This window comes from Mya arenaria, chromosome 15 (assembly GCF_026914265.1).
Source record: "Mya arenaria isolate MELC-2E11 chromosome 15, ASM2691426v1".
Taxonomy (NCBI): Eukaryota; Metazoa; Mollusca; class Bivalvia; order Myida; family Myidae; genus Mya; species Mya arenaria.
This window is the reverse complement of record NC_069136.1, coordinates 47,041,568-47,096,951: the sequence shown is the minus strand read 5'-3', so window position 1 is coordinate 47,096,951 and position 55,384 is coordinate 47,041,568. Positions and strand designations below refer to the sequence as shown.

Sequence of the window (55,384 nt, the reverse complement as noted above, 5' to 3'; positions counted from 1 at the left end):
AATTTTAGGTGCGGCAATTCCGACGAACAAATGATCAATTTGTTGTGGCCTTGTCAGCAAAAATATGCATGGAACGAAAACAACTAACCGAGAAGTAAGTTAATAGTATACAAGGGTTATTTAATTTCTCGAACTCGTGAAAGTATTACTTTAAAACTAGTGGCTGTACTACTCAAACTATTTTTGAAACCAGCGATTGTACTTCTAGATCCATTTTTCTAGTAGTTGTATTTCCCGAATTATTTGGCGAACCAGCTGTTGTATTTATTCAATATAGTGGCACATCTAGTGGCATTACTCGAGATATATATCAAACTATCGGCAGTCACACTCGAAATTTTTGTCAGACTAGCAATTATCATACTCAAGCTACATGTCAAACAAGCGGTTGTCATACTCTAAAAAACATTGAAATTGTGTCCACCATAACCACTTATCAGGTGAATACATGATTGTTTTGGAAGCAATACTAACACTGTACAACATACGCAATCACTCATTTCTTCTCATTAAGAGCCAAAGCCGTGCCTCCCTATGAATATACGACATTTATCAGTGATTTTTGATAAATTGCTTGATTTAATCCAATATGAAGGGGACTTTATTTTTAAAAGTTTTAAGTTTTAGTCGTTTTTGAATTAAATCTACTTTGTCGTAGAGGTGATTAGCATTAGGACCTATTGTAAGAGTTTAGTGGCTTTGACTATTTGTTTTATCTATCTTACACACATGTTGTGCTCTTTGTGTTAACAAATATTGGTAGATTCTGAAGTAAACAACATGATTAGTTATGTACAAGGCATAATTTGCATTTGTCAAATTGTAATAACTTTCCTTTGTCATAAAGTATGTTATGATTAAATCTGTAGTTGTGTGCCAAACTTCATGACATTCTGTGTTAAGTTGGCGTTCGCTTTGATTTCATTTTCAATTTTTACGCCACAGTTACAATGAGCGGGCGAAAATGAAATAAATTAAAAACAAAACTCATGTTGAATATGGAATTTATTATCAATATATACAATTTTTATACACTTTGTTTACAGCACACTGAATAAGAAATATGTCACATGATATTTTAGTGGAAAGGGCATTTCCATACGGCACTGATATTATACAAGTTTAATACGCTTGAAATAACAAAGATGGCATGTAATATGTTTTTGAAAAGGACAGTTTAATAAGGCACACAGAATAAGAAATCATGTCACATTATATACTTGTGGAAAAGACATTTGCATAAGGCACAGATTATATACAAGTTTAATAACCTTGGTTTAAAGCACACAGAACAAGAAAAAACATGTCATTTTATATTTTTTGTGGAAAAGACATTTGCATAAGGCACTGATTATATACAAGTTTAATCCACTTAGATCACAGCACATAGAATAAGAAAAATGCCTCTTTATATATTTGCGGAAAAGACATTTGCAAATAGGACTTATTATTTGGCGTAATATTATTACTAAGCAGCATAATTGCCTCGAGATATTACTACATATTTAGCATTACTAGGATGAACAGTACCACGGCCCATGAACATGGAATGTTCCTGGTGACGCCGCTAACTGGGTTTTTGCAGTCAGGCGTTGTACTATTCTGCTTTTGATCGGCTATCCAACTGTCAATCACGTTTTCAAGAATGTCCAATGGTAAAGCCCCGTACCTCAATACCGTATAGTGGAATTCGGCAAGGTCGAACTTGTCCCCTGTTAACAATTTTTTTTTAAATCAAGCCAAGCAATTATCACAATATTTCACATGTGTTTAAAAAACAAACATAACGGGTCAGCTTCCTGAAAAGCAGTCAATTACTTTCGAATAAAACTAAAATCGACTGTGCATACATGAGTTATTTCGAGTTTACTTACCGAGAGCTGTTGTTGCTCTTTGTCTTAGCTCCTTGATCTTCAGTTCACCTATCTTGTATCCAACGGCCTGGCCTGGCCAGTTAGAGTATCGGTCTATCTGTGTTGCTGCAGAACGAGGAGTCTTTGCAGTGTAGTTAAGCATGTAGTTTATTGCTTGATCTCTAGACCATCTACAGTCAATAAAGCAATTTGTGAACTCAATAGTCAGAAAAGAAAGATTTTTGGAAGCATTTAGTTTTGTATGAGCAAGTCAAATACAAAAGTAAGTTTTAGGAGTCAAATCAAGAAATTGTATACTTTGTCTTTCGGGACATTAGCTAAGTATGTATATTTAAAAAGAGATGATATTCATAATTTTATTTGTGCTTCCTTCCAATTCATATTCCTTGAATTTGCGAAAGACAAAAAGGCTTCCTAAGAATATTTTACATTGATCATTGTAATGTATGTATACCAATAAACAAAATAAATGAAAACCTTACCCGTAATGGTGAATACCCGTGTCGATCACAAGGCGAACTGACCGAAGCATTTCGTCGCTGTAACGGCCCAGCCTATTAAGGTTCATAAGGTTTATATACATAGTTGACATTATACCCAACCCTGTATTTAAAAAGGGCAATTCCGGTTACCTATAAATTTGGTGATCTACACGTTAGATTAGCAGTCAGAATGCAAAAAAAGGAAAACAAATACACATTTAGAAAACAAACATTTTAAAAAATCATGAAGAATTCGTTACGTTTTTTTTTTTTTTTTTTTTTTTTTTTTTACGGTTTGAAAACATATCATATTGTTTTGTTATCATTTTTAAATAATGTAATGTTTTATCGACTTGATTTTTATACAGCAAGTACGATTTAAAGCTGTGATTCATAGTTCCACTTTTAAGTTACACATTTCCAAATTCTTACATTTCGTAGTCGTTTTGGTATATGCCCATTTCTTCACCTAAATATTCAGCATATAGTGCCCAGCCCTGTAATAAATATACGACACTTAAAGTTGGATAGAATAACAGAAATTTCTAGGCATGCGATTTATTTATAGATTGATGAATTCTGGACACTTATGCACTTAAGTTCATAACAGAAGAAGGAGGTAGCTGTAGTGTTTTCTCTTATAACACCAAACTATTGTTGAGTATTACGTCTTGGTTGCGCAGCCAGTATAGTGGTGCATACCTTGGAGAATTTACATTGGAAAATGATTTTGAGAGAACATTTAGTGTAATCTACCTGTGTAATAGAGTTCTAGAGCGGATTAAGTAGTTGCTTTCTCGTGAAATGAGATATAGATATATTGGTACTTAACTCGGTGACGGAATTTGAGAGTTGTTATAGTGAAACCTACTTCGACATAAGAGTTGTAGAGCTGATACTGTGCTACCTACTTTGGCATATCAGTTGTAGAGATGATACAGTGCTACCTACTTCGACATAAGAGTTGTAGAGCTGATACAGTGCTACCTACTTTGGCATATGAGTTGTAGAGCTTATACAGTGCGACCTACTTCGACATAAGAGTTATAGAGCTGATACAGTGCTACCTACTTTGGCAGATGAGTTGTAGAGCGGATATAGTGCAAACTACTTTGGCATATGAATTGTAGAGCGGACACAGTGGTACCTACTTTGACATACGAGTCGTAGAGCGGATACAGTGGAACCTACTTTGACATATGAGTTGTAGAGCAGATATAGTGGAACCTACTTTGGCATATAGGTTGTAGAGCGGATATAGTTGAACTACATTGGCATGAGAGTTGTAGAGCGGATACAGTGGAACCTACTTTGTCATATGAGTTGAAAAGCGGATATAGTGGTACCTTCTTCGACATAAGAGTTGTAGAGCGGATATAGTGGTACCTACTTTGACATATGAGTTGTAGAGCGGATAAAGTGGTACCTACATTGACATATGAGTTGTAAAGCGGATAAAGTGGTTACTTCTTTGGTGAATGAGTCGTAGAGTGGTTATAGTGGTACCTACTATGACATATGAGTTGTAAAGCGGATATAGTGGTACCTACTTCGACATATGAGTTGTAGAGCGAATATAATTAAAGTATGTTCCCCGGCGAATGTATCGTAAAACAGATACAATGCTACCAACCTCGGCGAACATGAGGTAGAGCGGATATAATGCTACCAAGCTTGTCGAACAAGAAGAAGAGCGGATATTGTGGTACCTACCTTGGCAAACAAGTTGTAGAGCAGATACTATGCTACCTACCTCGGCGAACAAGTAGAAGAGCGGATATAATGCTACCTTCCTCGGCCAACAAGTTGAAGAGCGGATATAATGCTACTTACCTCGGGGAACAAGTATTAGAGCAGATACTATGCTACCTACCTCGGCAAACAAGTAGAAGAGCGGATAAAATGCTACCTTCCTCGGCCAACAAGTTGAAGAGCGGATATAATGCTACTTACCTCGGCGAACAAGTAGAAGAGCGGATAAAATGCTACCTTCCTCGGCCAACAAGTTGAAGAGCGGATATAATGCTACTTACCTCGGCGAACAAGTAGAAGAGCGGATAAAATGCTACCTACCTCGGCGAACAAGTAGTAGAGCGGATATAATGCTACTTACCTCGGCAAACAAGTAGTAGAGCAGATATTATGCTACCTACATCGGCAAACAAGTAGTAGAGCAGATATTATGCTACCTACCTCGGCGAACAAGTAGTAGAGCAGATACAATGCTACCTTCCTCGGCCAACAAGTAGTAGAGCAGATACAATGCTACCTTCCTCGGCCAACAGGTAGTAGAACAGATAAAATGCTACCTACCTCGGCAAACAAGTAGTAGAGCAGATAAAATGCTACCTACCTCGGCAAACAAGTAGTAGAGCAGATGCAATGCTACCTACCTCGGCAAACAAGTAGTAGAGCAGATAAAATGCTACCTACCTCGGCAAACAAGTAGTAGAGCAGATAAAATGCTACCTACCTCGGCGAACAAGTAGTAGAGCAGATAAAATGCTACCTACCTCGGCGAACAAGTAGTAGAGCAGATATAATGCTACCTACCTCGGCGAACAAGTAGTAGAGCAGATATAATGCTACCTACCTCGGCGAACAAGTAGTAGAGCAGATATTATGCTACCTACCTCGGCGAACAAGTAGTAGAGCAGATACAATGCTACCTACCTCGGCAAACAAGTAGTAGAGCAGATAAAATGCTACCTACCTCGGCGAACAAGTAGTAGAGCAGATATAATGCTACCTACCTCGGCGAACAAGTAGTAGAGCAGATATTATGCTACCTACCTCGGCGAACAAGTAGTAGAGCAGATACAATGCTACCTACCTCGGCAAACAAGTAGTAGAGCAGATAAAATGCTACCTACCTCGGCGAACAAGTAGTAGAGCAGATAAAATGCTACCTACCTCGGCGAACAAGTAGTAGAGCAGATATAATGCTACCTACCTCGGCCAACAAGTAGAAGAGCAGATATTATGCTACCTACCTCGGCAAACAAGTAGTAGAGCAGATACAATGCTACCTACCTCGGCAAACAAGTAGTAGAGCAGATACTTTGCTACCTACCTCGGCGAACAAGTAGTAGAGCAGATATAATGCTAGGCAAACAAGTAGTAGAGCAGATAAAATGCTACCTTCCTCGGCCAACAAGTTGAAGAGCGGATATAATGCTACTTACCTCGGCGAACAAGTAGTAGAGCAGATATTATGCTACTTACCTCGGCGAACAAGTAGTAGAGCAGATATAATGCTACTTACCTCGGCGAACAAGTAGTAGAGCAGATATAATGCTACTTACCTCGGCGAACAAGTAGTAGAGCAGATATAATGCTACCTACCTCGGCGAACAAGTAGTAGAGCAGATACAATGCTACCTACCTCGGCAAACAAGTAGTAGAGCAGATAAAATGCTACCTACCTCGGCAAACAAGTAGTAGAGCGGATTAAATGCTAACTACCCTGGCGAATACGTTGTAGGGCAGATAAAATGCTACCTACCTCGGCGAACAAGTGGTAGAGCGGATATAATGCTTACTACCTCGGCGAACAAGCGGTAGAGCGGATATAATGCTTCCTACCACGGCGATCATTTGGTAGAGCAGATATAATGTTACCTACCTCGGCCAACAAGTTGAAGAGCGGATAAAATGCTACCTACCTCGGCGAACAAATTGTATAGCGGATACAATGCTAACTATCTCGGCCAACAAGTTGAAGAGCGGATACAATGCTACCTTCCTCGGCGAACAAGTATTGAGCGGATACAATGCTACCTACCTCGGCGAAGAAGCAGTAAAGCGGATACAATACTACCTACCTCGGCAAACAAGTTGTAGAGCGGATACAATGCTACCTATCTTGGCAAACAAGTAGTAGAGCAGATACAATGCTACCTACCTCGGCAAACAAGTTGTAGAGCGGATACAATGCTACCTATCTTGGCAAACAAGTAGTAGAGCAGATACAATGCTACCTACCTCGGCTAACAAATTGTAGAGCGGATAAAATGCTACCTACCTCGGAGAACAAGTATAGAGCGGATACAATGCTACTTACATCGGCGAAGAAGTTGTAGAGCGGATACAATGATACCTACCCCGGCAAACAAGTTGTAGAGCGGATATAGTGCTACCTTCCTCGGCGAACAAGTTGTAGAGCGGATATAATGTTACCTATCTCGGCGAACGCGTAGTAGAGCGCATATAATGGTACCTACCTCGGAGAATGAGTTGAAGAAGGGGAAGAAATATGGAGCACTGTAGCTGATCCATTCAAAGTTTTGCATGTATTTAGGAATATCGGCGAGGATTCCATAACTTTCCTACAATGTTATGTTACAAGTATTTTGTTTGCCAAATATCATACAATAAAATGAATTATATCATAAATTACAGTCCCACAAGAATAAAGAGCAAAATAAGTGTTTAAAGTTATCTGTATCAAGACATTGTAAGTTAAAATACGATGTGATTATGCCAGTCATTTCAGACGGTATATAGTAGAAACAAACATGATATTCTTGACATGTCATTTTATTGCATTTTCAAATACGCGTACATTATGCGCAGATGGACATTATAAAGAGAAATATTTTCTCAATGCTCAAAACTAACGTGAAGCGGTAAAATATACTGGTAAAGGATAAAGTTAATAAGTTTTAGATTTCTTTGATAAGATAATGATACCATGTTAGATAGACAATAAACAAGGCCTTTCCTTGTGCCACTTAGGAAAATTTCGATTTTTGTGCTGGTCCCTATATTTTTCAAAATATCATTAAATTTGTCAATATAGTTAAACATGTTCCTGTTGTTGCAAAAATAGTAATATACGTACAGCTAAATGGTGCCCTGGAATGGCCTCGTGGAGACTGAAGGAAACCATTTTGAATGTCGGACTGAAACAAAAACAAAACAATACGTACACTTTATGCGATTATGCAAATCTGATTGGATAAGAATCAGATCTATAAAAATTGCTAAGACTCCTCAGAATTATGTGAAGCCAGGTGAACGTTTCAGTTCATTATTACCGGCTACTTCATCTGCAAAATGCGAGTTGAACACTGAGATTATGTGTGGAACTTTTCACATTGTACAACAAACTACGTAACTGTGATATCAAACATACTTTTCTTCCCAATTTTACCATTACTACTAATAATAGACTAGTATTAAGGTATATGTACATGTTAGTAGTCTTGCTTGCCACCAGAAATAAATTAACTTGCATTTGCTCGCAAAACTATTTATGCCCCTCAAAATGGGTATATTCAGTTGTTTTGTATGTGACCCATAAATAACACATATATAATAACATATTACAGATATACGTGTGTGTGTGTGTGTGTGTGTGTGTGTGCGTGTGCGTGTGCGTGTGCGCGCGCGCACGTGTGCGTGTGCGTGATCCTATCATAAATATTATGCGTCGCAAATCTTGCTATGGACAATGAAATACTGTTTATGTATAGGTCATGTAATAACATTATCTATGCAGTGGTATGTCACCATCTTTAGACCAATCGTACAACCATTATATTATATAAAACCCAAACTAATGATACAATTAATAACAAATTATTGATACCCATTTCACCCATTCACATCATTTTACTTCCAATTCCAGTTTAATAAAGAGCAAATATACAAACCTCGATTTCCGTCCTTATTTCTAAATATGACTTATCAGCAAGTAAAACCCTTCAAAGCGAAACCAAAATTGTATGGGGTCAGCATGCATCACAAATAAAAAGTAAGGGTAGTAATGGGCAAGATAGCCTTTGACCATTTAAAAACTAGTTTTGTCAAAGATGGATATGTAGTGTTGAAATAATTGCATAATTGCAGTAAACATATAATTGAATAAAAACAAAACAATAACACATTATTATTGTTTAATGCAACACTAATAACATACATAACTGGAACTACATACAGAAGCAGCTTCTCTTTTAGTTTTTTTGTCTTAATTTCATCACATTATATCCATATATTTATGTTAAAAACTACATATTCAGCTACGTTTTTTACTTTTTATTCCCTCTGTTCTGGCATCAAAGCTTTCAATTTAGCCATATTTGGCCAGTTATATGTAGCAAGGTGCATATTTCAGTATTTTATTAGTTTGTGTGTTTGGTATGGTTCTATATCGTATATCGTTTTGTATTGTTTGTATATCGTCGTGTTTAGTGTTGTGCTACGTGGTTATTGTCCTCTGTGCGTTACTGTCCGTCTATGTCCGTCAATGTCCGTCTATGTCCGAGTGCGTCAGAGCGTGAATACTGGTTATGCGAGTTTGTCTAAATTTATAGAGTGATTGATTGGTTCATAATGCCTTTTCCCCTTTTTCCCGCTTCATTGCACACGCCCTTATTTTTATATACACATAAATCATTCCGTTCTGAATCATCATCGACGCAAGTCAAGATTTCAATTGTAACAGTTGTTACTATATTCTTACTTATTTAATATTCGCTCTTATCTTTGAGCTCAAATATTCATTCATATTTAATTATTATTTAGACGTGCCTGGTAAGTTTATTGCTCATAGTTCTTAGAATAGTTTATGTATTTAACCGTCTCCCTTGATATATTTACCGATCACTGTCCATTGTCTTTGTATTTGGTGTTATTAATAATATGATTATGTTAGCATATACTTTTATATGTTTTATTATATGTTTTAGGTTTCGTTCGACTACGTATAAATAAATAATATTCGAACTCCGAAGTTGAGTGGTTTTGTCTTGGCACACCCACGCTACAAATGGCTCCCCGACGGGGAGTCGAACCCCGGTCTCCCGCGTGACAGGCGAGCATTCTACCACTGAATGGCTCCCCGATCGAGGTTGGCGTAGTCCAGAGAAGGCCGTCGTGTCCTCCAGACCAGACGTTGAGGGGATTTTGTCTGCGTTTGTCTGCCCAGAAGAGGTCGAGAAGCCCAGCATATCCGCCGGCACCTCCGTTTTGGTATACCTCCCCGTCCCTTTCCCCACCCATCTTCCCTGATCGTGCAATATACCCCCCAGTCCTTTCCCCCACCCATCCTCCCTGATCGTGTAGTATATTTCGCGAGAGACTCTAATCCTGTTTTATTTACATTTTATCTGTCAAATTTGACAGTTATCAGCTGATCGCGTGTCACGTGACAGAAGAGGAGCACCGCGTATGGATTTCTGTGTGTTTTGTCTGTGATATATGTGTTATTTGTAATTGTGGATTGTATTTTTGTGTGTGTGTGATTGTTTTCGTTGAACCGTGAGTACCCTTATTTTATACATAACTTTGTAAGTTTTTGATATTTTGGCTGTAACTATTTTTTTCCTTTTGAGTAAACCGGCTAGTTGACATTTATAAAGTGAAAATAGCGTGACCTAGATTTTTTTGGATTACTTTTTGGATTTATTGCTTTATTTACGGTAAGAGTACATATATTTTTGGTTTATTTCATTTCATTTGGTATTGATTTTGTCTGTTTTGCGTGAAATTGTAACTGTCATTTTGTACTTTGTCAGTCATTTTCATTTGTGACATAATTTCACGACCCGGTATTTGTTTTGACAGTTAATTTTGACAGCTAAATTCATATGTTTAATTAATTGTACACACGGCTCCTTTTGAATTGCTTATCTATTGACTGGGCTTTAAATGTTTTGTTTTGTGTAAACTTGCTTGCTTTACTTGTGTCATTGATTAGTATTTGTGTGCTTTATTTGCTTTATTATTTTCATTTTGCTGGGTTATTGTGATCTTGCCTGGCTTTTGCATATATTTTGGTTGCATACATTGCTTTGCTTAATTTTACACGCTTACAATTAATTTATACATGCTTTACACTTAGTTTAGCACATTAGTTTAGATCATATTTATCATTAGAAAACTTAAGTGTATTTATTATTGTGTTTTCCATCCTTCACACATATTACACATATAAATGTAAACTACACATATACACATTACCACTGCTTTAACCCATCCCAAATTTCCCCTTGCGTGACCGGTTAAGTGTGCTTGGCAAGTTACTGTATTCATTTGCATAGTTGTTTGTTTATTTGTTTCTTGTGTGTTTCTGTGTTCTTTGTTTCTGTGTTCTTTGTACATTATATGTTTCATATTTTGACCTGTCAGACTAGGTTATAAATATTTGCCCTTTTTCATATAATTTTCCAACTTTATTTCCAGATTTCCCTGTTATTATTTACATTTCAGAGTGTGATCTCAGTTTTGATTAATTTGAGATTCTGAAATCATTTTATTAAGTTTTGCTTCACAAACAATTGAGTACTTTAATTATTTATTGTTCATAGTTACTGTGTGAATATAGCTAAACCAGGTGTATTTATGGTAGTTGTGTCATAGCTTAAATAGAAATAGTTATATAAATAAACTTGGTAGCCTACTAGAATATTTAGGGAACACCTTTTGACCCTTTTTGAACCTGAACTTGTTTAAACTTAGACTGGTCCCCGGCCATTAAACTTATCACTTGTATCATTTATACTTTTTAACGGATCTGTCCTTTGCTTTGTCTTTGGCCTTTACATTTAATTTCATAAATTTAATTAGAATTAATTTATTTGTCATTTGAATTAAAGTTTAACATTCACATACATCAATAGGATAAGTTCAATTTATTTATTTCAATTAATCAACTTGGAAATTTATTTTCATCATAATTAATTAGACTTAATTTACACACATTAAAATTTAATTACACATACAGTACACATATAGTTTTACACATCCGTTGATATATTTTTTTTAATTGAAGATATACATAATTTGCATTTGTCAATAATTCACTGGTGAGCATAGCACATTGTGATCACTAATACACTCATAGTCACACACGGTACGTGTAGTGGATCATAGCCGCTTTCTGTATTATTAATTTATTTTTGTTTTATTTGCCCTTTCTTTTCTACTGTATTTTCTGTACATCATTTCTTCATTCTGGGTTTGTTATACCTTCTGTTGTTGTTGCTTTCTGTCACCATGAGTGACGAAGAAGCCCCCATCTCATTTTGCTTTTACACCTTCTTCTTCTATGGCAACTAAGGCACCGAAGATCCCACCGTTCTCGGGTGATGATCCTACGCCTAAGTCAGAGATCAATTTTTATGAGTGGCGCCATGAGGTGCGTTGTCTGAGGAAAGACGTTTCTTTGTCTTCTTCCTTAGTGCTGCAAGCTATCAGGTCTTCATTACGGGGTACAGCTCGTCGTTTACTAGTTTCACTTGGTGAAAATATTACAGTAGACACGGGACTCCGGAAGCTTGAAGTTAATTATGGCGAACCTTCTCAAAAGTCTTTATCTATGAAGGAGTTTTTCAATTTTGCTCAAAGACCAGATGAGTCTGTCACATCTTTTGGTTGTCGGCTCGAGTCGGCTTTGACGCAAGCTTTTGACAGCGGCCGCATCCCATTGACAAATCGTAATGAACTGCTTTGCGAAAGACTATGGTCTGGTTTGCGCACAGAGATGTTGCGCACAAACACACGCCACAAGTTAGACGCAGCAGCAGATTATGACGCGTTTCTCCGGGATGTCAGGCAGGTTGATAAAGAGCTGTCCCTTTCTTTACCAAAGTCCAAATCCCCCCATGCTTCTAGCCAACAGCAATCTATGCCCCCCAGTTCTAAGCACCCCAACTTTGATAAGAAGCTTTCTGACTTAGAGCAACGGCTCAATTCCCGGATATCTTCTGTCCAGTCTGGTGTTGATAAAAAGTTTTCCACTATTTTACAGCGCCTAGACACTCTCACACTTTCGCCTGATGTAAGTGTACCCCCACCCCAATACATTCCTCCTTTGTTTTCCCCTTCCCAGGCGGCACCTCCCAGATCGCATGGTTACGGCCCTCCGACACCCAATGTATACTCTGGTGGTAACCGTGATTCCCGGCGTGGTAGAGGTGGTGGTCGCCATTCTTCTTTTGGTCAGTCCCCTAGTCACCCAAACTTTTAGCCGCCCCTGCCAGTGGCCACCCAGGGATTGGCGCCGTTTTCGGCCAGTCTGTTAGTGTTTCTGATATTGTTGGTGCGTCCAATACATCCAATGTTGTCGTTGATTCAGTTCCTACTATAGGTCTGATAGACAGTGGTTCAATGGTCACTACTATTAGTGATACTTTCTTTAGGTCATTGCCTAGTAAGCCTCCTTTGAAGGAATTGTCTGAATTGAATATTGACATAAATGTTACTGTTGCCAATGGTAACAAACTTGCCATTTTTGGGTATATTGAAATCACTCTGGCTGTTCCTGATTTGAACTTTGAACTTGATGTTCCAGTACTTGTAGTTCCCGACACTTGGTGTCATCCGGTGATTGTGGGCACCAATATCATTAGACGTTGTAAGTCAGCGTCTGCTGCAACCGCCCGTCCATTGCCTGATTCTTGGCAATCAGCTTTTGATGCCCTAGTCTGTAAACCTATTACAGTAAAGTCTACTAATGAGCATACTGTAGAACTTGGTCCTTATGAGTCTGTTACCCTTAACGGAATTGCCAGAGGCCTTAAACATGATGTTCAGAAGATTGCTACTGAGAACATTTCTCCTGATAGCCCATACCTTGTTAGACCCCATGTTTTGAAGGCCCCTCACCATGGTAATTATGTCAAGGTCCCTGTTAGGTTGTGCAACATGACTGCCAAACCCGTCTTTATCCGGCCAAAGTCAGACATATGTGTTGTAGACGAGGTCAAGGTCGTTGATAATCTTGCTTCTTCACTTCCTCCTTCCTCTTCTTCTAGTCTTGACCCAGTTGACGATCTTGGTGTCAAAATCGACATCGATAACTTGTCACCAGATCAGATTCTGCGGGTTCGCCAAGTACTTGGTAATTGGCGTCATATTTTTTCTACCGACCCTACTGATCTTGGCTGTTCCAATATCGTCAAACATAAGATAGTTCTTACCAATGACACGCCCTTTAAACAACCATACCGCAAGATTCCACCAGGAATGTATGAGGAGGTACGTCAACATCTTAAAGATATGGTTGACTGCGGTGCGATTCGCGAAAGTGATAGCCCGTACTCCTCTAATGTAGTTCTTGTGCGAAAGAAAGACGGCTCATTGCGTTTTTGTCTGGATTTCCGTATGTTGAATTCCAGGACACGTAAGGACGCCTATATGCTGCCAAGGTTCGATGATACCGTCGACACTTTGGTAGGTTCCAAGTTCTTCTCCAAACTAGACTTACGCTCAGGTTACTGCCAAGTCGAAATGGAAGAAGAAGACAAGCACAAGACCGCATTTTCTGTAGGCAATCTTGGCTTCTTTGAGTGCAACCGAATGCCTTTCGGTCTGACGAATAGTGGCGCTACATTTCAGCGTCTTATGGAGAAATGTATGGGCGATTTAAACCTCAGAGAATGTCTTGTTTTCATTGACGATATCCTTATCTTCTCTGACTCTTTCGAAGAACATTTGTCCCGTCTCGAATCTGTTTTTCAACGCCTCCATTCTCATGGTCTTAAACTAAAAGGATCAAAATGCGAGTTCTTTTAGTCGTCAGTTACCTACCTCGGCCATGTTATCTCGGCCAATGGTATTTCCACTGACCCGGACAAGACATCTGCAATTTCTGATTGGCCCGTCCCTAAGAATGTCCAGGAGTTGCGTAGTTTTTTAGGGACTGCTGGTTTCTACCGTAGGTTTATACAGGGTTACTCTAAGATAGCCCATCCCCTTAACCAACTCCTCGAAGGGCACGGTTCCACCAAGTCCTCTAAGAAGTCTAGGAAATCTAAAAGAAATTCCCCAGCCCCGTGGTCCTGGTCCGACGCCCATCAACATTCTTTTGATCTTTTAAAGACTAAACTTACTTCTTCTCCCGTCCTAGCTTTCGCTGACTTCAGTAAACCCTTCATCGTCCATACAGACGCGTGTGGGACCGGTTTAGGCGCAGTTCTTTTACAGGAGCAGGATGGCGAGGAGAAGGTGATCGCTTATGCGAGCCGAGGTCTTCGGGCAGGTGAGCGGAATTACCCCGCTCATAAGCTAGAATTCCTCGCGCTCAAGTGGGCTGTCACCGACAAGTTCCACGACTACTTGTTCGGTAACACCTTCACCGTTTTCACGGACAACAATCCATTGACCTATGTTTTGGCGTCTGCGAAGCTTGACGCGACAGGTCACCGCTGGGTGGCGGCCTTGTCTGCGTACAACTTCGATATTGTTTACAAGTCCGGCAAATCTAATAACGACTGTGATGGTTTGAGTCGTAAGCCACAGATGTTTTCTGAAGCTGTCAAAGCTATTTGTCTGGCAGCTACTATTTCTTTTGCTGCTGTTGAGAGTCTTTCTTGTGATAGTGACGCAGTCCTTGGAGATGATATTTTTTCAGATACTGTCCCAGTTAATCCTGTCGATTGGGTGCAGGAGCAGGCCAAGGATGCTGATGTTTCCAGGGTTGTTTCCATCCTGCGGTCCGGTTCTCGGCCGAGGGGGGAGGAGTTGTCTCGAGAAGTCCGTTGTCTACTCCGTGATCTTTCATCTCTTTCTCTTGATAATGGTATACTTTACAGAACCGCTACCGTGGATGGTGAGCAGGTCCGTCAGTTAGTTGTTCCTGCTTCTTACAGATCTGTTGCTTTTCGTGGTATCCACCATGATGTCGGTCATCCTGGCGTCGACAAGACTCTATGGCTCGCCCGCCAACGCTTCTTTTGGCCTGGTATGGAATCCTTTATTAAGGATCATGTTTCTTCCTGTCTATCTTGTGTCTGTATGAAGACGCCTGTGGTACCACGTGCAGAACTCGTACCCATCAACACCACACGACCGATGCAGCTTGTATGCATGGATTTCTTGAAGCTCGAGAGGTCCAAGGGTGGGTACGAGGATGTCCTTGTCATAACGGACCACTTCACTCGTTATGCTAAGGCGATTCCATGTCGCAACCAAAAAGCGACTACCACCGCCAAGGCCCTATATGAGCACTTTATTGTGCATTACAGTTTTCCCGAGCAATTGCATTCTGATCAAGGGCGTAATTTTGAGTCCAAGGTTATTAAGGAGTTATGTACTATTGCGAATGTCCGCAAAACGCGCACTACACCTTTTCACCCTATGGGTAATCCTTCTGCGGAACGTTTCAACCGCACTCTTTTACGTATGCTTGGCACGCTTAACGATGATCTTAAGGCCAACTGGAAAGATTACCTTCCAGCCCTTGTTCAAGCTTACAACGCAACTAAAAGTTATTCTACAGGTTTCTCCCCACATTTCCTGATGTTCGGCTGGCATCCCCGTTTGTCCGTTGACGCTTTTATGGGCACCAGTCCGGGTAACCTTGCTGACTCTAATTATTCCAGCTACGCCGCAAGGTTACAGAAACGTATGCACTATGCATACAAGGTTGCCAGAGAAGCCGCACAAAAGCGAGCCAGCCAGAACAAGGCCCACTATGACCGTCGTGTTCACGAGAATAAGCTTGTCGTTGGTGATATCTTTTTGGTCAGGAATGTCAACCTCCAGGGAAGGCAGAAGCTCGCCATCCGATGGGAACGTAGCCCCTACGTTATCGTAGACGTTCCGTACGATGGTCAGCCGGTGTACAAGGTTCGCCTGGAGTCCGGCAACGGACCTGTAAGAACATTACACCGGAACATGCTTCTCCCTTTTCAGTCAATTCCCACTGACGAGGAGTCACCTGCACCTCAACCTGTCCCAAAAGCCAGACCGAGGACCAGAGCAGCCCCTACTGACGAGGAGTATGATGGCGACACTAGCTCGGAAGAGTCAAGTTCCTCCGCTGTCTATATCATCCCTCAGCGTCGAGGTCTTCGTCGTTTCAGTCCTTCTCAACCGGCCACACGTGTCAATTCTTTAGCCCCGTCCTCTCCTGTCCATACCCCTCATATTGTCGCTCCACCTACGCCCAGTCCTGTCCCGTCCTTACGTACTCCTGATCCAGTTATTTCTAGACTTAGACCGAGTCCTGTTACTCCCATACCCGTGCCAAGGCCGCGACGTACTAAACGTCCACCTGATAGGTATGGCGAGTGGGCTTATCAGCAAACAGCTGAATTCTTTGTTTGAGACTAAGTAGATTGAGTAGGCTTATGTATGAGTTGTACTGGTCTCATTATAGCATTTCAGGTAGTTTTCACAACAATATTAGTAGTTTTATTATTATAGCGCAGTGTACTATGGTTTTACCCATTATAATATTCATATTGCGTTACAGGCATTTTCATTGCGAAGCGACTGCTGCCCTTTGTGACATATATGTATGTAACAATACTTAAGCCTTTGCTATACATTATGAGATTTTATTTTTCTCGTAATATTATTTGAATACAATATCGTTGACACTTAATATTGATATCTATCATATTTCACTTCTTTGAGATAAAGTTATTTACTCTCTTTACCCGGAAAGTATGTTTCCTGAATGTAGGGTACATTCCAACCAGGAGGGGGAGTATGTAGCAAGGTGCATATTTCAGTATTTTATTAGTTTGTGTGTTTGGTATGGTTCTATATCGTATATCGTTTTGTATTGTTTGTATATCGTCGTGTTTAGTGTTGTGCTACGTGGTTATTGTCCTCTGTGCGTTACTGTCCGTCTATGTCCGTCAATGTCCGTCTATGTCCGAGTGCGTCAGAGCGTGGATACTGGTTATGCGAGTTTGTCTAAATTTATAGAGTGATTGATTGGTTCATAATGCCTTTTCCCCTTTTTCCCGCTTCATTGCACACGCCCTTATTTTTATATACACATAAATCATTCCGTTCTGAATCATCATCGACGCAAGTCAAGATTTCAATTGTAACAGTTGTTACTATATTCTTACTTATTTAATATTCGCTCTTATCTTTGAGCTCAAATATTCATTCATATTTAATTATTATTTAGACGTGCCTGGTAAGTTTATTGCTCATAGTTCTTAGAATGTTTTATGTATTTAACCGCGAAGTCTCCCTTGATATATTTACCGATCACTGTCCATTGTCTTTGTATTTGGTGTTATTAATAATATGATTATGTTAGCATATACTTTTATATGTTTTATTATATGTTTTAGGTTTCGTTCGACTACGTATAAATAAATAATATTCGAACTCCGAAGTTGAGTGGTTTTGTCTTGGCACACCCACGCTACATATACGTCTTTGAGCAGAACGACATAGTATGAATTAGTATTCTGACTCAATTAAGTTATGGCAACAAAGTTAACATTTTCTGATATTACTATGTTTAGCAGTCGCCATATCTAGATGAAAGTACTGATATGGACAAAGATATTCGCGGAATGTTAGAGTACCATACCATGTTGAACAAACTTGTCTCTTATAGTTATTAATATTATGTAGTGCGATTTCTTTCATGCTTTTCGGTGTTCTTAAAATAACGACATCAAAACCCCACCTTTAAGAACCTTTCAAATCTACATTCAGTATATGGCGACCAGTGTAATGGGGTCAATGTATTCATGCCCTGATCAAATAAAGAAACATGCAATTAATGTTATTTCATGAAGCAATCGGCAGTCATAATTGACTCAATATATTGATTATAAAATAATAATATACAAAATAATGGTAATTGTATTTTAGACTGTAAAAGGTCATTTAATGACTGCCGTGCGAATATTGCAGACTTTGATTTAAACATATGTTATTCAACATATCTATATATCTACATATACATATAATACACGTTAAATATAATTTATGTATTTGCATTAATATATTGAATCGGATTGGCGAAAGCATAGCTTATAAAGTTTCTCTCCGTGAGAATTAAGTTACACGTTATGCAGAGTAATGAGAAGGTTAGACAATTTTAATTACATGTATATATGTTGTTAATGAAACATGCATAATATTATCTTAAGAGAACGAAAGAATGCGTTTGAAATAGTGTATAAAAATGATGATTTCGGTAACAAAAAGAAGAAAAGAGAGCATGGATGAAAACAAAAGTAGACAGAGCAAGAATATATGTAAGTTTGATGATAGTTAGATTGATGATACCTTGCAGACTTTGTGTTAGCATTCAAACGGACTTCAACTGAGTAACAAAATATTGAAAAGGATTTTTGTCAAGGAAAATTATCATGTAATGTCGACAAAAGTTTTGAAAATTCGAAAAAAGGGCTGTAAATATAATGTAAAAATAGACTCGTCAGTATATTTGATTTATGTGTCCATTATTACGCGTGAATATATAGTCGAAATAAATCTAAATCATTCATGTAAATGAATTGTGCGCAATAATAGTCGATATACTCTCTTAACAACTCATGCCAAGGTAAAATGTATACTTGTATTCTGGGTAGAAAAGATTGACTATGAAGACTCCAGGACGGGACCCATCCGGTGTCCCAACCCTGTATTCCCCGGAAGTTCCGTCCGTGCTGCTCCCACGGACTCTAGGGAAAGAAGAACACGCACGATATATTGATATTCATAGAGATTCCTTTACTAAAAGTTGGTATGAACAATTATGAACAATTGAACATTTTAATAGTGAAATGATTCATGATTTCGAAGTAAATAAAAATATCATGGTAGGGATATACATTGCTTCATTTTCTTACGTATTTTTCTGTCCTATATATTTCCACTCATTTCAAATTTAATTTTGATCTTTGACAAAATCACTATCTTTGTTGTCTGGAAATTGTAAACTAATTAGAGCACTGTATTTATTAACAGACCGGTAAACAGTATGATGACATCGCATTTGTAAGTAAATAAAACACACGCCTAACACTTACACAAGAGGAAGAGAAGGAGCTTGTTTGAAATATTTCGGAATCAGAGGTTCGATCCTACCATGTATGAGCTCGTTAAATCTTGCCAATACCTCTGCCTGAAAATAAAACATACGTAACTATACATTATTTATTTCTCCAATCGTAGACTTTCCTTTTCAACACGTGATCGTATATATCCATATCAGGACGCACGTGCGTATAAATATATATAAAAAAATCCGTATTGTACGATTTTAACGTCCCACGTTAACCAACGATAAAGACCAAAATACGTGTAAAAGTTGCGAATAAATATCGGATCGACAGACGCTCTATGGTTGGAGTGACAAAAATCCTCCGTAGTAACCAAGATCAATTGTAATTAACAAACATAATGTAAAGATGTTGTCATTAAATCATTAAATACTTGAAATAATGAAGGTAAATAACGTGGAAACAAATGTCATTACAGGATATCTTTGATAGATGAAGCAAATGGAGAAATATTTAGTCTAGTTGTGTGACTAATCGCGTATAAGAATATCGCAATAAAAACTGTTCCCCACTGATAATGAACATTTTCGTTGAAGAGATATATTTTGTTGATGTTTTTTTTACTTATTTACACCTTTTTATGTAAGATAAATCATACATAGTTAACCAGGAAAGGAAGAGTGGAGTTTTGGAAAAGGCAAACTACATGAGTCGTGTAGCGGCCAATTGGGTTCGGTGTGGGAGAGGTCCACCCGTCTGATGGTTGGAGTAACAGAAATCCTCTGTAATAACCATGATCAACTGTCGTATAAAACACAAAGTAAAGATGTTGTCATTTAATCATTTAAATACTTGAAATATTGAAGGTTTAAAACACGAAAGTGGATGCCATTACAGGATATCTTTATGAGATGAAGCAAATGAAGAACTGTTTAGTGTAGTGGTGTGACTATTTATGATAATCAGAATAAAAACTGTCGCTCACTAATAATGAACATTTTCATTGCAAAGATATGTTTTGTTGTTGTTTGTTTTACTTATATACACATTTTATGTAAGATAAATCATACATTACTGAAGCTAAACCAGAAAGAGATGATCAACATTTCTTAATATTTTAGGTTCCAGCTTTTCGTAAAACTTCTCACTGCCAATTGCTCCAAGCAAATGATCTATCAATTACTCAAAAACTAAAGCTTAGTAAGGTCATAACTATGTAGAGATGAAGCGGGATTAAAAATTTGGGTCTTTTGATATCAGTTCTTCTATGATATACATGGATTTCAAGCAAACTTGTTTGTCAAGGAAGGCGAATATGAACTACCGATCACATCGTAAAAGTATGCGTTAAGTTGTCGACATCATTTGCAAGTTTCATTCAATTCCATTCAAAACTGTTTTAAATTTTGATAAAAAGTCAATAGAAGCAATTGGGCACCGTTATGGGCAAGCGTTCAACATATGACTGCCATTAATCAATATTTCAAGTTTATTTTCTGAAACGTTACTGTTTCATATCAAGCGAGGAAATATGGTAACAATTGGAGAGTTATGGCACTTGTATAACACGCATTTTCGGAATGTGATAAATTTATGTTTAAACGCTCATTCAATCTATTCATAATTTTGAAATTATGCTTAAAGTAAATGCATTTTTTTAAGTTTGAATATTAAAATTTACGAAGGACCAAACATTTGGCATTGAATTTGTTAAAGTTATAACACTTGTCATATCGGATGGTATTAAAACTGTGATCAAATATTGGAAGTGTGAAGTAGGTACATTTGATGCTTTAAACGGTATGAATAAGAAAAAAATAAACATTAACTTTGGATAGACAGACGGATGGACGGACACTTATACGACAGTAAGGACTATGATCTGTGTAACACATTTCTAGCAGTTTTTATCAGCCCTTGCATTTGCAATGGGCTACTGAGCCCTAACATAAAAAGACATGCTGTCAAATTGATATGGTAATTAAACTATAAAAATAAAATGAGTATAAGCCATGGTAAGATATCACACATAAACATGGCGGACCAAACGCAATTTACGTACGGGGAAGTCTTGTATGTTGCTTAGTGAGTGACTTGTCTTACTTGTTTTAATGACAAATATGGCAAACTTATATGAAGCAGTCACTTTATCAATTTTAGCTGTCTTTGGATGTATATTGTATTTACGAAAGGTAATGATATTTTTTCCAGAATGATTTAAATCTAAGGACTGTTATTTCTACCAGAACACATTTTGAATGCTTACTGTCGATGGCAGGATAAACTTTGGATCGTTTGTTAGATTTGCATACATGTCCTTTATACTCGTGCTTTCCGGAAAGCCAACGTTAGCCATTTTCTGAAACAAAGAATGAAGTAAATATTTACACAATGTTAATACCTTTTATTTAGTTTTCCTCGTGTTTTAATTAGAGAAAAGATATTTTTCATAAAACTCATTCACTCGGCCACCAATAAGAATACCCATCCACAAAGTGAACTACATGCAGTATGATTTCCTGAAAGCAAGTACTTCAACTTATCGCTTCCCATAGACGCTGAACTTGATACAATATCATTGAGAAGGGGATCAATTAACGTGTTTACGTTGCATGCTTTAAGTTAGGGTTGAAAGCTCTGAACTATATACATCCAACATCATATCACTAGAAACCAGTTATCATTGTATCCTACAAGTAAATTCTAAATGCGTTTGAGCTAAATGCATGCAATATAATATCATATGAAATGGAAGCTGTTAGCATTGTAAACTTTAAATAAGGGTTGAATGCTCCAAACTAGAAAATATATTAGCATATGCAATAGAAGCCAAATATCCCTTTATCATTTTTAACGTCCATTAAGGCCTAAAATCTCCGAGCTAGATACATACACTTTCATATGATTTAGAATATAATTAACGTGTTATCATTGCATTTTTCAAATACTCGATGAATGCTACGAACTAGATACATACACTTACCATATATTTGCATGTCAATAAACATTTTTTCATTGTATGCTTTAAATAAGGGTTGAATGTTCAGAAATACAAACATGCATGTACAATATCATATAAAGAGGAGCAATTAAGCCCTTAACATTGTATCTTATAAATAAGGCCGGACTGCTCTGAACAAGATGCAAACAATATTAATATATGAAATTTAAGCCAATTAACCTGTCTTATGAGTTTTTCAATTCTCGCCACCTCTTCCAATCCTTTGTTATGGACCTCTTCAGCGGTCATATTGACTGACGAATGGAAATACAAACACGCCTGGTAGTTTTCCTTGCCGTTTGGAAGACTCCCTATTCCCAGGCCGGGGCGTGTCGCAGGCATATAGTCCTTGAAAAAAGGTGAAAATTTTTATAAGCTCTGACCATCGATACACCTTTCCGTACATCCTCGAAGGAAGCTGCATTGTAAAAGACATTTATTATTATGGTTATCTTCAGTCCATTCTTGCTAATATCCCTATTTTGGCATTTAAATGCAATACAACTGTTTGATTTGATTAAAATGACGGCTTTCTTGAGTACAGATTGGTCATGGAATTTAGATCTGAACCATTTTCTTAAACTCAAAGACAAGTGATTTATCTTTTTAAACTAGAAAAAAATGATATGGTCAGATTTGTTTCAAAATATATCTAATAATCGTAAGCCTGCCATCGATTTGTCATTGCAACACTATATGACCAAATATATGATTGTTGTAGCTTTGTTCGTAAGTAAGAATATAAAAAATAATACTATTTTATTTCAATTTAATGTAGATACTTACATCGATCAAGAATTGTTTCACTTCAAGCAATTTGTTGTTTAAAGATTCAATAGCATCAATGAGCCGTTTTTCAATTGTGTTCCTGTAATTTAAAAGGAAATCACATTCTGATGATCCAAGCATCTTAAAACATAATAGATGTAATTGTGACGTTTCTTCTACTGCTCTATTGTGTTCTTGCACATGGCGATGACCTATTGCTAGGATAACTTTCTGATACCAACAAAATCTAAAATCTAAAAAAAATCAGATTGAATAAAATATTTGTATGGTCAACATTCCGATTTTGGTATGCAACAAAGACTTTACAAAGCTACATCATTTATGTATGCAATGCTATCTGAATCCAAAGTCACTTGTTGTGTGTGTGTGCGTACGTGCGAGCGTGTGTGTTTTACCGTTATCTCTATCACCTTTATCTAAAAAAATACCTCTGCATCTTAATATAGAAGTGTACCTCTATGTTTTATCTCGGATAGACACCTCTCTCTTTAGAGGACACCTTATACCATTAGCGGTACAACTCAAATACAACCATCTCTATTTCGTAATTTTAACTGCACGACTTTAATTTAAAAAGGTGCACTTCTATATTTAAACCAAAAACATGTGTGCCAATATATCTAGAGGAGAATCTCTATTTAACATTTCTGAAGGCTTTATGCGACCTTTGATCCAAACGGTACGTCATAGATAATACTGACAAAACATGAACTACGTTCAGATGTTAGACAAACAACATCCCTTTACAAAAGATCAACTGTACTTACGTTCTGTTGCCAAATATTCTCTCAGCTGATTCATTGAATGGCTTGTACAGAGCGGATTCCTTTGGTGAAACAACCAGCGCATCGATGTTTTCAGGAACACGAGACTTTTTTCAAAGAAATTGACATACACAGATTAATGAAATAATAGTTTTTGTTAAGGTGTGTATAGTACTTCTTATAAAAGTTCTTCTAAATGTTACTAAGACTGTCTCTAAATAGTTCAGGGACAGCCGTGGTTAACACAGGATAAGTGAAGCAAATATGATTTAACCTGTGTGTTTGGCAGTAATTGTACGATAATCACAATGTTCACATGTCCAATAACCACCTTTAGCATTTCTTAAGGTTCATTCAAAACATAACACATGCATGTATTCATATTATCGTGTGTTCCGAGGTCTTATCAAATTTAACGAAGGAACTACTAGTATTTGAGATAGTCTAGTTCAAAAAACATTTGCATTCACACTTAGGTGTTATAGGAATAGTTTTAGGTGCTCAAATTCTTGAACCTATCATATCAACATTGTATTGTGTGTTCATGAGAAATAAATATTACGAACGATATTTCGAACCATTTTTTGAGCAAATATTTTTCCTATTTGGAAAAGGTTTCATTAAAAGAACACATAATATTGTCGATTGGATAGTCAGAGACATTTTACCATGAAAACACATTCGTATGGTTGAAGTACGTTTGTTTTCAAATGTATGCAAAAATGTCCGAGAAACTCTTGAAAAAAAATTCCGTCATGCAATTGGCTCAAGTCCTTGACAAATCAAAACATGCATGAGACAAGGAAATATAAAGTTGATAATTTAACGCGTATTAACGGCAACATAGTTTTAGGTTTAAATGCGTACATACCACAGAAGCGTTATGGTTTGTATTGCCATTTGCAATTGCCCTCTTGCTCAGCTCGATCATCTCATCTAGCTGAAAAACAAAGCATTCCACAGAGGTGAATATTTCGCCATAAAATAGATACGTGAACGTTTTGGGCTAATATGTCCGCTGGTATTCCTGTAGTTTCAATTAAATGTTTTATGTTTATTATGTTGTTCTATTCAACAAGGTGCAGAAATAACAAAACCAACAACGTTCATGAAACTGGTTCAAGTCTTCTATTATACTTTTATTGAAGACTACTGATAAATTGTCATCACGTATAATGAAGCTTAAATTAGAACATCTTATTTTTTTATTATTGCTTAAATTCTTATCAATATAAAGCAAACATGAAAATTATAATTACTACAAAATCACAAAAAATATGTTAAATTAAAAACGTCAATCATTTTTTATATACATGCCTATTACAATGACCCAATATAATATCGGTTAAAAGCCAATTTTATACCTGCTTAGGTGCAAGTTCCAGTCTTCTGACATAGTTTGTGAAATCTCCTTCCGTATCAAAAACATTTCTATCGACAAACAAATCAAGTCCAGCAAACCAAAGCTCTTGAAAATTGATCGGGTTGAGGGCTTGATAGCTTGAATAATAATACATAAGCAGGTTTAAAATATAGAAACCCAAAGCAAAATAGTACGTGTGTAGCCCATAGAGGTTAGGGGAAGTTAAATTCAGTATGTATTTCAACCGAAACTATGTTAATTCTAAAGAAGAAACAAATGTTTGAATTATTAGACATTTAGATAAGTGTTAATGTGGTTAAACAATTTTAAAAGGTTTGCAAGAAGTAAAAGAAAGATACTCATAGGATATGATAACTGAATCACCTTCAATTCGTCGTCAATACATGATTATTATAAATATAAGGTTATTCAACTACTTTTAGCCCCCTTTTGCAGATGTTATCAGTATTTTAAAAGTCTATACCGTAGACCATATTTGGTAATTTTGTTTGACTTCATTGTCCATGATTGTACACAAAGAACAAAAGGTGGAGCAGTACATACTTGTGTTTGGTTGTTAAAACATATAACCTTTAAAAATAAGTTAGTACATTGCGATAGGTTTCTTGTTATATAACACTTAAACAAATATTTTATTCAACTCATTTTTAGTCTAAAAAATGGTTCGGTTTTCACTAGTGCATATATCTGACAAAACAACTTAATATTAAGACAAAAGACAAAAAAAAACATGTCAAAACTATATAAACAGCTTGGAAACATTACTTGATCTAGACTGTATTTTAAAAAACAAATATTACTATCTGATAGAATTCCTGTTTTGGAAATGTTTCAGTGGCATTTTGGTCGGTAAAGATGGCGCCTGCAGTCGGAACACTGCATAAAACACTGGAATTCTAATGCATTATGAGCTGGTTTATATGACAGAAATATGTATTTAAAACATACGAAAAGTTTATTTTATTGCATAAAGGAGCCTCAGTTGCATTACATACTTACGCCACTTGTATTTAAGTAGCTTAAGCTGCATTACATAATGAGTGCCCCTCGTATATCTGTAGCCTCAGTTGAACTACACAGTAAACGCCCTTCGTATATAAGCAGATCAGTGGCACTACATACTAAAAGCCCCTCTTATAAATGTAGTTTTAGCTGCATTTCTTACTGAATGTCCACTGAATGTGGTCTAATGGTTGATACATGGCATATAGTCTATGGAGTTATAAACGCAAAATCATTAACATTAAGCAATCAATAAGCCTTCTCGGTGTCAATTCCGATATGAATAAAGCATTGTTCAACATTGTAAAACATCAATATAAATGATTGCTTAAAAATGAAACAGGTCAATCTGATTTATCCTTAAAATATCTTTAAAATGTGCGTGACGTACTCTTTCCATTTGTAGCCTGCTACGAAAGTCTTCAGAGTATTTGTCAACACATCAAAAGAAATTTTCTTTTCTCCTGTAAAGCTGTTTCCGTCTATCCACGATAATCTTTTCAAAAAGTCATCCGCTGTCTTCTGTAAAACAAGATTAAATGGGTGTTAACAAGTGAATGTGTGCATTCAATTGATAGTTGCATTTTGTAGGTTTCCCATATTTGTACTCAAAAGGATCAAGTTCAAATGCTTTCGAAACTTATATGTTGAGTAAACACATTCTTCAAGCACGCTAATGGCTGCATTCAATTTATTTAACATTATATTGCCTAGGTATCAGTTTACAAAATCTTAACAACTATTCAAACACTTAAACTTAAAACATTTCTGTTTACTGTCCATTCTATCAGATGTAGCATTCAAAAGATCATGTTGATGATTATGTCAGGTCTAATAACAATGGATTAATACGAATAAACTCGATTATTTACCTTGTTATCATCAAACTTAGAATATGCATACGAATCGAGAATGTCATTGAACTTGTGCATGCCGGTGGTGGTGGAATATTCACGTGACTGAGACATTCTCCAGTCCCAGAACTCGCTCGAGATCTTCTCAAATGAGTCTTGAAAACAAAGCAATATAAATAAATGGAACATATCACATACATTTTATATTGTATTAAACATTGAGTTCAATCTTGTATATGCTGGCCCTTCGGTGCCGTGATGTTCTTGAAAAAGAGTATCGCTAAAGTCGAATCAGTTGGTTGCTTAGGTGCTTAAAACTGATTCACCTCTCATTGCTAAAATTGTGCAGTCTCACGCACAACGAGACTGATGTTTACAATCTTAAAGTGTATGCTTTGTATTGTGGCTTATATATTTGTGCACTTATCAATTGGTGTTTGAGACACTGAGTGATTTCATATTTTACCTGATTCTTTTACGTTTTTAATCCACTGTTCGACCAGTCGCTCTACGACAGACAGAGGTGCAGCACCGAAGTCCAAGAAAATGGAGTGAAAATCTTGAATATCAAACAATGAACCTGTAAAAACAGAGAAACAGAATATTCATAGACCTTGCTAGATTATACCAGCATGTGCCGGTTGTTTTAAGTCGATAGTTTCGCTGAACAGATTCCTCTTTTCAGAGTATGAGTTGACTGATAAACAACAATTCTCTTTATAATTCATTGACATAATCAATACATCTAATCGTTTCACTTCATATTAACTGAATTTTCCTTTTCAGCGTTGTGAGTTTCCCGATCTACCCACCAAGTTCATCAATCGCTCGTTTTCGTAATTCCTTTATTTTGATTTCACCAATCTTGTACGCCGTGGCTTGTCCAGGCCAGGTGATATAACGGTCAATCTCTGTCTCTGTTGACGACCGGGATAAGGACGTGTAGTTCAGTACATACTCAATGGCATCGTCTCTTGTCCAACTATAATAAGAATTGCCACATCAATTCTTATGAATTAACAATAAGCTGAATCCGACAATAACAATTGTGTGCAAAATGTATTATCAGCTGACTTGTACTGTATTTTACATTAGAAAGTTTGGCATTCTGATAAAGTAAGAACTTACTATACTCCCGATGGGTTTTAAATATTTTGCTGTTTGCTTAATTCATTCGTTTCTTTCAGTCTTTTTATGGTACATCATACATTACATAACCATAACACATAACCGTTTTAAACAAATGGACAGAGCTGTGCGATATATAACAATTAGTTCTGCGAGCTCACTTAAAATAATGTAGTCCTGTGTCCACAACCAGGCGGCAGGCCCGAAATATTTCGTAGCTGTAGCGTCCCATCCTGCATAACAAAAAGTTTTTAATTGAAACATGAATTCCAAAGAATAATTGTGTTAGACAGTATAAAATCATTGTGTTAACTTAATAATGTGTGGCTGTATTGTCGTTATGCCGACAATATGTCTCTAAAACCCCAAAGTCCATCGCCGCTTTCAATTTAGAATTAAAATGAAATATCAAAATTATCAACTTATAAGTTCTTGTCATTCATATATTCATTTCAAAATTTCAATTACTTTGGGGGTTTTCTAATGAAGATATTGAAAGCCTATGATTTAAATGTCAACAAAATAGCTTACAGTTCATATTCGTCATCATAGACATCGAGGTAGTCCTTTTCGCCGAGTGATTCCGAGTATAATCCCCAACCCTGCAATCGTGCATACCAATTTAATAGAAACAACAAGGGTAAGGTTAAGTGCTAAACCCTATTTCAGGACCTGACAACACTAACATCAAAGGCAAAACAGAAGGCAAACGAAGTAGAAAAGGAAACACATACAGCTGCATTAACAAAATCAAATTTCAAAAGCCGCCTTTGAATTGTCACCAAAAACTATAGTATTTGCCGATGGTTTAAACCGTTTATGGGCACAAATACTAAAGGCATTAAATGATACTCTATTTTGCTCACAGAAAAGATTAACACGAGTAGCTAATACGTACTGTTCGGGTAAATAAACAACATAACACGTGTTTAAGGAGTCTAATAATAAAATGACATACATAAAGAATTGTACCCGTTTCGGGAAACGCTTATTGCAAATGATTCAAACAAAAATAGGCTTATCCTTAACGATCAGTTCCATAATTGTATGTATAATACAAGTAAGACAAATTGTCTTGCTTACCTCAATATTTGCTGTGTAAAACGGGAAATGATAAGGCACCGAGTAATATTTGGAGTAGTCGCCAAACTTCTGAAATTTAGAAACCCCTGTTGCGACCCGGGTGTAGATATCCTGGAAATGAAGAAAGATTATAATTGGTACAGTTACATAGAAAATGTTGGATATACAGGAAATGTAACTGTACCCATAAAATGTGAACAAAATGTAGGAATTGCGGAAAAGAACTATACTCCTATGTCCTATTGCGCATGCAATTACCGTATAGAAATGTCATAAATAGTAAGGTGGTATAGGTCTTCGCCCAACACAAAGGGTTGTGGGTTCGATACCCACCAGATGCTCTCACGGCCTCTAAAAATAGACACCAGTACTCGTTTCTACACTGGAAATGGACTCGAGCGTGATTCTGTAAGCTGTCATTATAAATTATATCGAAGGAAAACAGGTACGGCAGGTGCCTGTTGTTGCTAATAGTACTTCAACAAATGTACGCTGTTCCAGGAAAGAAATGTCCGTTTCCGTTATTGAAATTCCATTCATACTTATTATTTTCGAATATTTCATGTAAGCTAGGTTAAACACATTTTTAACTTCCATATCAAAATAAGGTAAGATAGTTCGTCTGACGGCACGTAGATATTGGCTTTAAATGTTCAGATTGACTAAATCTATGAATCTGTGGCAAAGAATCGGCTGATAGTGGGTGTACCAATATTATTCCATTTGGCACACATGTCGCTAGTATTATGTTCGAGCTCGGACAGGATTAGAAATGAACACCTACCTGCATATGGTGACCAGGTAATGCTTCGTGCAATGCGAGGGCTACCATGATGTACGTCGGACTACATGATACATGGAGAGAGTAACAATTATTTGATAAAATGTAAATTAATATTATATTTTGCTTAACTTAACAGTTCTCCTTTTAAAAACTATAAACAAAGGTAATAGTGTGATCTACAATGCAAAAATGGGTGCAACACTTAAACAACGCGAGAAAATAGTAATTCCTAAAGATGACATAGTTCTTAAAATGTGCACAGGCTAAAAAGAGGTTTCATTTTGTATTATAATACAATTGGCCTGTAGTTAACAAAATGTAAACATTGCACGCCTAAGTATTAACTCCGACTCGATTTATGCAGTTTGTCTTTTTCCTTTAGTATAGTTTGTCACGATTACAATCTGATACATTCTATTTGAAAAATCCATTTAACATTTGTGAGGTGGTGGTTGTATTTTATTGGTTTATAGTTCTTACAAACATTGGGCACACAAAGATTGCAAGCTAACGAGAACTTTTCCATAAAACACGCATTTGTTCTCTCATGTTTGAATTAAACGTATTTCGACGTTTACTTGTTTGTTGGTTTCATGACGTTGGCGTAAAATACACCTGGAAGGGACCCGTCTGGTGAGCCAGACAAATACGTTCCCACTGGACCGTCATAGGGCATCTCCTTTACTCTGAAATGATATTAAGTTCTGAATATCAGACTTTTGTTCGTTTGGGCTTTGAAGAGATCATACCTTCTCATTTATATAACAGGTGATCACATACGATATGATCACTTAAAAGGGATGACACCTGCGATGTTGAAAAATACAATGACTAAGAAGGTCATGCTTGTAAACTAAACGTTTTTATAGCATGCATGTCAGTGTTTTAGTATGCCTTATATCAACCAGTAGTTTGGTGTTCCGCAATAGCCAAACATTAATTCAGCGTCAGCAATATTTGGTGTCATAGCGTGATTTATGGAACGAAGTACATGAGGGAATAAGTCATTTCATCGTTCGTTTGTGATTTTTTGTTTGATAAAGATAGCCGCAGAAATGATAATTATAAAAAAGACAACATGCTACAAGTATTTGATTATCATTGATATGTATAGAGTGTCGATCAACACCATGACAGTTGATAGCTAATATGTATAGCCCGGTGGAATTGTTTAGTTATAAACCAGACTATGTTGTGTATGCTGAGATTTTGTTTCGCCTTCGTTTAGCTTCAACTAATTTAATTCATAGCAATGAAATTACGTTAGTTAAAACTTCCTTTTGGGATTGTTTAATGCTTTTTTATAAATGTGTCAATTAGTGTGACAAGATTGATATATATCCAGACATTTTATTTCCTGTTTGCCATCTGAATAAAAAAAGATTCAACGACAGTGCCATTATGTATTAGTTGCATTTTTGACCATGACAATCATAATGATGGTTATTAATCTGACCCTCAAGTAGGCTGTTCAGCAATAAAGCTTTGCGAAAAACTTCATTAAAGACACATTGAGCAGAATTGTCCGGTCATTTTCAATCTCCAGGCTCTAGCCGATAATGGTGTTTACATTTGGTATGGGTCGATAATAATCGTGGATATTTCTATTTCTTTCTGTTTGTTAATTTATCTTAAATCGAATCTGACGTATGCGCCATATACAAATTTCTTAGCGTATATTTAGTCAGTCTTTTTTTTCACCAAGACCTACTTGTTAAACTTCTTTCAGTGGTAAATGGTAGCATAAATTTGGTGTTTTCATTTTTGTTTGGACAAATTACAATCTTCAAATCAATTTCGATTTCTGAAATGTTGATGATTAAGCAAAGTGTGTCTGTGTGTGTGTGCGTGCGTGCGTGCGTGCGTGCGTGTGAGCAAGCTGCTTAGGGGAAGAGGTGGCTGGAGGAAGAACGCGGTAGATAGATTGGAGGAGAGAAGCTGGTGGGGAGCGAGAAATGATGATTAATGGTTGAAAGAGCGCTGGGAAAACTGGAGTCACATTAAAGAATTAAGAGCAAAGAAAAAAAAACAGCAGACATTGATAAAGAGGATGAAGTCAAGTATAGCAAATGAGGAAGTAGGGCTAGTGTAGATTAAGGAGAATGTTAGAGTGCTTGGATTATTTCATTGGACAATTAACTCTGCGTGAATTTGTCTTTCAGTGTGCTCGCCATGTGCTCCAAATCGCTGCTGCCTAATACAGTGAAGAAGAAATCCAAAGACACAGTTCTAAATTGCACTTAAAAGTTTGATTGCAAAATACAACCTTTACTGTTCGCATTTGATATATTTAACTCACTCGGCATGTTCTCTTTTCACGCATGAAACTATGTTCTTGTACTATTAAACAACGGTTTAATTTGTCTTCTCCCTTTCGTTTATCGGTATTATTGGGCAACAAAATGAGAGAATGTTGCTGTAAACGCAAGACTTGATTCGGACTAACAGTGTTACATTATGATATCCAATACTCTTGCAGTTTAGAATTTCCATTTCGGGGAGACCAATCAAGCCTTGTTTATCGGGGTCAACTATATATATCGGGTGTCAAGCAACTGAGGCCCTCCGGATACTTTCAATCTGTATTTTTCCACGACGGCAGTGATATGCACGTTCAAGACATACGACAACAATTTTTGAGTTTTATAGTGAACCTGTTTCTACACTTTCGCTTGCAAAAATAATTTAAATATTAACATTTTCCTTTCAAAAATGAGTTTTGTTTTGATTGTTTTGTTTTGCTTATCGTTCGATTGAGTTCACGACATTTGTACAGATGAAACCGAATGAAACAAATGATTTTTGTATTATTTGGTAATGCGAACGGAAAATGAAGATCCGAATCTTGTAATGTTTATGTTTAATATAAACGCATCATAAAAACACACGCAATATATACAGCAACATTCCAGTCCAATACGGCCGTTTTTTACACTCTTTACCTCTTGTCATCACAACTGATGTCGAAGCCAAAACGTGCATCATTAAAATGACATTTATTATAAAACCATGCGTCTTTTAAGTGATTTAAACAAGAAATGAATATAATAAAAGGTTAATAATACTGCGCTTTTGATCTCAGGTTTTTATTTCACTCGTAAAGCGCCTCATGAGATCCGATTCGGCAAATTCCAGTAGAGTAGAATACAGCCTACCAGATTAGAAAGCAGTTCCAATAGCAATATTTAAAAAAAAGATGATGGGATTGGTTTACTAGTACGGGTTTCGAGTCTCAACAGGGACATGGTCTCCTGGCTTCCCAAAAATGACACAAGCCCTGATTTCTCAGCAAGAAACGGACTCGGAAGTGATTCATATAAGCTGATAGCTTTTTTACAATCGAGTGACTTTATTATGTTAACTCACATGACAGGATAGTTAGGAATATCTTTGAATAACTTTTGCAGGCGAGGTTTGATACGAACGTTAATGATCTCTTCATATCTGTTGATGGTTTCCTCCTGAAAAAAGAGAAATAGTTTAGATTTGAAGCACAAAAAAATTATGCACACAGCTACAAGTAAATGCCATACTAGTACTTCTTTGCAATATTGTTTTAGATTGCTTACCTTTGATTGTATAATAAATGTACTGTTGTTTTTGAGCATGTTGAAAAATTCCTTCACAGTTCCCGTGAACTTCAGTTTAGTCATGACCTTAAATACAAAGATGATTGTTTGTTATTTCCATTGTTTGAGTAATGATTAATGATTAATCTTAAGCACATTAACATGATTAATCAATATTTTCGCTCGTACTACAATATAAGTAGTGACATTTTCAATGCCTTTGCGTCGTCTGCTGTAGTGGCGTGCTAATACGTTTACCATGGCATAACAAAAGAAAAACTGTGCATAATATTAAAGGGACCAGACAGCAAATGGTTCCGAAGTCGGCAAATACAGTATTATCAATACGAGCTAGTATTATGCCAACAATACATCATTAAATACATGATTTCAATAATATTTGGACGCTGCCTCAGCTGAGTTGACCCGTTTAAAAAATTGCTCATGATAGTTTTCCAGTTTATCGTGTGTATATTTAGCATGTGGAAATCACGCGATTAGTACAGATACATATACCGAAGATATTTTTAAACTAACTGGGATTTACGTGGTAGACATAATTTAAAATATGAAAAATACGCAAAAAGTTCGAAATATATATGTTTTGTAATCGATGTGATACATCAGTTATTAAGGTTCAATGCGTTTTACTCAACTATATCAATCTTATCTAAGTTTTTGACAATTTACTTCTTTTTTTGCAGTTGTATCGTGTGGTGCCTACTCCCTTTAACATGGTAAGTTGCACTACTGTAGCCATTGGCAAACAAAAATCCACAATCGTGTCATGGGTCATGCATCTGACAACTGCATATTTGTCGAGTTCTTGAACAACTTAAACAGACGCCTCTTTAAGCGAAGCTTTGGTTGTTTTCAAGATCGCTTGAACATTCAATAACAATGCTAAAGTTGCGTTTAATTTAAAAACGAAAATATATGTCTTCATTTTAAGTAACTGGACTGGTTTGAAAGTAAAGGACTATGTAGTTGTAAAGATGACATTAATGTTTTTATGACAAGAACAATGTTAGACATTAAAGGTACGCAAGGCACTGTTTGTTCTTATAGTCTTATAATGCCATTATACTCCAGGTATAATCAATCAATGACTTAAGAACACTTTTAAATATGTCTGTGAGACCGTGTTGTAAATACTTACTTCATTATTTGACATTTATTTATGACAAGTTCAGCTTTGATAAAGCTATTGTCGTTTTTACAGAAGTTGTGATAGCTGCGTAATGCTTCATGTGGTTGATTGCAAACATATGTACAAGTCGGGGGAATAAATAGCGTTAGTAAATTATTTGAGTTTGAGTTTGATAAGATAAAAAATGATAGTTATGAGCCATTGCTTTAGCATGTCTGTTCTTTTATCAAACAGTTGTGGTATAAACAAACTACCGAGTGCAAAGATTAGGCAAACAAAAACGCAGAACATTCTCTTTCTTAATGATTTGACATATTGAAGGAATTCAATCAGGCGCTTACTGTCAATCATTTATATCTTATACGAATTGCTTATCAAAGAGACCAATTAAACGACATTAATTTTTAAATAAGTTATAGCTTGTAATTGAATGAAACAACCCATTATTCTTAGACCGACAACCAACCTTGGATAAACAATAATGCAATGCTGCTGCTGAATTCAAACTAACCTGTTTCATCTGTCCATGTATCCTTTCCACTTCTTGAACTCCAAGGGCGTGTACTTCTTCTGGAGTTATGTCCGTCGACAAGTGCCACCGTAGGCAAGCTCGGTAATAGTCCTTCCCACGGGGAAACGAGCTTACGCCGTATTGCTTTCGTGAAGCATTTTTGTACTCCTGTAAAGTACATCCACATATGTATTCAATGACATACAGGATATGCCCCGAATGTGCATTTTTTAAGCATATGCCTCATGCGTTTATCACAAACCACTACCTGTGGCAGACACTTAAAGGACAAATATAGAAGTATCTTACTAGACATTTTCCTTAACAGACATAAAGTTTGACTGGCCATATTGTGTCATTTAAAAATGTTCTATATGCACAACTAATGATATCTGGTTGTTTCATTAATATATCCATTAGTTTTGTTTTGTTTTGTTTTTTTATGTTTTTTATGTTTTTTTAAAAGGTGATAGACTGGTAACTTAAGGACTTTTTCCCATGCTTCTCACAATCAGCTTCAAATGTTGTTTCCCATTCAAAATGGAATACTGTTTCTGAAAAGTATCCTTCTTTGTTGTGTTTCAGAGATAATTGGCAATTAGTCTCTCGTTGATAGAATGGTAACTCATGTGTCTTTATAAAAGTTAATGTAATGTTTGGATTTATTACGGATGAAAACTGAATCATCCAATTGTGTGCAAGTATCGTAGTAATCTTCTAAGCCACCAGTGAAGTTCCCGTTATGCTATTGACATTGTATCTTCAGACTCAGGTATAGTCTTTTTGCACTGATCAAAACACTTGCCAAACACTTGAAATAGCAAATAAATGAGCTATAAGTTTGCCACTTCAACATATGTGAACATTTTAAGGGGAACTTAAAGCACATTTATTGACTTGTATCATTCGTATAAATCGTAGAGAAAGTGAATGAAAATTTCTGTGTCTGAACGCAGTGATCAATTAGAAAAAACTAATTCCCCGTGTATATTTCCAATTGAATTGTAGGTGTCGCTATTTGCGCATGTGGTTTTCGGGCTTCTTTACCGCGTGGTCATTCAACGACTGGACAGCCGACAATGACGGTGGAAAATTTTAAATTGTATTTAAATTATATTTTTGCTTAATTTTTAGCGTCAAATTACATTTTTTGACATGTGAATGAATCTATTGTAATATCATTATGTAATTAATGAATCTTAAAGGCTTATTATAAATATATTCCAATGTGTTTGTGGACTGATGGTTAGGGTGTAATTATTACGAATAAAAGTAACAATAATAGTTACCGTCTCAATGAACGTCTTGAGTGCAGTGAAGTTATCACGAAACACTGTAAAAGCTGTATCAGCTGCGGTTCTGAGCTTTGTCCTGTAAAATACGTTAACCATCAACCTAAAGGTCTGCACAATTTGGATATCTACTTATTTTGATATGAATTAAACGATAATGTATACCGTTTTGGATGTGTTCTTTATAGATTGTATATATGAATTAAATGTTACTTAGGAGTTCATTGCTTTTAGTTTTAATGTCACAGTTAAATATAAATACAAATACTGGACTATTTACGCTTACTCATGTTTCTTGTGTAGTTGATGGTAAAACATATTTGATACTTACTTATTATCCTCTGGCATTGTAATGTTGTCAAGGGCTTCGTTGAAAGGAGCATATATCAGACAGTTTTCGTTGGAAGAGCCAATGAGATTATCGATTTGGCCAATAGACGCGTCCTGTAAGTGTTTAAGGTATATAACTCTTACAACAAGTTTTACCGTAAAAAATAGTTCCGCTCAGTAATAAAATAGTTCCCGACCTACGTACCTACGGACAAATGGATCGGCAAACAGACGTTATTTAAGGATGACCCAACTAATACCATACTATAAAATATTTCAGTACCATAGACACCCAGTGGTTTGTTGTTCCATCTGATATGGCCATTCTCATTCTTCTTATGTAGTTCACAGTCTGAAACGATAATTGCTTTTGATTTAAACATGTTTTCTTTCATGAAAAGTTTCAAATGATAAAGTTCATTTCAATACAAATATTTAGGAATTCGTTAGCAAGCTAAACGCCTATTTATCCTCATCTATACATTCCTTTTTTACAACAACCAATCGTGTATTTTCCAGATCTTTACTAACATGTAAAGGCGATAAACCGATCTTTAAACCTATGATATGCTTGATTTTAATCACTTGTATGAATGCAGTTTATTTCAAAACACACTATTGTTCTTTTTGTTCATACAAAACATATCTGTTTCAACTCAATTATATTGATAAATTACATCTAGATGAATGTTGTTTGAACATATGACATTTAATATTGCAATTCGAAACTAGCACATTAATATTTATAAACAATCAAACAGTTTTGTTAAATGCAATGATGACGTGTATATAACTACTCATGTGGTTATCTTCAATCTAGACAAAACTTTCAAAAGAAATATATCGGGACGAAAACTACCTATTGCGTAGTGTCGATGTTTAGATCCTTGTTTGTAAAATGCACTTTTTTAAGTATGAAATAAAGTGAGACAAATCATAATGAGTGTTAAAACAAAAATACCAAAAGCTGGAACCCATCAGCAATTGTTGATATTTGCTCAAATATCGTCTCTGAAGACCACAATTTTCATAAGCGTTTATAACGCGATTGGAAATTAATTACGGCTGTGGTGTTGCGAGATTGGTTGAATGACATTATCACGTGATGTTATCAATGTATCCTTAACAGTTCAACATATCCAACATCTTTGATAAAGTCCGATTGTAAAAACCCCACTTAAACAAAAATACTTTTTTATTCTATAACTTTTTTCTGTAATTTCGATATCAAAGAGTAAAATTATGATAACATAATTGTTTTCAGAAGCATTACTGGGAAAACTAATTTATCATGTCATAAAACATGAGCGAGGCACTTTAATGTTTATTATCCTTTTTGTTCCCTATTCAATACAATATTTGTAGAGCAATTATGTAAATGCCTTACCTGATTGCCCCATCCGTGGACCCTGGTATAGAAGTTGACAAAGTCCTCGTATGTTGAGAATTTAGGCGGCAGGAAATCACTTATGTCTGTCCACATGCCTTCCAAAAAGTTCACTGGGTTAATCGGACCATAACTGCAATTTGTATTACATGATTATAATCTACTTTCAAGTTACTGATATAAGACACAGGTCACAGGTCTTCGTATAATGTGTACTTCATCGGAAATTTGTTCACGTCAACCCTTCAAAGTATTTTCCCCTGCCGAGATACAGACGTGTAAAGTCTTGCTATCAATGATCTAAATGCTGCCAGTAGTATTCCTTTAATCAACTGTTGGAACACTGAACATTTTTTTTAAAAAGAATGCCACTTTAGGAAGCATAGCGCTTACCTGAGAGCAATATTTAGCAATAGGAATAGGGAAAAGTAACAGGGCTCTGAATAACCTAAATAAGGCTTTCTTGTCCTAAGAAGGATCGTACAATCTTTGTGGGCTAAAGTAATGTATTCAATAAGATGTATGTCTTTCAAGAATTTTTTGCTCAGATTACAATTTTTGTAAAAACAAATTCGATTGTGCTACGCACAATTGAAACGCTTGCCCTTTTGTGTAGTGGATGTGAGAAAGTAACAGAATGCGTCTTTAATTTCAAACATTCAGTCAGGATATGATGGACGGTCGCTACTATTAGCTATCTGGGAAATTGTATTTCCGTCAGTGTGTTCTGCCTAGGCTCGACAGCAGCATTGTTTCCCTTTGGTGCTTCTATAACAGGCCTATGAGGACGATATCTGTCTTGCAGAATATATAGAACCCCTTTAAAATATTTAATACGTAGAAGAACTACCATATATGCGAAACAATTCAGAGACAAATACGTAGATATACCTGCAAAGAAACTCGTGCTCTAATGTTAGCACTGATTTCCAGCCATACGTTAATACGTATGTCATTTAGTATTTTGAAATGCATGTAAAAAGGGCCTACATTAGTAATTATATAAATCAACAACTTGTATCGTGAATAATATTGCTGCCATTAAGAAGTTTTGTTTTAGTTTTCAAATTGTTAGACTCATAAAACCAGTTGTTTGTAAATAAACGTTACTTTTTCCATTCATATCCTGCAATGAATACTTCTAGGCTGTCATTCAGAATGTCGTAGCTGACCTGCCGTTCACTCGAGAGTTGATTTCGGGTCACCGTGGACAGTCGGTTCAAAAAAGCGTTCGCTTCATTCTAGAATGGAGTGGTTTCAGTTGCACTGATAACATCCACCCAAACAATCAACATTGAAAAACTTAACAGATTTATTGTTTGTGTCGTTTCCACAAAACATTTACAAACGTGCAAGCTTAGTGAAACTATTTAAGCATTGTTAACATACGGTCTTAACAACAAAATGTTCTCAATAAACTTGTTCGCTGTAATACTGTTACTTGTAAGAGGAAAAGAATACAGACTAATACTGCATGCAAGACCATCAAAGCGCTGATCTTGTTCTAAACACACACATTTGCCTACTTACAAATCTCCTATCCAGATCGTCCAATCCAAACTGCTCCACGCGGTCATCGTACGTGTGCACGTCAATTCCGGATGCGAATTCTGGGGCCTCCAAAAGTCGCCACTCCCAATAGTCATCGATAACCTTCTGAAAGTCGGAATCAGGACTGCCCTGTGCTGCTTTGAATGTAATGTGAAGGATAAGAATTGGATAATTCGTAATTCATAAAATGAGATATTTTTGAACGTACAGCTAAGAATGTAGTCGAATCTAAACTATAATATGTAAAGCATGTTGTTGATATTGTGACAGGTCACAAACAATAAATCTGTACAACCTGTATCCAGAATCAGGACGATCCTAAGACCATTATAAACATCAAACTAGTAACAAGTCTAAAGAATGGTGGAAAATATCCATTTTAATGCGATTGATGATACTTGATTGGATTATAGTCATTATATATTGTGTGTTATCATGTATAAACGTTAACGAATATACGCTCCAATTACAAATATTAAATAAACAAAGTGTTATTCATATGATTTAAAAATAAAACTAGAATAAAATGGAAATACTTCAAGAATTTTAAATCTTAAACATGTGTTCAACTATATGGTATATATGAATTAGTTTCATTCAAATTAACAATGTAGCGCCCCCGTCTAAATATACCTTAAGTTTATCAATACGATAGCTTAACTAATAGTGTGCACAGAATAAAATATCGTCTATGTTTATAAGATGCAAACTGTATTTAATGCAATAGCTATCGATAATTAGGTCATTCGAGAGTTGAGAGGGAATAATTAACAATGTAAATGAAACGTGATCGCGTTTCATATGTTTAACAAATACACTGTACGCCTTTAAAACGCACCACTTGGTGAAAACATACATAAATAATGTTTTTCAACCAGTGCTTTTGCCGTTTGTGCGACGTCAATTTCCACATGGACGTAACATGTTTCAAAATGATAATGCTCCCGCCCATACAGCCCGAAGGACCACTAAGTTTTTTGTTCAAAACAATGTAACTGTATTGGACTGGCCGTCGTTGTCTCCAGACATGGCTCATCTCTTGGATGAGTTTGGTAGGAGGGTTTATGCACGAAATCCTCCTCTACGCAATGTTGCAAAATTACGCAATACTCTTGTGCATGAGTGGGCCATCATCCCACAACACTGCATAGCACCTCTTACACTGTCCATGAGGCGTAGATGTCTTGTCTGTATACGGGTCATACACTCCATTCTAGCAAACTGTGATTTGCGGTGTTCGACCGTGTCTTACGTTTACAGTTGTTTTTCAGCTAACACCACACCTTTGGCAATGAAATTTGCATACAATATTTATAACATATTGTTTGTTGTACCTAGAAATTTTGAATACATTGGATTGACTGTTTTTGAATAAATTTATCAAAATGTAAGTGGTGCGTTTTCAAAGGCGTTCAGTGTACGTGCCCTTGCATGAATATTTTAATTTGTATATCATTACTAGTGTGGTGATTGCACACTGTACCATAGATAAAGTTTTATAAATAAATTCTTAAACTGTACTTACTACTTATGCTTAAACTAAGCAACAGTGTCAAAGTAAGGAACCTCATGGCGTCAATGGTACCTGCAATGTAAGCATACCCGTGTGTTATTCTTAATACTTACGTGAAAAACTACAGAAACAAACTCAGCAGCAAAAAATTAAAACATAATCCCGGTTTAATGGCACTGAGTAAATGTCAATGACAAAGAACACAAAAACAAAAAAATCACAAGCAGCACAGTGCATACATAGTATATACATTTTACATTTTACTGACCGTTCCAAGGCGGTACCTAACAATCCTTGATATATAGGTATGTTTATCAAGGATTGTTAGGTACCGCCTTGGAACGGTCAGTAAAATGTAAAATTTAGCCAACCTATTGTTTGTCAATATAACAATTGTCGATACTAGAACTGATCTCTTTCTTGCACCAAAATCATATGTACCTCAGAGGAAGAGACTGTTGAGGATATGCAGGTTTGGCCCAATGGTAACGACAGATTAGATCCGAGACTCAAATCAGTAGCTTTGTATCTTTCTGTCTTAGACAAGTAGAAGATATATGGTGGAAACTGCTAAGTTTATTTATTGCTTTTAGTGCATTCACTAGCATTTATACAGATTTTGAAGAAAAAAATACTCAATCATTTTTACTTTTCTGAGCATTAATCCGTTTGTTAACAGTATCAGACTCATAAAAGCGAATATTTTAATTATGATCGGCGAAAGATGTGTTAATATTTGTTTAACATGTGAGGTTTCACTGATTGTGTTTATTTATTCTATTCGAATGGCAGTGTTATGTTTATTTATTCTATTCGAATGGCAGTGTAACGATAAGATAAAAATCTCAGACTAAAAACTTTTGCGATTATGGGCACAACTGTCTAAACTTTTAAACAAATCACTTACCTGACATTATTTAACAACCTCTTTCCACTGTATAGTGATATGTTTGAGATGTAATACATGCATCAATTGTCGCTAGACGTAAATTCAATTAAATTCAAATATTCAGCCTTGAGTCTTGGGTCTAATCTCAACATGAGACCATCCGCGCTTATGACGTCAAAATGCTCAAGTTAAGCGAATGTAAGATCCAAAACAATCATCTATCACATGCTTACCATTGTTTTCCGTGTAATATACCCATTACGAATATTTTTATCTTACACATGTGTAAGATAACCTATCAGACATTTCTATTGGCTAGACTAATCACACGCGACCTAGATATCCCTCCGCATTGTTTGTAAACAAAATGGTTTAAACGCCAACAAAACTTATCTCAATAATGAAGCTTAAGGACTTCCGGGAGACAAAAGGCTAACGAATCATAGTGTCAGAAAGCATCTTGTTAAAAAACTTTCTGATAACGATGTTCCGCCAACCAGATAATGCAGATCATTAGTCACAGAAATATCCAGTCAGTCAACAAATACTGTACAGCCACATTTAAATAGTGACAAACACCACAAGAACATTTCAAACATTTACGTCTTCACCAACACAAGCAATATGCAATCAATCACATTTGCTTGCCAGTTTAATCAGCAGTCGGTTACCGAAAACACAAATACGAATTGCGCAGCACATACATCTCCTTACACATCCCATGGCGGCTAGAACATCATGTTCTATGGAAACATTCTTGGTGGAACTTTTTCAACATCAACGTCCATGCAGTACAGAGTAAAGCTTCGCCGTAATCATCTGCATATTGTGATACTCCATGTACACTAAGAAAACGCTGCAAAATCATCGTAGAAAGCGACAGCGAATAACTTTTCAATCCGTGCACACAGTAAAACTTGACAGACCGATGTAGGTCACATAAACCGCGTAAAATCCGTAAATGCATGTACTCTGAGTGTGACGTCAACAAATTGTGTACTTATTGGGTTTTTTGGGGTTAAAATCGTTCGTTATTCATGTTGTTGGATATTTTACTACACATTTTTATATTTGTGACTTGTTTAGCGCTTTATCAGAATTAAAACTTGATAACTGCTATCTAATTTTGTCAATTTAATTTGGAACTATTTATATGGCGTATCGTTGACATTCTAGTCTGAGTACTTTGGCTGTCAAACAATCGGTTCAGAAAGTGGAACTAAACTGCTTATAAAAACACCGTTTTAAGCATGTGATAAAAAAGATCTGACACTCGCTGTCATTTAATACAAGAATTTTATTAAACTCGTCCATGAAAGTTGTTAGTAAGCTCGCCAGAGGCTCGCTTACTAACAAATTTCATGAACTCGTTTAATAAAATATTGTATTAAATGACAACTCGTGTCAGTTCCTATATATAAGTATGGACGTCACGTTTCGATTCGTTATCCTCTTTATGAATTAGTCTGAATTGCACTAGTTATACGCTGTTTTGCTCAGGTTGCTGACTGCGGATATGTATAGACTTGATATTGTGTATTCGCAACAAATGTCATAAGCATTGGATTTTTTTTGGTATGTGTGTGCCTTCCTTAACCTAGAGTCTCTAAACAACGTAATGGTAAATATTTGGCTACTGGGCTTGTTCTTGTAGCTGTCATTATATTATAATAAAAGTAACGATCTTTAGTAAAACAAAACCGCAGTTCAGAGTCTTTGTATAGTGACGCGTTTTCTTAAGGGAGATTTGGTGCTCAAACCTCGTGTTGGCCATGCAAGTGTTTAAACATTATGCCACAACGTTGTTGACTCGCTTGTACCTTTTCGTGTTATTCTTGTTGATTATTGTCCTTGTTTTATATATGATCATATGATCGGCGCCATAAATGGCAATGGAAGTATATAGTCTATACTATTCTATGTGACAATCACTTTTTTGTAACTACGGTGCTGAACGGGTTAAGTTAAATGTTTCTCCAAAATCACATTGCATATATTTACGGGCCATGGCGATCCATTGAGTTTTGCGGCGACCATCGGCGGCCCCGGCAGTCGCATTTTACAATTAAAGTAGAAGTGAAAATAATGTTAACGAATTTACTAGTCAGCTGATGAAGATTAAATGAAAAATGGCTGATTGAAGTTATTTATTCGTGGGAATACCAAACTCAGTTTAAATACATTTACATGTTTCAAGTTTCGATCTCTGTACCTCATAAACCTTGTGCACTGGGCTTAACTGGGGTCATATCTTATGTTTTGTTATATAATATAACAGTGTCAGTGAATAATGTGGCCATTTGTAAGGCCTTCCACTAAGCTTGCAAACGAAGGTCATGCTTGTCACTCGACATTTTAAGAAAGTTTAGTTGCCTGGACATTTTCACTCAATACGAAAACACATTATACTTACATATCCACACGCACGCCTATAATGAAAGTGTCCCTTTAAGCAAATTTTGATTCAATTATACATTTTGTTTTGTTGACAGCCATCTGAGTGACGTAACCGTTTTGCACCTTGTTGCCAAGGACAACGGTCAATAACTAGCGTGCGGTTTATGTGAAAAGCGTTGTTATCCTTCTGCACGCTGGATATTGAAAATTTAATCGATGCCTACCTTTTACCGTTCCGATATAAAAGTAAAAGCTTACCAAAAAATTCAACCATGGTACAATTGTGTGTTGTACCATATTGGAGAGCATCGTCTTTGTTTTTCGTCTGTACATCAACGTCTATACAAAACAGTTACTACACCTACTACACCCCTGAGTGATATCATATACTCGCGCTGAAGCGCTCGTATCTAATTTTAGTAAACCGTGTTGTGGGTGCAATTACTATTATTTATATGGCGACTCGTTACGTATTCTATGTATTTAACGTACACGGGTCCTTCATGCACAGAAAAGAAGTGTTTTAACCGAAGACGTCTTGTGCATAGCTTCGCTTTATCAAAGCCTCAGTTGACAAGATGCACTTTCACACCAAAATAAGTGTTATAGATTCTAAAATAACACATGAATGCCGTTTATCAGTGTATGAATAGTGAAATGTGATCAATCTTAACAGTTCTAATAATAATGTAAATTTGAAAACATGATTCTCATTTCAAATTATTATTATTATTATTATTATTATTATTATTATTATTATTATTATTATTATTATTATTATTATTTTTATTATTATAAGCTCAAAAAATTCAAAACGCATACCTGTAAATGCTGATAATCACGTTAATAATGATATAGTTTTGCCTTCAACGCGCTGAAGTTTAAATGTTTACCTCAATAAAATATAACGCCGGTCACAATATGTAAGTCGCTCTCGCTACGATCGAGATGTTCATAAACTGCATCAATGACAAAGTATTGAATACTATTTCTTTTTTGATGGCTAAATTCTGCAGTTTACATAATTGTGAAGACATTGAGCTACATTCCGTTCGGAACGAACAAGTAGTCTTGGCAAAATTACAAAAAGTACTGATGGGTACAATTAGTTTCTTTATTAAAGCTGCACTCTCACAGATTGAAAGTTTTGGCAACTTTTTTATATATTGTCTTGGAACGAGCCAATTTCTGCGTAAAAATCCATAGAAACCAGTTATACAAGACTGCTGACAAAAAAAAAAGTTCGCAGATTTTTAAATTTAATTTCAAAAATTGACGTAACGGTTTAAGCCATAAAACATTAATTTTCGAACGGAAATATGAAAAAACTACGATCTGAATTTTTGGCATCAATATAATAACATTGGTTTGCAGATATTTACGCAAAAAATGCTTTTTCCAAGACAATTTTTTTTTTAAAAAGTTGTAAAAATGGTAATCTGTGAGAGTGCAGCTTTAAAGTACATCTGCCAGATAATATTGTAATGTTTTGTGGAAGTAGGGTAATATATTCGGGTACACATTAACCACGACTGACAAATTCACTGTCACGGAGGTTTATCCGGTTTAAGAGTTTTAACCTACTGTAAATGAATAAAACTTTAAATATCTCCTAGTCCTCAACGACAAGAGTCAGTGTGAAAGACGCTCGCCTAAGGGGCCTGTCATACACTGCCGATGTATTTCGCCGGGAATGAACCGGAGCACGGAATTAACAACGGCAAGATAATCGGCTGAGCTCTGTCGAAAAGATCATTACCGGCTGTAGCAATACTGTATTGCGCAGTGATGACGTTGCGTTGCCATTGTACTACCGATGTGCCACCGAAGACCGGAGCTATAAGGCAGTGATAACGTTGCGTTGCCGTTGTACTACCGATGTGCCACCGAAGACCGGAGCTATAAGGCAGTGATACCGTTGCGTTGCCGTTGTACTACCGATGTGCCACCGAAGACCGGAGCTATAGCGCAGTGATAACGTTGCGTTGCCGATGTTCTACCGATGAGCCACCGTTGACCTGAGCTATAGCGCAGTGAAACCGTTGCGTTGCCGATGTTATACCGATGTGCCACCGTTGACCTGAGCTATAGCGCAGTGAAACCGTTGCGTTGCCGTTGTTCTACCGATGTGCCACCGTTGACCGGAGCTATAGCGCAGTGATACCGTTGTGTTGCCGTTGTACTACCGATCTGCCACCGTTGACCGGAGCTATAGCGCAGTGAAACCGTTGCGTTGCCGTTGTTCTACTGATGTGTCACCGCTGATCAGAGCTATGGCGCAGATATACCGTTGCGCCGCCGTTGTACTACCGATGTGCTACCGCTGACAGGAGATATACGGCAGTGACACATTTGCGTTTCCGTTGTACAACCGATGTGCCACCGCTGACCGTAGCTCTAAGGCAGTGATACCTTTGCGTTGCCGATGTTCTACCGATGTGCCACCGAAGACCGGAGCTATAGCGGACTAATACCGTTGCGCCGCCGTTGTACTACCGATGTGCCACCGCTTACCGGAGCTAAAGCACAGTGATAACGTTGCGTTGCCGTTGTACTACCGATGTGCCACCGCTGACCGGAGCTATAGCGCAGAGATACCGTTGCGTTGCCGATGTTCTACCGATGTGCCACCGCTGACCTGAGCTAAAACACAATGATACCGTTGCGTTGCCGTTGTTCTACCTATGTGCCACCGCTGACCGGAGCTATGGCGCAGATATACCGTTGCGTAGCCGTTGTACTACTGATGTGCTACCGCTGACCTGAGATATACGGCAGCGATACCTTTGCGTTTGCGTTGTACTACCGATGTGCCACCGCTGACCGTAGCTCTAAGGCAGTGATACATTTGCGTTGCCGATGTTCTACCGTTGTGCCACCGCTGACCGGAGCTATAACGGAGTGATACCGTTGCGCCGTCGTTGTACTACCGATGTGCCACCGCTGACCAGAGCTATAGCACAGTAATACCGTTGCGTTGCCGATGTTCTACCGATGTGCCACCGCTGACCGGACCTATAGTGGTGTGATGCTGTTGCGTTGCCGTTGTTCTACCCATGTGCCACCGCTGACCGGAGTGATACCGTTGCGTTGCCGGTGTACTACCGATGTGCCACCGCTGACCGGAGCTATAAGGCAGAGGTACCGTTGCGTTGCCGTTGTACAACCGATGTGCGGTAAGAACGGTAGAACATCGTTAGTACATCGACATGACGAAGGTATTACATCTGTACTAGTACGGTACACATCGAAGCCACCAGAGAGCCGTCGATCAACTATGGGGCGCAACCGGTGCTCTATCGCCATTAACGAAGCCATACCCAAGTATACCCAGTGAAGTCCCTTTGCTCGCTCCAGTAGCGTAGCGGCAGAAATGTTTAAGCTGTTACAAAATGTATACCGTCTCCGGCCGATGCTATTTTTTCCGCCGATATTCTGACGATGTACTACATTTTTTACGATGTGATAACATGCGCTGCCGTACTAGTAATGTATCCCCAATTCGTGCTCCTGTATAGACCCGACGAGCCAAAACATGTAGGTGTGACAAGCCCTTAAGTAAAGTGCGAGCTGGATTCGAAGATATAAGGCTTAACACTTATCCTTTGCGTTTCTTATAAGTTACGGTGATGCGATACGTTGTATTTTGAGTGGGTTTTCGTTGACAGCCCTAACACTAGATTGTGTGACTTTCATGTTAAATGGAAAGCGAATTGTCTTTTGCAATTCTTTTTAGAATGATTTGGGTGACAAGGTTGGTCAGTAGAGTAGGCATAGAATTATATATGTTATGTGCACGGGGCATGATATTGCAGACAAAATACAAGACAAGGACCAATGCTTAGCGAAGTCATTTCAGAAACTAAATTCAAAATCAATAAGAAACCCACACGCTAGTCAAAACATTAAAACAATTTTTTAAAGCAAAATTGACGGTGAATTTTATGGTGAAATCATGACAGTTTTTTCCTCATATGAGCCATTTGAAAGATACCTCAAACGATTTAAAAAAAAAAGCGTCCGCAAATGTATGCAAGACAATTGTTTCGTGTGTATGTTCTCTTAACAATACAAAGACAATGAAAGAAAGCACGTACATTTGATAAAATGTCGATTATTTAACTATGCTTTGACAGATACAAATGAAACCCAAATTCATAATAATTATGAAGGTCAAATAACAGCTATCCTTACAACCTTTGTACAAACTCGTTAATGTGTATTTTTATTTTTGTAGTGTTAAATCGCTTTTTGAGAGAAGGTTGTTAGATAATAAAACGTACAGGAATATAATGCTTAGTGCAGACTCCTGAAAACATATGGTCAATCGATCTGATAGTAAAATTCCAAACAAATCAATCTGGGCTGTACATGTTTTACCTATATTATGTAAATTGGGATTTTATTATGTGTGTATAGCACAAGAAGTAGGTGCAGATTACTCAAGTCTATTACACTTAAAAGGCAAAGAATAAGAGACGCCTCTGTTCAGAATTTGAAAAGTCGATTAATGGACTCAAAAAGAGCGTTCTTTTATAGAAACATATTAAAATTTGAACTACATACTTACCTTAACTGTGTTAGTATAAAATAATTACGAATTGCTTTAAGTAAGTATAAATTGTCATCACGTATACGTATTTTATGAACATTTCTGGAAAGAAATAATGGTGTAAATATAAGTAATGAATTGCGTGATTGATGCCATTATCGGGAATATGAACGCAGTTGGGCTGGTTAAGGTATGTGTGGAGTTTCGAACTGCAAACACGTGAACCAGCACAACTGCGTTCATACTCCGAAAATTACATCAATCACGCAATTCATTTCTTAAATAATTGAAACTACCGACACAAGCCCAGAAGCCATGCCCTTGTAGCTTCATTACATTAGTGTTACATCATTCTGCAATCTTCTGTTATAAATATCACATTACATTATTTTGTTTCATCCTTTCATCTTTTGAAAAGGGACAACATCTTTGATGCTAAAATAGATGTTATAAGTATGATTTAATGAACTTCTGTGAGTTACACAACTGTCACATTATTTTTTTTTCAACCTTTCATCTTTTAAAAAAGGACAAAATATTTGATGATAACGTAGATATTATAAATATTACTTAAGTAATTACTGCGAGCAACACAAAAGTCACATTATTTTATTATATATTTAACGTTTCATCTATCGGAAAAGGACAACGACTTCTTCGACAGGAAAATGGATTTAAAAGCTTTTAGTTTTAAGTAATTTCTGTGACCTGCCCCACTTATTCCTTATATGAAACCCGAGTGTTTTCGTAAATGAAACATTGAATGGATTGATAGAGGTTCAGGTTTATGTGCTTTACTTTTCAACGAGTAACTTCTATCTCAGCCTTAACGTATGTTCATTTATAAGTGGAATAATAAATAACGAAGACTGATAAATCAGAGAAACGTGTAAATATTTGCTAAGTGAACTCAATATCTGTTTTGGTTTTGAGATGGAAAAGATACATATTTGTATACGTCTTTTAAAAGTTCGCCAAAGTTTAAGATAACCTCGTCGTTAGTAAACAGGGTTTGAATAATGTCCTCCTTGAATGAAAACCAAAAATATTTCATTTTTTATAAACTTACTCAAATGGCTATTTTAAATTCCACGAATCTATGCTTTTAAAAAAACAGAAATGTATTATATCAAGTATTCATATTATTGATAATATTGAGTTGAAACCGACAATGTGTGTATCAGTCAAACCATGAATTTGAATAAACAGCATTAAAGTCTTGATATTACTTTCAACGCAATTGATATGATTGACCATGGTTGAGAAAATCGTGGTGATTCTTGTCAAATCCATCGTCGTGAACCACGGTATTTTATTCTTTTACGCTTTATACAAACCTGGCGAAAATTGACTGACAAAATATATTTTATGTTGATATGCATGAGGCAGGGGAGACAACTCTTCTTCCAACGAAACGCAGGTTAAAATAAAATACTCTTCGCAGGCGAGTGGTTTAAGTATCTGGTTAGAAATATTAAGAGATCAGGCGGATCGTGTTCAATTCGAGATTCCACCAGTATACTTTAAAAATAATTAACATATATAGATTTATTTAATTATATTTTAGATACATAATTATCATGTATTTTAAAGTTCATGAAAATACGCAATCGGTTGTTAAAAAAGAATATCGTTTTAGGCTCTAAACTATACAAGAAGAATGAGAAATGCCTTTCCATCTTGTCCTGTAAACGCGTAGTCATTTAAAGTATAAAACATATCAGCGATATTGGTTGCTTTCGATTTTGTGTTTTCTGTTTTAGGCTTACCCCCCCCCCCCCCCCCCCGGATTGGGTGTAATGTTCGAAAAACTGTTGAGGTCCGTTGTATGTTTTACTGTAAATTTATAAGCGCCAAACACAATTTAAATTAAGGATCTCTCTGGTTTTTGTCTTCCAATACAGAGAAATGTAGGGAAGAATGCAAATTCCACAATCTTAAGGTCTTCCTATTGTAGGAACATGTCAATGTTTATTTGAAATAAAACGAAATAAGATGAACAAGAGCAGTCACAGACGGCCATATTCCGCACCGAATTGAGCACATTATCAGCTTCGTTTTATGACAACGGTTTAAAAAAACTGCACTAATGTTGACAAGTTGATCTGGTTGTCAGACAGACAAGACGAGGAGTTGGTTTACCGCAACATTGAAAGACTGGCCTACATCAGTGTCATCTGGTTTATTCTTGTTCTCAATTGCTTGCCTCAAAATCTGAAATATAAAAACACAATTGTGTTAAATAAATTAAAAAGAAAACATGTTTAAACATGAATTCACCAAATAAATACTAAATAGAATATAATGAAAAGTATATATTTAAGGTTATAGGATAACCGGTTATATGATATTAACGTTTAGTATTTTTTAACTAAAATCAAGGTTAAAATAACATTTATTTACAGTCGGACCCCACTGGAGCCAGGCGGGAGTGCTTACATTCAGTATAAAAAAAATCGGTCATTTACATCCAGTTCGAGCCAGTGAGGAATTCGACCCAAGCGAGTTCGAGCCAACGGGGTTCAACTGTAGTATTCTTTTTTGTTGATGTTGTTGTTGTTGATGTTGTTTGAAACCTTCACAAAAAGCCATTACGTTTTAATAAAGTGTGTGCTGAAAGTTAAACCACATTGATTATGCCCGACACAAATGAAATTTAATAGCTGCAAATATCTGGATTATATCCCTGTTCGTATTTCTGATTCTTGAAAATAGAGTATGTATTAAAAATGGTATTGGTGTAATTGCGTGTGTTACACATAGTAACACTTGTCAGCTGTGCTGGGGCATTGCCAGTGTTATACTTGTCAGCTGTGCTGGGGCATTGCCAGTGTTATACTTGTCAGCTGTGCTGGGGCATTGAGAATGTTACACTTGTCAGCTGTACTGGGGCATTGAGAATGTTACACTTGTCAGCTGTACTGGGGCATGGAAAATGTTACACTTGTCAGCTGTGTTGGGGCATTGCGGGTGTTACACTTGTCAGCTGTGTTGGGGCATTGCGGGTGTTGAACTTGTCAGCTGTGCTGGGGCATTGCGGGTGTTACACTTGTCAGCTGTGCTGGGGCATTGCGAGTGTTACATTTGTCAGCTGTGCTGGGGCATTGTGGGTGTTACACTTGTCAGCTGTGTTGGGGCATTGCGGGTGTTACATTTCTCAGCTGTGCTGGGGCATTGAGAGTGTTACCCTTGTCAGTTGTGCTGGGGCATTGAGATTGTTACACTTGTCAGCTGTGCTGGGGCATTGCGAGTTTTACACTTGTCAGCTGTGCTGGGGCATTTCGAGTGTTACAATTGTCAGCTGTGCTGGGGCATTGCGAATGTTACATTTTTCACCTGTGCTGGGGCATTGCGATTGTTACACTTGTCAGCTGTGCTAGGGCATTGAGAGTGTTACACTAGTCAGCTGTGCTGGGGCATTGCGAGTGTTACACTTGTCAGCTATGGTGGGGTATTGCGAATGTTACACTTGTCAGCTGTGCTGGGGCATTCAGATTGTTACACTTGCCAGCTGTGCTGGGGCATTACGGTTCTACACTTGTCAGCTGTGCTGGAGCATTGACAGTGTTACACTTGTCAGCTGTGCTGTGACATTGAGAGTTTTACAATTGTTAGCTGTGATGGGGCATTGAGAGATTTACACTTGTTAGCTGTGCTGGGGCATTTAGGGTGTTACACTTGTCATATTTGCTTTGGCATTGAGAGTGTTACACTTGTCAGCTGTGCTGGGGCATTGGGAGTGTTACACTAATCAGCTGTGCTGGGGCATTTCGAATGTAACACTTGCAAACTGTGCTGAGGCATCTAGGGTGTTACACTTGTCAGCTGTGCTGGGGCATTGAGAGTGTTACCCTTGTCAGCTGTGCTTGGGCATTGAGAGTGTTACACTTGTCAGCTGTGCTGGGGCATTGCGAGTGTTATACCTGTTATCTGTGCTGGGGCATTGCGAATGTTACACCGGTCAGCTGTGTTTGGGCATTGCTAGTATTACACTTGTCATGTGACTTGGGGTATTGCGGATAGTTACATTTGTCAGCTATGCCGGGACACTGCAAGTATTACACTTGCCAGCTTTTCTGGGGCATTGCAGCTGTTACTATTGTCGGCTGTGCCGGGGCATTGCGGCTTTTACACTTGTCAGCTGTGCTGGGGCATTTCGAGTGTTACACTTGTCAGCTGTGCTGGGACATTGAGAGTGTCATACTTGTCAGCTGTGCTGGGGCATTGCGGGTGTTATATTTGTCAGCTGTGCTGGGGCAGGGCGGGTGTTACATTTCTCAGCTGTGCTGGAGCATTGCAAGTGTTACACTTTCAGCTGTGCTGGGGCATTGCGAGTTTTACACTTGTCAGCTGTGCTGGGGCATTGAGAGTGTTACACTTGTCAGCTGTGCTGGGGCATTGAGAGTGTTAGACTTGTCAGCAGTGCTGGGGCATTGCGAGTGTTACACTTGCCACCTTTGCTGGGGTCTTGAGAGTGTTTCATTTGTCAGCTGTGCTGTGGCAGTGCGAGTGTTACACTTGTCAGCTGTGCTGGGGCAGAGCGGGTGGAACACTTTTCAGCTGTGCTGGTGCATTGGGAGTGTTACACTTGTCAGCTGTGCTGAGGCATTAAGATTGTTACACTTTCAGCTGTGCTGGGGCATTGCGAGTTTTACACTTGTCAGCTGTGCTGATGCATTGAGAGTGTTACACTTTCAGCTGATCTGGGGCATTGCAGGTGTTACACTTGTCAGCTGTGCTGATGCATTGCGTGTGTTACACTTGTCAGCTGTGCTGGGGCATTGAAACTTAACACTTGTCAGCTGTGCAGGGACATTGAGAGTGTTACACTTGCCAGTTGTGCTGGGGCATTTTGAGTGTTACACTTGTCAGCTGTGCTGGGGAATTGAGAGTTTTACACTTGTTATCTGTGCTGGGGCATTGAGAGTGTTACACTTGTCACCTTAGCTTGGGAATTGAGAGTGTAACACTTGTCAGCTGTGCTGGTGCATTGCGAGTGTAACACTTGTCACCTGTGCTGGGGTCTTGAGAGTATTACAATTGTCAGGTGTGCTGGGGCAGAACGGGTGTTACATTTGTCAGCTGTGCTGGGGCATTTCGAGTGTTACACTTGTCACCTGTGCTGGGGCATTGCGAGTGTAACACTTGTCGGCTGTGCTGGGGCATTGATAGTGTTACACTTGTCAGCTGTGCTGGGGCATTGCGAATGTTACACTTGTCAGCTGTGCTGGGGCATTGCGAGTGTTACACTTGTCAGTTATGCTGGGGCATTGAGAGTGTTACACTTGTCAGCTTTGCTGGGGCATTGCGATTGTTACACTTGTCAGCTGTGCTGGGGCATTGAGAGTGTTACGCTTGTCAGCTGTGCCGGGGCATTGAGAGTTTTACACTTGTTAGATGTGCTGGGGCTTGAGAGTTTTACACTTGTTAGCTGTGCTGGGGCTTTGACAGTGTTACACTTGTCATCTGTGATGGGTATTGAGAGTGTTACACTTGTCAGCTGTGCTGGGGCATTGCGAGTGTTTTACTTGTTAGCTGTGCTGGGGCATTTCGAGTGTAACACTTGTAAGCTGTGCTGAGACATCTAGGGTGTTACACTTGTTAGCTGTGCTGGGGCATTGAGAGTGTTACACTTGTCAGCTGTGCTTGGGCATTGAGAGTGTTACACTTGTCAGCTGTGCTGGTGCATTTCGAGTGTTACACTTGTCAGCTGTGTTGGGGCATTGCAGGTGTTGCACTTGACAGCTGTGTTGGGGCATTGCAGGTGTTACTTTTGTCAGCTTTGCCGGTGCACTGCTGGTGTTACACTTGCCAGCTGTGCTGGGGCTTTGCTACTAGTATCATATTTCAACGTATTTCGGTTTGACGCGGCCTTTCGCCCGAATCGAACGCTCTACCACTAAGTTATCGGGGCGAGCACCTGCCAATCGCCATGTACGGTAGAGGCTTACTTTGTTTACTGTGCCTTTACACCGGGAAAGGGTACACACACCCCTTGGTGGTTATCGTATTTTAAAGGCCGATTAGCTGTGTTTATTTTTATTTTATCAATTATGAAAAGTTTCTGACAGCATATCTAGGTTTTAACTAAGAATATTAAATGCATTACATGAATAACATTATAAAAAACAAAAATAGAAACTAGAAATTAAACATTGCGTCAGCAGCATATTTCGATTCTGTGTATTCTCGATCTCGAGAACAACCACTGCACCCCGATAGACAAATACTTTCATGAGGTTTTATGTAACCTATAAAAACAAAGCTATAATTGTACAGTTAAAGACCGCTATTCCGAACACCGTTTATCCGAAATTATCGCTATTTCGAAATATTTTTTCGGTCCCGACTTTTCTCTTTCTATGCAGTTGAATTTGTCAAAA

At 37.3% G+C, this 55,384-nt stretch overlaps 1 protein-coding gene across 1 annotated transcript; it reads right to left on the bottom strand.

Moving 5' to 3' along the window:
• Window positions 1-992: 992 nt before the first annotated feature.
• On the bottom strand, window positions 993-42,962 carry LOC128219589 (uncharacterized). The gene is made up of 34 exons (XM_052927419.1): window positions 42,691-42,962; window positions 41,176-41,235; window positions 39,630-39,787; window positions 39,210-39,340; window positions 38,100-38,232; window positions 36,996-37,064; window positions 36,714-36,826; window positions 36,380-36,461; window positions 35,091-35,258; window positions 33,430-33,516; window positions 33,227-33,321; window positions 30,439-30,546; window positions 29,861-29,921; window positions 29,077-29,187; window positions 28,525-28,595; window positions 28,155-28,226; window positions 27,678-27,847; window positions 27,332-27,445; window positions 26,884-27,020; window positions 26,403-26,533; window positions 24,990-25,125; window positions 24,497-24,565; window positions 23,629-23,732; window positions 22,859-22,940; window positions 22,253-22,420; window positions 21,338-21,430; window positions 19,099-19,193; window positions 18,643-18,750; window positions 7,200-7,260; window positions 6,580-6,684; window positions 2,789-2,853; window positions 2,357-2,428; window positions 1,875-2,044; window positions 993-1,712 (listed from the first exon to the last, which is right to left on the bottom strand). The coding sequence occupies exons 1-34, from the start codon at window positions 42,773-42,775 to the stop codon at window positions 1,498-1,500; spliced, it is 3,699 nt and encodes a 1,232-aa protein (XP_052783379.1). The 5' UTR covers window positions 42,776-42,962; the 3' UTR covers window positions 993-1,497.
• Between the last annotated feature and the right edge of the window lie 12,422 nt (window positions 42,963-55,384).

Bases quoted from the DNA above. Each gene is read 5' to 3' on its own strand.
- LOC128219589 (XM_052927419.1), bottom strand. From the start codon at position 42,775: ATGGGATGTGTAAGGAGATGTATGTGCTGCGCAATTCGTATTTGTGTT. The intron at 33,322-33,429 runs GTAAGCAATCTA...CTCTTTTTTCAG, and splicing joins CATTTATTATACAATCAAAG to GAGGAAACCATCAACAGATA. The intron at 29,188-29,860 runs GTAGGTGTTCAT...CTTCATTTCCAG, and splicing joins TACCTGGTCACCATATGCAG to GATATCTACACCCGGGTCGC.